At 41.5% G+C, this 72,089-nt stretch overlaps 1 protein-coding gene across 1 annotated transcript; it reads left to right on the forward strand.

Moving 5' to 3' along the window:
- Positions 1–1,086: 1,086 nt before the first annotated feature.
- On the forward strand, positions 1,087–56,441 carry ntng2a (netrin g2a). Its single transcript, XM_070850117.1, has 6 exons — positions 1,087–1,554; positions 12,153–12,796; positions 32,542–32,718; positions 39,822–39,844; positions 54,948–55,082; positions 56,194–56,441. The coding sequence occupies exons 1-6, from the start codon at positions 1,336–1,338 to the stop codon at positions 56,415–56,417; spliced, it is 1,422 nt and encodes a 473-aa protein (XP_070706218.1). The 5' UTR covers positions 1,087–1,335; the 3' UTR covers positions 56,418–56,441.
- The last annotated feature ends 15,648 nt before the right edge of the window (positions 56,442–72,089 follow it).

Raw genomic sequence — 72,089 nt, forward strand, 5'->3', positions numbered from 1 at the left:
ACAGAATAGTGAACAGGCCTATAATTGAAAAACTCCGAAGACAATGACACTTCATTCAAAGAAATTCTTGAAACAAGTTGATTTGTAGGCGTCATTCTCTCTCCTTTCTGCACATTTTCGCGGATTTTAAGGAAATGGGTGATGCAGGCTATTAAATGTCTCTTTCAGGTTGCTATTTCTTGCAGTGAAATCAATAATAAAAAGCACATCTGGAGTCTGCTCTCCCTCTCCGGCATCCCAGGGCTATAGGAGCAATTACAACTCTGGCACGCACAGGCGGCACCCGGCAGCAGCACGTGTTTTTACGCACAAGGTTATCCGCACAATTCGGTGCTTTTTAGAGCGTTTTTAATGCGCAACTCTTCGCATTAAACGTCGCCTAATGCACCGCAGGGTTAGAGGCGGGTTTCACCAAACTTGCCCGCCTTGTAACCAACTTGCTGTGGCACACATTCGCTTAAAAGTTCCCCTCATAGTCTGGAGACGAATGTGATGTTTTTCCACTTTCCAAGTTAAATTACCGCCAATTAGCACAGAATAATTAAGGCGTTAATTATACTGCAAAATAAAACCAACCCTCCCATCCACATGTATATTTCAAAGACTGACATTAAACTTTTATTGGTGCAAAAGAGAAAACACCACGCTGAGTAAATTTCATCTCAAACTGAGCTCTGAAAAATATCACCGGTGTATCCTTGCATTTGCAGTAAAATTAAAGATGAATCGATGAGGATACATACATACTCATCAAACTAACTCCCTGCTTCTCTCCCATTTGTCCTCATTCCGCCCCAGGACAATCAGAGGGGTTCGGCCAGCGCAAAACGTCCAATGGATATACCTGAAGACGCAGCGACGTCTCCTTTTTCCTCCCCGACCAGCTCCGCTGTTTCCCCACAGGACATTAGTCTCTGAGACATGGACCCGCGTTAACATCTCCCACCCAACTCCCAGCAACACTATGGTTAAAGTGTATGCCGAGATTAGTCTCTGTAACATTACCCGCCTTTCCACTCACCGCCCATCTTCCTCTGGAAGTCAGCCGTCAAAACAAGAAAGCGTCCCTCTCTCGGCTCTCTGGGGGCCGTCAATATTTGTGAAGAGACACTGAGCTGAAGTTGAAGATACAGTGTTCTCATTTCATTTACAAACCTGGAGGCGAGTTGTGTCAATTTACCTGCACCTCTCCACTCACAGTAAAGCAGTATGGTGGTAGAATTGTCCACTAGTTCCTTATGATCACCGCTCCATGCGCTTAACCTCTCATCTGAGCTCCGTGGCCCCCTCACCCTGCGCCGGACCCAGCTCCAAACACACCTCCCCCAGCCTGCCATGCCCCTCCAGGCCGTGTTTCTGCTGTTGCTGCACTGCTTGGCCTCCACTCTGGGCCAGTACGAACTGTGCAAGTCCCTGGTGAGCACGGATGAGGGCTCGGTGTGGGAGCATTACGCGTGCCAGCCGAAACCCGGGTCCATGAAAGACTACATGCGGATCAAGGTGGATCCGCCCGGGATCACCTGTGGAAACCCACCCGAGAGGTTCTGCACTCTGGTGAGTTCATGTCGAGACTTTTATACCTTTATTAATAACTTTAACAAGTTTAGAGATGTATAAGGTGTACACATGCGCTCCACACTTGCAGAAAAATATAGTTACATGTGTAAAATAAACAAGATCACAGGGTCATACCAATTAGCTGAATAATGACACCAGTGAAAAGTAATGACACACACAAAAAGGGTGTAATTAAAGTCAGAGCAGTATTCACACTATAAAAGCTATAGGGATCTAAAAGAGATGACATAAGTGCAATGACTCGGCATGACTCGGCCTCCCTCTAAGAGGTCCAAAGGTGTTGTTTACATTAAACATGGACTTGGCAACCTGGGATCCGGTATGATTTGAGCTTCTAGAGGATCTCACATTCCCTCTGGTAAAATGCATATAATGGGACCTTTTTAGTTCCAAGGACACTGAAGGGTGAGCTGCAGGAAGACTCGTTAAAGTGTCTGCTACAGCAATATTTAACACACTTTAGCCTGCAGGCCAGTTCCCATCCCGACTAATGCAAGTGTAATAATTTGAAATAAGGGTTATAAAATCATTGTAATCCTAAGAAGACTGCAATTAAGCTTCCCCCCTGCCTCTTCAGTGAAAAGTTTTATGTTTGACTCATAAGATCTGACTAACTGTACGTGTGAGACAGCAAGTTCGTCCTCTTGATGATCGGCCCACTGCCACCAGTGTCCACTCACTGACTTGGCCAGTCTTGAAGGTGCCAGACCTGTCTCAACAGCCATGAGTCAAAATCTCACAAAGTGTTTCTACTGAGAGTCTTTAGTCCTGTCTACTGTACATCACATTATACAACCATGTCATGCTGTTAATTAGGTGTTTGTGAAATCTGTCTTAAGGTAACAAATCTCCAGTCACATAGAATACAAACAACCCGTCTCCCTCCCTTCCTCCCACTGAGACTAATAGCAGTACTTGGGGTCATTTGACAGGAGCAGGAAAGGATATTGTGCTCCTTGGATACCTAATGGTTAATGATTTGTTTAATGTAGAAGTAGCGGAAACCACTGTCGTCTTGAGAAAGCCTCTCCGATGACTTCTCTTGAGATGGGAGACGGACAGAGGCGAGGGAAAAGGGGGCGGGGGGTTGGGGGTGGGGTGCTCGCTGCCATAACGTATTGACGTCTGCCCCCTAATGGCCCTGGCCTGGAAACTTCTATAACTATGTTTCTGAGTGAGCAATGATGAAATATTGATGGGCTCCTTAATGGGCTTCCTTACAAGAGTTGGCCGCGTCGCTCCATCCCAAGGATCCAGAGTGCGCTGCTAGGCTGATGAGAGAGAAAGAAAGAGAGGGATAAAGGGCGGGACAGGAAGGAGTCTGGTCTTAGTCAGCACTTTTGTATCGGACTGGGTCTTTATAGTGGAAAGTTCTGGTTCCTCTCCGGTCATCTGTGGCTGTGGGGATTGAACCGGGCTGCCTAGTGCACTGGCTGGGGATTTAGAGTGAAGAAGCTGTGAGATGAAAGTTTACTTAAGAAGTAAGGGATGTCACACTCAAATTCCTACATAATGAGAGAGCAGAGTAGGGATTAGTACTGTAACAAGATAATAATTTGTGTAATTTCTGGCTATTTAGGGTCCAATTGAGCAAAAAAAAAAAAAAAAGCTCTGTTTTCTGGCATGTAATGATTCATACGTTTTGCGCTTCCTGCATTTCAGGTTTAGAATCAGTGGGCATTACATATCATCTAGGTCCTAACAAGAGGTTTAATCCATCTATACAGACTTCAGCAGGGAATCAAGGCCATTACATCTCCTCTGTCTTTCTTTTGGGCCCACCAACTGAGTATTAGTTGAGGGTTATTGGTATACAGATCACTTATTTTCAGGCAAGCAGCTTTTTTTCCCCCTCTTCCTCTTGCCCCCGGATTTGGCAGCTTTACAGAAAAGCCAGTTTCTTATCTAATTGGTGTACATTTACATTCACTCATTCAGCAGTCCCACAAGTCAAGGGAAAGTCAGAGCACTGGAAAAAAAAAAAAAAAAGACTGCAACACCCAATGCGCAGAGCTGCTCATCCTTAATAAGACTTGAGACATACTGCGGAAGATGCAAAATAATTTTTTTCCCCCTTTCTCTCACCCTATGAGTGCTACAGTGTGTTCCTAAAAACTACCGGAGAATTCACTTTTTGGGGGGGTTTGATGTTGAGGCATACTGTAGCTTTCCCTGCTTGCATTGGTTTACAGTAGTTTTTGGTCCCTCCATCTCCACAGGGATGCATTTTTTCCACTCTATTTATCTCTCTTGTTTTCTGGGAATGCAGCATCCTTTCTCCTCAGCCAAACAGGCCAGCATGTTGGCTTCTTTCAACATGATGGGCTTCCAGCACTTTGACAAAAATGCTACTGTCACTAGTGCTGTGTTAGGAGCTTCAGTAGTTTCTTTGTAGTTTCTCTGTATGATAGCCACTGTAGAGCCTTAGCTTGCAGTTGAGGGTGATGGAGTAAGGAGGTTTGAGGGGGGCGAGGCAGTGTGTTGCAGAGGGGGATAGCTAATGATGAGGGAGAGGTGAGGTAGATCCGAGCTTAGCTAAGCAGAAAGATGAAATCAGACCACAGTTCCATAGTACTACACACAGTGTCGATATAAAAATGCTGCATTCAAAAAGGTCTCGCTGTGCTGTTGTTTGTTATTTTGTTTTTCGGTTTTGAACCGAAACCTTCAATCAACTGTCTCCCATGGGCCCGAGAACAGAGAGCAGCCGAATGCAAACGGGATGTGTGCATGTGTACAGGAATGTACAGTGTGCCGTGACGTTAACGGGGACCAGCAGGGGTGTGTGAAACATGTGCACGAGTTGGCCGACAGTGCACGGTAGTATGTCTTAGAAAGACAAAAAAAAAAAAAACACACCTTCCTGTTCCACAACACATTTGCCCGTTTTAGAAGGTAGAAATCAGCCAGCTCTAAAAATAGACATGAGAAGAGAGAGAAGGCGCGCGGCAGCGGAAGGGGAGCATGCAGGAAGGGGAGGAAGATGGCAGCTGGTAGCGTGGATCAGTGCTTCCCAGACTGGGCCAATGGCCATGCTTCATGCTCCCTGCCCAGTGTAGCCCTGCCAGGCCCGGCTGGCCTGCCCTGCCCAGCAGTGGGCCATCAAGGCCATGCAAAAGGGCCACCCACGCCCAGCAGTGGGCCATCCCTGATGCACCTCCCTGGGGTAAAAACTAGCCCAGGTGGCCAGTGTCCTAATAATACACCCTTGGAGGTGAATTTGGGCACAGCATGAGCAAGTTTGAGAGTGCAGGGCATAATTAACGAAGGGAACAGGGAGAGAGAAACGGACAAATGGCTAAAGAGAGCGACAGATAGTGACTGTATGAACAAGGGATGTGGGGGAGGGTGTAGTGATGTAATGGCATGGCGTGCTTTCCCATTAGGACAAAGCTGAAAGTGATCAGAGTGTGTTTAGATGTGTTGGCAGAACGGGGGGACAGTTATAAGTGAGATTTATCTCTCACTGAGGTGATACTAAGAGGGATTGGTCACAGGGGCTTAGACAGCCTGAGGTGAACTTTGCAAACCGCCTTGTCTCACCAATCAGGATCTCAGGACTGATGGTGGTTTGGAGACAGGAGACCATATGTATAGAAGCTATAGAGCCAGTGTTTCTGTGTGTTAATGGGTTTGTACATTGTGTCAGAAAAAGACTGGCCACAACATTTGATTGATAATTTAACAAGTAATTTGTAAAACTGATTTGTTTTCCTTATGACTATTATTCATGAAAAAATTCCTCCATTCTAGAGATTTGGGAACTACAGACAAGGACGAGGAGCGAGAGCTTCTTAGCTTTTTCAGCAAAACTACAGCAACAGAATCCATCTAAAAAATACAGATGGAAAGAAGTCCCTTGGAAAAGCCTGTGGACAAGTATTTGAGATGATTTCTGTTGTTTGGAAAGCAGTAGGAGACGTATACTCTTTGCCAGTGCCATGACCATGAACAATGATCAACGGGGCGAAGAGCATGAGTCTCCTACGGCTTTAAAAGAGACTGGAAATCAAGAGAAATCCTCTTAAATATAGATACAAATGCAAGGATTTCTAGGGACATTTTCTGGGTTTATTTTCAGTCAGACTCAAAGACAGGTGTTGGATTTGTATTGATTTAAAACTGAATTTGACAGTGTTCTTCCCTGACTCTGCATTTCCCAAAAAAATCTGTACAAAATAGAAGTGGGGAGTAAAATGTTGTCATCGCCTCGGGACATAAAAAGTCTGATAAATGCCTCTAGTGATGTCACTGGAGTCGGTGTTGGTTGGAGCTGAAGACTACAAGTTTTAAACTGAAAAAGATCAGGGGGTGTGGAGTTGAGGAGAAAGAAGGTGGGGAGAGGGAAGGAAAGGGAGCTTACCAGACCTTTGTAGCCGACTTATTTCTGCTTGAGGCTACTTGATGGAGGCTACATTAGCTGCTACAAGCATAGTGCATTGTGGTTAATGTAGACGCCAGGTTAAAACAAGGAAATATGGAATTAAAAAAAAGACTGCTGCACTGATCTTTCTCTTTTAACTGTCCTGTCGGTCACCGTCATTGGACTGCAATGCCAAATCGATGGAGTGCTCTTTAAGAAACACACAAAGTCCAATATAACACAAACATCTGTGTTGCAAAATCCAGATCTCAAAACTTAAAATGCTTTTCCAGCTCGTCTGCTGCTGTTTATCTACATCTCCTTCTTTGTGATTGGTTTAGATTTAATAAGACATCAATATAAGATAATAGCATTTTTAATGGCATGTTGTGTTCTTTTCAGTGCACGGTATCTGCTGTATTAGCCAAATTCTAAGATAAGTTCCTAATATAACTCGTCCTGGTCCGACTGTGGTGATCTGAGCGGGACAAGCCCCGCTGCTGCTTTGGAGCAGCATGGTGTCCCCGCTCTGTCCTTCTTCTCTCCTCCTCCAGCACAATCACACATGCCTACAGTAAACATTTACTTTTGCTTGCACGCACACACACAGACATAAACAACACCCACCCACGCAAACACACACACCTAAGACACATTTACACTTGCTGACTGCTGTTTTGCGCTCAGCGAGACATTTTACAGTGAGCGAATAATAACTGTTTCAGGTAATTAAAGTAAGAGGCAGATATATGATTCGTAATGTGCATGCATTTCACTTATACACATACACTCATGTATGTACACATTTTTCAGGCAACACACACACAGACACACCATCTTCACTCAGGGCAACAAGAATCTCCAGTATGATGGAAAAACCTGCAACAAAATAAAAGATTAACGTTATAAGTGAAAAAGCAATATCCCTGTCTCTTCCCCTCGGTGGCCTTTTTAATGGGAGGGTCATTTCATTTGATGTTTCTCCAAAACAAAATAAATTGTGTTCTCCGAGTTTGTGTCTCTGCCTTTATTCCCCTTGCTAGCAATATAACTTAGAAACTTCTATAAGTGGAGGAAGAAATAAAGAGGAGCGAGAGGGTAAGGTGGTGACAGAAAATATTTTGAAAAGACAGATATGGCAGAAGAGAGGGAGAAGGACATGCAGAGCACCTTTTTATCAATGCTTTATTTCTGTGTAAATGCATAAGAGCAGTTTTCTATTTCTACAGGCAACCAGTAATGTTTTGCTACTGCTGTTCATACAGTCGCTTTGAAACTGACGTTTGTGAAAGATAACTTTTTAGGAGGTCAGAGAGCTCACAAATCTGTTTAGTCACAGATTCACAATCAGTCCTCATAGCTGGAGCATGAAGCAAACTTTAACACTTTAGGTAGTTTTTAATGTGTTTGGAATCACATTGTTATGCCGAAAGTGAAAACAAGGAAGTCAGTCATCGCAGTGGCATCATGGCGGCTGTTGTCGTGGAGACAGGATCCCAGCGAGGATAATTGCTGGAGGGGCTTAGCAGTGCGGGCCACCTGCCGCAGCAGTTGGCCGGGATCTGTGTGTGTATGCATGTGTGCGTTTGTGTGCGAGAGTGTGTTTGCGGGTGTTTGTGGCTGTGTGTATCCTGGCATAGATAGAGTGGGTAGAGTAGAGGCAGGAGGCAGAGTGGGATAAGGAGGACAGGGCGCACAAAGGGCTTAAACATAACCTCACGCGTAATTCTCTCATGGGGGATAAAAAATCTTCCAGCCTATATTACAGTACATATCACCTCTACTGTAGCTAATCCTAATGGGCCCGGAGAGGTCAGAGCAGACTGATGAACAGCAATGTGCAGCTTTTTGACCCAACACTCGAATCCGACAAAGAGGAAAGAGGCGTAATATTTATATATATAACTTAAATTCTTCTCGTGATTCTCTTGCACACAAACATGCCCATGCTTCCTCTCAGACGGTTAAATGCTGTCACATACACACTTCAGGAGCTGTCCTATATGGAGTTGTATGCGTTGTATCTGGGACAGTGTGACAGAGCGATCATTTTCAATAGGATTTGTAGGTCGAGGGTCATCCCCAGAACAACAGCCTGCTAATCCAGTCCTGTGTGTCTGGACTTAGGTCAGGAGACGCACTAATGGAGGCCACAAAACAGCACGGCCACTATAGTAGAGACTTGTTTTCAACTAAAAGTAGCTACTGACTTTCACAATAACCTCCTTCATCTAATTATAATTACCTTTCCGGTTGCAGTTGTCTATGAGCATTGTAGATTATCATCCTAAGTGTGTTTGCGCAGACAGTGATCTCTATCTGAGTCAGTGCAAGGGAGATAATTGGGTTATCAGATAGAGAACAATGCTACTGTGACGTTCCAGTGAGGAGAGAGATGGATTATCTGCAGTTTTTTGAGAAAGATACTGTAGTTCCACTGCTGCGTCTTCACATGCATTATGATCCTGTATAGTGTCTTCTGTGCCATACAGCTTCCCTCAGCACCGGCTCAGCGTTTGCTTATGTTTGGAGTTTTCCCACTCTGCGTTGTCACCATAAATCAGATGATTTATAATCTTAGCCTCGCAGGATTGTAACTTTTGCTTTTGTTATTAGACCACTAGAGTGGATTTGACTGACTGCTCACTTTCCCTTGGTACAGTCCAATGACTTTATTCAAAAGGAAGAACTGTCGGGAGATGCTGCTTCTTGGCAGTAGACGTGAAAAAGTGAACGTCTGAACAGAAGCGATGACACACGATCTGTGCTTACGCAGTACATCAATATTATACAGTACTGCTCTCACGTTAGAGCTTACATCGTAAAAGAAGAAACTGCTGTTTGAAGTGATACTTCCCCCCAAATCTTTTGAGTATTGAACAATCAGCCTTTGCAGGCTTGAAAGGTTGCTGTGTAAAGCTTGGTGGTCTTAAATGTATGCTAGTTACAATGGACTACAATGGAAAAGTATAAAACATCCGCAGAAACATATCAAACCACTTAATCCACTCTCCATTTGTAAACAGTTTATGACTAAATACACAACTTGCATCTTAATCCTCACGCGTGACTCTGTCTGACTTGTTAGCGAGCATGTGCCTGGTTTGCATACGTTCAAGCACCAGCCTCCTGCTGGCTACAGCTGCCATTTTCCATCAAAGATGAAACTACAAAGATTTAAGATTCAAAATCTTTAGACATTAAAGAAAAAACTCATTAATCAAGAGTTTTATGATCAGTGCCCATATTTATCAAACTGCTCAATGCAAACTCTGGGACTTAGACTTCATGAACATTTAGATTGAACAGCTATTTGACACACTTCTTGTGACTTTAAAATGCTCTTAAATGAAAGCTCCCCACATCTCTTAAATTGTTTAAGATAGATTCTGGATGGCTGCGTTACTGAGACAGATGTTAGCTCTTGGTTGTGGGGAAAAGTATGTTAACCACAGCAATGTGTGCAATTCAGAACTGAGTATCCTAATATTAGCTTTTGCTAATCTGATATCATGTTACTCGACTTTTTCTTCAGTGCGTTTATCAGGGGTGCAAACAACAATAACAAAAGTGGCACTGATTTTGTTTGCAATGACTTTTCAGGCATCTTAAATGTCTGTACTCAGTGTGGTACACTGAATCTCTTTCCTGCTCCAGTTTGGTTTATTTGCTGCTAATATAATTAATTTGACACAAATACAATGGACTTAAATTAAAATCACATACAGATATCAATAGAGCATGTTAAATAACAATACTCCTTGCTGTTGGCAGTAGCCTGGTGCTTTATAACTCCTAAGTTTGCCGTTTCAAGCATTCTTGGGTGTAATTCTTAAAAGTTTGATAAATAAGGGCTCTATAAAGTCAGTGACACACCAAACCGACTACAAGGTTGAAGGGGAATTGTTTTCTGCAAAAACATATAGTGGAAATACTAAATTATTTGTCTAATAGAGATAAAGATGAAACCTGTATATAAACAGTATCAATTGAAAGTTTTCATGTCTTCCTCAATGAGTGTATTTAATGTCACTGGGGCTTAGATTGGAGTCTTTACTTCAACTCTTACTACTGTTATAAAATTTTGAAATTTAAAAATATTCCAAAAATAATTCATGAGGTAAAGCTGCTTTTTTCTGTAGTTTGTCAAACATAATTTCAAGATGAGCTGGTCACATTCCTTAAACACTACATTTAGAGGTAGTACTAACGCTAACAGCAAAAAATAATACAAGGAGCAAAACAAAAGAAGAAAGGGGAGGAAGAAAGAGAGGAAGAGGAAGGGGGGTGGAAGAAAAAAGGAGGATATTTTAAGACATTCTCTGTACTCCATCAAGAGCTTGTTAAGCAGAATGCAGTAAAATCCAGAAAGACTATTGGATTCCCAGTATATAAAAGAAGGATAACATCAGCTATAAAATTTAATCAGTTACTGCAAGTGTAGAAAACAGAAGAGGAGGTTGGCAACATGCGTCAGTGGGAGCATCACAGGCAGCTATAAATGTAACCTAAATAGATAATGTATGTATTGTATGTAGATCAGAAATAGTTTAGTGGATTTTTGGAAAATTAAATCAGTTAATAACACAACTGGAAAGGATGGAAATGACAGTTTTGAAGGTTTTGTGTAATGGTACAACTGTATACAAATACATAGAATGAAATAAGCCAGTGGCTGTGATAAAGTGAATACTTGGACAATAATAAAAATAATTACCCCTTTAATACAATGAATGACTGCGTGACTAAATACTGGAGAAAATAATAACCTCTTATCAGTCTAATTAGTACATCCTGGGGGCATGAGCGACTCTGATACAGTCTAAACAGCGTTACAGATGCATTTAGCAAATTAAGCACCAGGAGAGATGACTGTAAGGATCTGTGGGATTTCTTTGTGCAAATATTTAACTTCTGTGGTGATGTGGATGTCAGACAACTGGCTTACAACAGTAAGCTACATCAATTTAACTGAATGTCTGCAAATGTCTCAATATGATGACACAGCAACTGTGGAATTAGGGATTCAGGGAACAGGATATTTAGAGAGTTATCCCAAGTTTAGTGAAGGGCTGTCGAAACTCTCAATGTAGGTCATGCAAGGTATGGGGTCTGACATGTTTTTGGTAACATAGGAATCTAAAGATCTGAATGAGCAGAGAATTAATTTGTCTTCTCAGGAGAAAAGGACAAGAGGCCTGAGATCTCCTAACCGAGTTCAGGGCAACACCGGTAGACAGAGCAGGTGGAAAGATGCCTGTAGCTCTCTGAGTGGAGCGTGAATAATCCTGTTGACTCCAGTGTTCTGTAAAGGGGCCGCGGCTTGAAAGTCTTGGCATCGCTAGAAGAGGAGGATCAATTCTCTGGAGTTAAAAGTGCAGCAGCACTCTGCTGTCTATGCAAAGACAGTGATGATGCACGATCCTCTTGACCTTCACACTTCCTGTTGTGTTGTTTGGCAAGTTTACTTTTAAGCTCTCTGTCCCTCAGTGTCTTGGCGAGGAACTGAAGGCTCTCCTCGTTTAGATACACGCCGACCATTGTGGGAACAATATGGATGTTTTTTGTCAAGAGTCGAGAGCACACAAGCATTTTGTTTTCTCATCAGATGAGACATTTTAGTTAAAATTACATTTTGACAAAGTCTGTGTGAGGCTGGATTATCAAATGAGCAAAGCAGGTAACTGGCTCTGTGGACCCCAAAGACCCCGTGTTCACTGCGTGGGAAAAGCTGTACCATATTTTGATTGATTGCAATTTTTTAGGGGATGCTGCACCATCAAAGCACATCATAAACTCAAATAATACAGAAATTAAAGTTGCTCCTGCAGTTTTAACCAGTCTGGAAGCTCTATGTCACATATAGCTGCAACACCATTATTATCAGTACATATTGTGTTTACTGAAGTTACCACTATCTAACTATCAACAAGTATATCTGGGGCCAGTTAATATTCCAGCTATTGAGGTGTGATTTTGTACTCTGTACCTGATGGGTACTTCAAAGGAAACAGGACACATACATAATGCACCACGAGTGGGGGGAAACCTTGAAGTGGAGGCCCAGAGCTTGCTCCAAAGTTTGTGACTTGTTTTACACATTTTACAGTATAATAATAATTATTATATTGTATTATCTAAAGGCTACTATTGTTAGATTCATTCTCAAACCCCAATTGACATACTACTCTGTCTTGCATCTCTCTTTTAGGAAAACCCATACCTGTGCAGTGACGAGTGTGATGCCTCCAACCCAGACTTGGCCCATCCCCCTCAACTGATGCAGGACCGTGAACGTAATGGCCTAATCACCTACTGGCAGACAGTCACTTGGAAACGCCACCCAGAGCCCCTGCTGGCCAACATCACCATGGCCTGGAACAAGAGCCTGGAGCTCACAGAGGACATCCAGATCACCTTTGAGTATGGCCGTCCTACTATCATGGTAATGGATAAGTCCATGGACCACGGACGTTCCTGGCAGCCCTACCAGTTCTACGCTGAAGACTGCATGGACGCCTTCAACATGCCACCCAAACGTGTTCATGACCTTTCGCCCGCCAACATCACACGGGTCATCTGCACCGAGCAGTACTCCCGCTGGGTCGGCTCCAAGAACGAGAAGAATGTGAAGTTCGAGGTGCGGGCACGGTTTGCCGTGTTTGCAGGACAACGGCTACAGAACATGGACAGCCTGTACACTCGCATGGAAAGTATGAAGGGATTGAGGGACTTCTTCACCTTCACCAACCTTAGGTTGAGGCTTCTCAGGCCCGCCCTTGGAGGCACCTATGTCCAGAGAGACAACCTGCTCAAATACTTCTATGCCATCTCCAACATCGAGGTACCTGCCAGGTGAGAGTCAATGCTGACTTAATTAGGACACATGCTCATTTTTGAATATATGCCTTGACACACGTTCACTGCTTTTAACATATAAGTAGAACTCACTTGGAATAACATGGAACTTATCTTTTGAATTTTTACACAATTATTACCAGACATTTCCAAAATGTGGAAATGAGATCTATATTATTCAGTTGAATAATAACTCTGTTGTGTGAAAATCTCAGTGCATTCTGCTGAAATGTGGTAAAATCTCCATCAATCCAAAACAGTTGTCTTAGATCACACTATGAGACAAGTCCAATTTAGAGTTTTGGTGACTAAAGACAGTCTGTGGCCAATTCTCTCAATTTGACTGCTTCTACGACCCACGTCTACAAAACCAGCCAATAAGAACATGACATAAAATAATGCAGAATATACTGGCTCTGAGTAAAATGTAGGGGGAAAAATGCACACACAACACAAACAAAAATGATGAAGGTGAAACGAGAGGAAAAAATGCAGAGGTGTGGAAGCTTATTTACAATTCTGTTGCATTTAGCGAACATGAGAGATGGATGATGCGAGCTGATGACGCACGTCTGCGCTCATGCGCTTTTTTCAATTTACTTCGTACCGCTACGATTCACCATAAGTTCATCGCACAATCTGACATGCTGTAAATTGATATCGTACAGTATGGCACGGACTGTAGCCAATATTTTATTAGACCCATCCTGCACGGTGTGATGAACGTACGCGATCGTTGTTGCCACACAGTCTAAAGACACCTTAAAAATATGTGTCAGTAAAGTAAAATGTACTTATTCAGACACAGAAGTTAAAAGGTTTTCACAGGGACTTTTTCCATCCGCAGGAAAACTTTTTACAGCTTTCAGAGCTTTGAGTGCCTCAAACAAAATTCCGGATCATACTTTTCATCATAAAGCAACCTGCACATATTGCTACATGTCTTTTCTCACACTCAAACATGGCATATAAAGGAAAACCATCCAGTGATGAACATACCCTCTGGTCTGACATTCAGGCATACACACACACACACACACACACAGCCACTCTGATCTGAGGGCGTTTAAAATGACCCTATCTCTCTCTACATGAATCCCGTCTGCCCGTCACCGGCCCATGAGAACAATGATTAATGACAGAAACACACGGCCTCGGTGGTCTAACGTAAACCGCCATCCACATTCTGCCGGGGGAGCCGGGAACCCTTACATGGCAACTTTGTGACAGTGAAGGATGCTCAGGCCGTCACACGCCTGCTTAGCATCAACAAGCCATCTCTCCTACCTTTCAGAATTATCATTCCAATCAATACAGCAGGCTGACATTTGAATGGTATTTAACATCCTTGTTGGGATGGTGTGAAATGGGAGGAAGGAGGCGTGAATTTGTGAGTGTGTGTGTGTGTGTGCATGTCTGTGATGGGTGAAAAGGGGAAAGTAAAAATGAGCGACCGTTTGAGAGGGGCGTTGGCCGATGTGAGCGTTTTGTGTGCGTGTGTGTGTGGAGTCAAGGTATGGGGGGGCTGGTTGTTTGATGAAGTCCTGAGTGGATGCTGACACAGCACACAAGCACACACATGCAGACACACACACAAACAGCCCTCTGGCACTGTGGAAAGGGCCTGCAGGTATTGATCACAGCCACTTTTCAGGCTCAGCACAGAATCAGAGAGAGGGAGAGATCAGCCCAATACCCTGGGGGTGAAGCAGTCCATCACCATGCTAGAGCCTCCACCACAACCAGCAAATTTAATAATCTACCATCCCTGTTTTGAAATATTTGCGCTCATTTCTTTATTTAGTAATCTACAAGTGCATCTCATCTGAAACCCCCCCTACAATGTAAGCTCAAAAATTTCTCTTCACATTTATTCTTCCAGAACACCTTCTTAATTTCTCTCCTCATGCAGAGAGCTGATGGCTGGTGACAGCTGGTGACAGTGTCAGTATGTGCTGGATCTGGTAACAGAGGACCCATATATAGCGCTGTGGAGATGACTGAGGCCAGTCCGTCTTCCGCCCCAGCCACCCACACCTCCCGTAACATAATCACTAATCAATAAGTTATTCTGGGCAGCCAGCAGGAGTATTAGGTGATAGTGGTGGGGGGTCTTCAACAGTACAGTACAATCAAGAGTGTCTGATGCTTACGGCTGGGAAATTGATTTTGGGAAGCAAGACGATTAGTCAATGTTCCCTGGACAAAAGGCTAAGCTTTTTCATCTCATCTCATCTGGCCTTAGTAACATATTGGGATTTCCAATGCTTAAAATTTGAATAATGAATATTCCACTCCGCTAGTGCTCCGGCGGGGATGGCGCACTGAAATGGGTTTTATATGATCAAGACCGAGTGGCAGTGTACCGCAGGTCGCCACGGTAATGAGATATGCTGGTGTTATCGATGGAGAGAGGGTTGTAGTCACTTCCTGGCCGTATTGTATGTCCCCGGGCCTCTAGCTGCAGCTTTCTGGCTGAACCCAGTTAAAAGTAATTATTATTAGTTAAATGTACTTAATAACCTGAGCGTGGACAGAGACAGCAAAACAAGCCCTTTTCCCATCAACCAGTGTAAGATGTTACCTGGGACGCGTCTCTTTAATCTGACGCTGCATTGTCAGAGTGACTGACCGGCCTCTAAAGAGCTGGCGCAGGTATGCGGGAAGCCAGGTACTCGGGGCTAAATAGTGCTGCTTTATCAATAAATACGCAATCTGATAGGCCATTAAGTGCAAACACAGGGAAGCTAGGTTTGATGGGAGGGAGGTTGTAAATTTAGATTTGTGGACGTGATGAAAACACTCAGCAAACTGGATCTTAAGCAGGATTTGAGAGGGCGTTTAGGGTGGAGGGCAGCTAGAGGTGGAGCAAGAATTTGGAGGTGGGTAGAGAGGGGAGAAGGTCAAACAGAGCGAGTGGAGGCAAAGTCAAACTGGATAGAGTCAATACAATATTATTATATGATTCAGCATCACTCAATTTGTGTTGTAAAGTTCTCCCAAGGTTAACTGTAATGAGCTACAGTACTGACTACAATATAAACTCTAAGCCAAGGTGTTTTGGGTTTTGAAAGCCTCTGGCTTTAAGCTCATTTTACAGGCTATATTCAACCCTTAGATGTGGCCATTTCCATATCACTGATGGGCCATGCGAAAGCCATCTCCAACCATCAAAGATAGAGTAGCAAGGCCTTAGCTCTATCATCATTTACATCAGCGAAATCTTATTCACCGGGAAGCTTTACTCATAAGCGTAGCTCTCAAATTCCCCCTCATTCATTGGACCCCCATCTCTCCATCCCTGTTCCCTCCGTCCCATCTGTCAGCCGCCCTGCTGGACTGTGGTGTGGACTATAGTGGGCCGTGGCTAGACTGTAGTCTGCATTATGGCTTAGATGCGGGGTCATGGATTGGGCCATTTTAATGAAATAAGCAGCAGGTCGTACGCTGGGTCTTTATAATGGAATAAAGGAAAGGCTGTAAGCTCAGGAAGAGCCAACTAAGTGGATTAGGGCCAAGACGGAGAAAAGGAGATGGAGCAGGATGAGGAGGAAGAAGAGTCTGCATCGTTTTTCTCTCCTCGCTGGTAATCGCTACAGCGTCGGGCCCTCTTCTCCCCGACCTCTCAATTTGATTTGATTAGCTGATGGAGGAAGAATGACATTTAAGAGAAGCCAAGTATGCAGTCTGAGTCTTACTCGCCTACGTCAGTCAGCTGAGCAATGAGTGAAGAAAAAAGTTCAGCACATGTACAACATCACAGCAGTCTTGTGTTTGATGCCTACACCACTGATCATTTTTCCACTGTGGGAAAAAAAATTAACCATACCGACATTCACATTCACTTAGTGAGCTAAATTCACATTGGACTATTAATTGTAGACACAGAATTTTGAGCGTTAAACTTTATAACATTAAAAAATTAACCCATTATCAGCATTTGAGGCAATCAATGTTTTTAAGATATCACTAAGTATCTAGTTTTTCTAAATTTGTTATTCTAAATTGGCTTCGGAAAACTAGTGAACAAATGGAATTGCCAAGCCAGAATGAAAAAAATTCCAATGAATCAGGGTATGGATGGATTTCTAAGCAAAGTGAAGGAAATTATTTGATAATATTGCCAATATTTTATTGATTATGGTGATTATGTGATCCAATATAATGCATCATCTCTATTGTAAATTGTATCAAGACTAAGCAGCTAGAGCGATACTAGCAGTGCTTTGAGCTAAATGCTAATGCTAACATGCCGATGTTAAGCAGGTATAATTTCAACCATGTTCACCATCTTAGTTTGGTGTGTTAGCAAGTTAAGATTAGCTAATTAGCACTTAACTCATTAGTGCGAACGTCATTAGTTTTGCAGGTATTTGGTCATAAAGCAGCAAGTATGTTTAAATTCAACTCATCCGGTGAAATGTTTAAGGAAAAGTGAAGGGATTACTAAAGACTTTAGGATTTATCATCTGGGAAGCTTTCAAATCTGTACCAAATTCTGTGCAAATCTATCATTCAGATTTAGGATATTTTAGTTTAGATCGACTGTGTCACCCATACAGATGCTAACCTGGCAAATAATGTGGAAAGATTATTAATAATATAAAAAGCACCACCACAAGTACTACAGCTGCTACTATCAGTGCAAAAGAATGCAGTGATTTAATTTTATGGCTTTTAACCTCTAATCACGTATGATAGGCCCAGTCTTGTCTCAAGGCCCTATCTCTTTCCAACAATTAATTATTTTCCAGTAGTGAAAATTAGTTAAGAGCAGACCTGCCAGAAAACAAGCCATATGAATGCTAATGGTATTCAGAGTGTTTTTACATGGTCATGTTGTTTCATGCCTGCTTGACTCATTTATCCGGCGTGTGTCTGTGTTTCTCTGTGTGCCATCCTGCCCCCCTGCTGACAGAGCTAATGTGCTGAGAGGTTTAAGCTCTCCATCTCCTCACAGACTGGAACAGACTGGCACAGAAAACTTTAGTGATGTTTATGAACATGTTGCAGAGCGCAGTCATAGCAGTTTTTATGACTTCTTTCATGTTTCTGTAGGTGTTCTTATTCGTCTGTTTGTGGGTATATCACGACAGCTGGGGCGCCAGAAGCCCTTAGTGATTTTCCATCAAATGGCAATGTTTCTGCTTCACTAAACTTTCAACTGTAGTCATGAATACATTATCTGGATAATGATATTGTGGATTGAAACATGCTTTGTGGCTTGTATCTGTGCAGATTACTTAGATATCAGACCATAATGTAAGCCTGAAATATCAGAAATCTGATTTTGAGGACATGACATTTAAGTGATCAAAAGACTATGTGATAAATTCTGGATGACAAGATGCAGCTGAAATACACAGGTAACATTTACACCTGGTATTGGTAAATGTTCTCGTCATCTCTATTCTGCCTGTATTGTGATCGGATATCAATATGCAAATTCCAATGTGGTTTGGGCGATCCTATCGTATTGCAATGACATTGCGTTTTTCCTTATCCAGACAGGATATCCAGATACAGATGCACATGGGCTAGAAGGGTGACTTCTTCTTGACTCATGTGGAGCCACATCTGGAACAGGTTTATAGTGTTTACTTAAAACCTAACCTGTCAGTCAGCTATTATATTTTAGCAGATAGTTAGGAAAAACAAAAAAAAAATGATTACCTTAAAATTAAAATTTAAAACTCCTGTCACAGGAGTTTCCCCTCCCCCTGTAAAGCACTTTGAATTTGTCTTGTGTCTGAATGGTGCTATATAAATAAATTTGCCTTGCCGTGCCCTCAGGCGATTGAAACATAAATACGAGGGGTCAAAAGATGACTAAAGGGGAACTCTTGTAAAATCCTGTCTGTGAGTATTACAAACCGTAGTGCTGTGTTTTGGTGCCTGATAAGCCTTTAAACGCATTAATCTGAAACTCCAGCTGGACTTCCTGGATCTTATGTCATCGTCTCACTAGTACCTTAAACAATACGCCCCCGCCAAGGTAGCCGGGCTGTTTTCCGTCTGAATCCCTGCTTAGAGATGCATTGTGGGTGATGTAGGTGCTTAGTTTTGACAGAGATGAAAGGAATGTGTGGAATTAAAAAATGATGTCTCTCATTCTGCTGCATCCATTTTCCATCCTCTACTTAAAATAAACTGTTACTGCGACAATGAAGGGAGTGCAATGCTAAATTGGTAGAGTACTGTTAGGGAAGAAAAAACAGATTAGTTGAAATATGAATCTAAAGACTTTACTGATCATTTATGCAAAAAACCCAACAGAAAATAGAACTAAAATTTTAACTGCAACATACTCATTTAAACTTGGAAACCACAATCCTTCAGTAACCCTGATCTGTACTTTTGCAGTCACACTGCCTCCTGAGGGAGGGACTAATTAGACTCTGAGTTGCTTGCAGTGACTCAATCTGACTGTAATAAAGGTTTGTTGTTGTACTGGAAGCATGAATGAGGATGACAGGGCAGATAGCGAGGCCTCAAGGCTTGTCCATCTTCTCCACCGGAGAACAAGGGGGAACAGATGCTCTGCTCCGTTTTTGGAGCCTCCAGTCTTTCAGAGTCTTTTATTATCCATGTAGGGTGACTTTGACATCGGAAACTGTCACCACTATTTTTGAATTACACCAAAGTTTTCTTTCGTGTCCTTTACAGAGTGAAGGTGAGAGGATGGGAGGTATAAGCCTGGATCAGGGGGAGAGGGAGAGAAAGAAAAGTGGGAGGCAGATGATGGATTAACTCCTAGTTTCATGGGACTAGCTGGGGTGTGTGATTTTGTGATGAATGATGTGAGGTGTGATGCTCTGTAAATATTATTCTCCAGTTCACACGGCCACCACAGAGCAGAGTAACACAGTCTCCCCACATATTCTCCATGTTTTCTGTTCTCGCTTTAAAACTTCCCTGTCTATTCTGTTTCATGAGAAAACCGCTTTGCACTTTGCCTCATAAATGAAATATATGATCCATGTTTGATGTGTGATGAGGAGAACATAGAAGCGGTGGCTCGTGTGCTGTCACCAAAGACAGGAAACCTTCATGCGTGGTCCCTCCCACCCCGTTCTGACTCCTCCCCTCCGAGCTATCTCCCTGCAAGGCAGCCGAGGCTCAGAAACAGATCACTTTTTAAATCATTCATGAGCACTCCCCAGAAAAGAAAGGCATGCAGAAAGCTGAGGGACCGCAATGAGGAATGTGTCATTGTTCCTCTCATATGCGATGATTTATGACACAATGGTTGTAACTGATTTGATAATCACAGTTTATTTCCCCTCAGAAGGGAAAAAAAAAGTTAAAGTCAGCGATTTTGCCTGTTTTCCTTTCATTCCCCGTCTTTTGTTTCACAGACGAACGTCTTTTTTTCACCCCCCCCCTCTTCAATAGATTTTTTCTTTTCTTCCCTCACCTTCGCACCCCCTCTCTCGTAAATATCCTTTTAAATTCACAAATACAATAAAGAATTCTCCCCACCAGCGCCTGCACTGTGCCATACCCAGCATCTGGTGAGAGGGGAATCTCTTGATACCGCAAGCGTGCTTTAAAGCTGAAAAGCATGCTGGGAATTGTAAGTGGGAGAACATGAGGTAGAGGGAGGGTGTCCTTGGAAAGATGGTTTGTTCTCAGTCAGCCACATTAATTAGCATAGCATTATTACAGGCGTGGTGTTCAAAAAAACATACTGGCGTCTTTACTGCGGGACTGTCGCTATCATTACTAGCATGTAGATGGGCACGGATAAACAACTCATCATTTGGAGTCTGAATGCAAAAGAGAGAAAATAAGCCCATGTGTTGCCAAAGAGAAACACACAAGCTCATACTGTGATCAGTCAGTTTTTGATGTCAGAGACTTTCACTTTTACCACAGTGTTGTCCTATTGTGGTTGGTGGAGGGTCCAGAGCATGGAGGTTTATAATCCAGCAAAACAAGACAGCAGGTAATGTTTGACAGTGCTTAGTTTGATAAAACTTTCAAATAAGACACAAAATCTTGTAACCACAGAATAAATAATGAGCAAAGCAGGGACTGCTAATTAATGAATAACTTACAAGCAGAGAATAACTCTCAAAGGGCTGCATAGTTGATAATTAGAGCAGGGCTCCAGACAAACTTTTTCATCACTGTCCCAAATTGTCCCAAAAAAACAATTTTAAGCAACCCAAAGTATGAATGTAAACCATCCTAAAATCAAGACGTTGTTTCCTTACTTTGTTATTATCATCTATAGTTGTTAGCTGATAGTGGCATTATAAAACCATCAATAAAATATAGATAAAGTACAAGTATCTCAGCAGTGTATTTCAGAACAGGAGTAAATGTATCTGGTTACTCTCATCTTGGAAGTTTGTTAAAATATAAACTCCATACTTAAAGTATTTTTACACCTGTTGTGTGGATAATGAAAGAAATCATGGTTGCAGCACTAGTTTAATTTTCAATCACGGAGTCAATTTGACGGTGTGGTCAGGTTTATGCCATACAAGTCACCAAAGTTCCCCAAACTTGAAATATAGCACAGAGCAAAGACACAAAGATAGAGGAGTCCTTCTCTTGGCTCCAAATGGTAGATGTTTCGAGACCCATGCTTTATTATCCATCCATTCATTTGCTGGCCACCGAGCACATTCATAGTATATAAAAGACCTCTAAAAGTTAGATAACTATGGCCTCATATTAAATCTGGACAAACCAGAGGTCATCTATATAAACTGGAACGAGTTTCTCTATGTCTGTCCTTCAGTTTTCTTGACAAGTGTTTATCAAATTGACTTCACACTTGGTGAGTGTATTGCTGAGGACCCAAAGGAGTGCGAGTGTGAAGTCACTGTTTACTTGAGAATGCTCAGAGCGGGCACGCCCCCCCGACAACGCTGCCAGTAGCATTACCAGGAGCCGAGCAATCCACCACACCCCAAACAGGCAACGGACATCACACTAGTCTAACTAAAATAGAAGAAGTCTCTGACTGTCTTTCGATTTTCTCAACAACCTTTCATCTGATCAACTTCACACTTAGCAGGTGTATTGCTGAGGACCTTAGGATGTTCAGTGTCATGTGCAAGTTCTTAAGATCCATGGGACATATTCATTGGCAGCGCATTACCACTGCCAGAAGTACACATTGTGTAGTGTATTGAGACTGGACCCCTATTAGCTGTTACACCCGCGAACGGCATGCTGGGTACAGCTCGCTCTCTGTGCATTCAAAAAAGAGAGACTGGAGGGGCCAGAGATGTTACATTGCAGTCAACATTTCAAGCATAAGGGATACCAAGGAAGCACAGTGTCGACTGGGAAGTTGTTTGGATTAGCGATTCGCGAGGAAGCTGCAAGCAGCAGTACTGGAAGCCCGGCAATCTGAACAGGCATGTAATGAACATGCAGTGCACTAGTTCCATTAATTGCAAAATATTGCTAGCCCTTTGCTACACACGAGTATCATTATGTGTTCAGTTCAGATACAAATCTAATTTCACCACAAGTAATTCATTTATATAGAGATTATTAAGCAAATATCATAATTACTGAATAAGCGATGCAGTTCCTACTACAGCTCAAAGCACGGGTAAACACTGTCCTGTTTTTTTTTTAACAAAGACCCCTAAGATTTAGTTCTTAAACTAATTGTCTAACTGCTCTGGTGTGTTTTGAAGCTCCCCTTCCCTCCTTTCCCCCTTCTCCTCCTCTGTTCCTCTCTCTTCACCTCCTCTCCTCTTCTGGCCCGCGGCTCGGGTGGCTCTCTTCTCGCTATGACTAATGATGTTCTTTCTGTCTCAAGGTTTTAGCAGGATAATTATATTAACCCCTGTCCTCTGGCTGATCCCAGCTCAGCTTCTCTTCCCTAGGCATCCTCCCCTCCACAGTCTCACCGGAATTAGACTCTAATACACACATGGCTATACAGGAACGCACGTTAGAGTTGTATGTGTGTTTTGGATCGGAGTGTGTGTGTGTGTGTGTGTGAGTAAGTTTTAGTGACTTTTAGGAGACTTTCTGTGAATTAGTTTATCATTTAAATGAGAGGACAAGCAGCTATGAAGATGAGAGACTGTACGTTAAGTAATTGTGTTTGTGCTAAAAAATTAGGCGCACGGGTGAAAATGGGTGGAGGCCCGCGGGTGCAGGTTTGCAAATGTGTTGAAGTGCTAATTTATAATAACATGCTTTCACACATTATGGGGTTCAAAAGTGTGCCTCTAAGGTTCACATGGCGGCCACATTGTCTCAGACCCAGATATCCTTTGTATTCTCCTCCCCACTCCAAAGTTTTTCATTCAGATATGCACACATGAAGATCCTACAAAGATCCATATCACCCCAGGGGGCCCGAGGACTCTGTGGGGGTCTGCACAACAGGAGGGACCCCCCACCAAACCCTATGTCGCCCGAAAGTTTCTGTCCCTTCATCACTTTTTCATCACTTCCATTACCTCCCAACTCCGTTCACATCTTCTTCCTCGGTCATATCTTAAATACGAGGAGGATGTATAATAACGCACCCTGCCCTCCAACTCACGCCCAATTTCCTCTCTCCCCAGGTGTTACTCTTTGCTGTAGTGTTCATTAAAAACCTTTCTGCAGCAGTAAAGGCCTCTGTAGGGAGGTTACACTCCGATATCCAGCACAGTGACACAGTAATCTCAGGACGAACAGGACTGGATGAGTGAGGCCGGACCCTCTTAAGAGGAAGAACCCTTAAGATGCAGTGACATGGCTGCTCCAGTAAGAACGGTGTCAGCTATTCTGCATCATTCATGCTGCATCATGCTGCATGAATATTACAATGTTGGCGTGCAGAGTTTTAAATTACCACCCGCCAAGTGCCAAATGCCAGTAAAATATGTCTTGTGTGGACGAATTAATAAGGGTCACCCATCACAGTGGTCAGTGACTTTTGAGAGTGCATCTATTCATGGGTGATAACATTCAGCATATGTTATTTATAGGACGATAACATTTCATTTGTGTCAGGTAGAGACAAGCACAGAACAGTACGTAAAATTGCCAATGTGGGACTTTGATCCAGTATCTCATTTATATCTGCTACTAACACACAGAAATATATTGCATGACTGGAATTTTACATAAAATTGTGTTCATGCACAAAGGCTTATTTTATGCAAGAAAGAATGGCAGTCATGTTATACTGGCATGTGTTTTTATATCAAATGCAATATTTTTTCAACACAGAAAAATTAAATGTTGACCAATAAGAAGAAATCACTAAGCAGAAAAATTCCCGAAAAGAGACTAAAAAAATGTTTACAATGTAAGTGTATTTGCCTGCTTTGTTTTTATCATCAAAATCTTCTTTTACTAGTTAAACTGACTCTATATTAATATCTTAATGCTCCGATGAAAACGTACCATTCATGTGGAAAAGGTCATTAGACTCTAAACAAAGGCAAAAAATAATCCCAATGAAAAATTAATCGTGAAAAATGACAATATGACAATAACATTTGAGTGAGTTAGTGGGTGTTCAGATCAAAAACAGACCTGCTTCAAAAGAATGCAAGGGGTTAAGTTGGTGGGAGTATTTATTTGGGTATCTGTGAGATTATAAAATAAAAAGTTCAGTTTAAGTAACAGATCCATGGGTTTTAAGGCACCAAAATACTGCCAAGGGGCTTTTTAATAGTCTGAGACAGACTTTTACAACTCTTGAGAGTTATCACAGCTGCAATCATTTTAACTTCTGTTGTGACAGTCGCAAAGTAAACAATGGAAATATAAAGTAGACATGACAAATGACCACACAACTATCCATACATTGTAATAGGCCGTGGATGAGCATATTTTAAAAAGGGGTTTAAATAAGCTTTACATGAAGCCACACTCAAGAGAGAGACATGTGCTTATGGATATAATCTATAAAGGAAAACTAAATCTTAACAAATTTACAGTATAAGTGACATGCAGATTACCTAATCTCCTCCAAACATAGACAGTAAACCATATTATTGAGCCACTTATTACAACAAGGGGTACACCCACTGTTTAAGTTCTTAATTAACTTAATTACGAATTGTGTTTTAACCTCCTACACAAAGTATCACAGGAAAAAGCCAGGGTGGTATAATCCTATGAAAGCTGCATATTAATTACCCCTGCAGTTTGAAAGGCCAGCAAAAACTACGTTTCTACACAGCTGGCATGTAACTCACACCTGAACTGTTCCCATATAAAGCTCACTATGTCTCTCTTTCACACACACACACACACACACACACACACACACACACACACGCACGCACGTAACTCTGCTGTGCTCATCAGAACGGTCCTCTGAGGTCTGGATTGGAGAACAGGATGTGCCACGGCTCCATTATTTAGGTATTTGGTCCTTTGCATACAGTACATACTTTAGAGAGCAGGTAGCTCAAAGACTCTGCCTGCTGCTCTTGACATGATTTCAAATCAACCAATCAGAGAGATGCTTTCAGGTCTGAGTGCTGGCTAGGCATTCATGCAATAGCCATTTACTGTATGCCATGTAAATAATTTACTCATACGCTTAGTCACATACAATCTCTCTCTCTATCTCTGCTCCATTCATCCTTCTATCTAATTCAAAATCACAGTCTGAAAGACACTTTTAAACTCAGAGCAAACTGTGCTAATATAATGAATCATCCCAGATACACACCAGGGAGGTCACACATTCCCGTACACTGCATAGTAGAGAGAGACACACGCACACATGCACTAGGAACACACACAGGGTGTGGATTGCAAAGACAATCAAGGTCATTCCTGTGTTTTGAATAATTTAAGATGCCTTTTTTCTGGACATTTCACTCACCTTTTTTTTCCCAAGGCCAAAAACATCAAGTGACCTCTCAACACTGAATGTATTTAATGCATCTCCAGCACAGTAGGAATGTTAGTGTCCGTGTGCTGTGTTAGAAAGCATGGGAAACCCCAAACACAGTCCCTTCGGCTCCCCTAGGTCCTCCAGCAGCAGGCTAAGTGTTTTCTCCCCTAGATGGCTTTTGGGATATACCCAAAAAAAGGCTGAAACTGAGAAACTAGAAATTGATGGAGGAAGAGGGATAGACAGGAGGAGAGGAAATGTATCTGGAACATTGTGGTCCTTTGCTGTCAACAACTTTCATTAGATAATGACAGATAATGAGCTTGGCTGGAATGATTAGTTTAAAAAAATATCATCAGTTGTGTTATTAATGAGAGTAGGGTGAGAGGATTGATAAGAAATGTGTGAAAGAGCTATTGTGGTTATGGAAAGAGGTGCGGTGTAATTCCTTCTCACCATATGATCACAGGGGAGGTCAGTTATAGATTACCTGTCTAGTCTAGAGGGAGAGAGAAGGAGCACACGTGAGAGAAAGGATGGATGGTGGAGAGGGGGGAAAAAAAATGGGTGAGGTGGGGTGGAGAGGAGAGGGGACGTTTGAAGAGACTCATGCTGCTCCCCTGCTACGGGAGGCTGCACTCGAGGAAAATCGATCCTCTCCCTTCAGAGAAAGAAATTTATGAAGCTGGAACATAAACGCAGTCATGTCCAATTAGCTGCTCCGAATTTACGAGGGGAGGCGAGGGAGGAAGTGGGAGGGGACGTGGTGATAAAGACTTCACCAGAAGCCAATAAGGCGTGCTGCTGATCAATGATTTCAGCTTCACGCAACTCCCACTCCTCACTTGGTTGCTTCCCGCTTCACTCGGGATGCACTGTGTTAGCGGGCTCTGCTTTTCTGCAGACTGCCCCTCTTCCACTCAGATTTTAATTTACGGACGTACTTAAATATCACCTCCAGGCCTGTTGAAAGATATTCTGCTTTGAATGCTTATTTACATCTGTTATGGCTATTCCATAAAAAAGTTCACTGTTAAACAGACGTCTATTCCCTCTGCTCAGTCATTAAAAAAATCCAGAATCAATGAAAATTCAAATATTACTCATTTCAAAATACTGGAAACAAGATGTCTTCTGCTTCAGTGAATAGTCAATTCTTGTGCAAGTTGCATACTGATCTGTGATCATTTTTTAAACTGTCACGTCATAAAATTATGCTAACGTAAAAATCTTAAACAGGTTTAAGGTGAGAACAGCTGATTCAGCAGATACATGTAAAAACAGTATTATGTCAAACTCCCCATCATTCTGAACAGTGAAAATCAAACATACAAGTAACAAAGTGAGGGGCACTTTAATCTTTGGATACAAAGGACCTAAGACTGAATTTGAAAATAATGTCCACCGCAAAGTGCAACTTCAAAACTTAAAATATGAGTTGAATCAAGTCCTGTAACAGAAATTAGGTACAATAGACCTCACAAAAGGTGAGGCTAACTGTTGGGCTATTGTATTTGATTGTGTTATATTTGAATTCTCAGGCCATTTTCCTGCTATTTTATTCATCCCCTGCATAAGCTCATGGACCTCGATGTCATCAGTCAGCCCTGGTTTGGATGTTAAGAGTTTCTGATGAAAAGCACTGATGCCCATTACGCTCTCACTCTACTATTACTCCAGCAGGTTGTGTAGCCAGTTGTGTGTTTTACGGTATCAGGGGAGGAAGTTGTTGCGAGTAGCGAGTGGGCCCTCTCGCTGACGGCTGATCGAATACAGAGTAGAGGAGGAGAGAGATCTCCTGCTGGGTCAGAGCCGCATCGATGCAGTCTGTCATCACAGGTTAGAGCACGTCAATGCGGACCCTCCTCCTGCTCCTCCTCCGAGTCTCACCACTGTAGTCGGAGAGGCAGACACTGTCAGGGCTTTGACACAACTGCCCTACTCCCTGCTGTACTGACTGCTCAGCCCCCCGCATCGCCTATACCCCCCTATTTTCTCCTCCACCCGCTCCTCTCACGCACATGTCCACAACCCAATTTACCCAGTGCACAACTCAGTGAGCAGTGGTGCAACGGGCAGTAGCAAAAGAGCTAAAGGCTGCATAAACAGAAAGAAGGGGAAAGAAAGAGATGGAGGATACAATGGGAAATCAGAGAGGAAGAGTGAATGGAAAGACTGGAATAGTTATAGTAAAAAAAAAATGCGGTGGGAGGGGAGTGCAAAACAGAATAAAAGAGAGGCAGTGATAGCTGTGTCCCTGGGGAGTAATGGAGGAATAGGCGTCGACTTCAGTAAAGAGACAGATAAAGCCCCATTAACTGCTGCTTCCAGCTGCTTTCTCAGGCTCTGCCACCACATGACTCCCCCTTGATGTTTGTTTATCTTTCTTATTATTTATTCCCCTAATTGCTGCGTCTCTGCTGTCTAAAACAGGCAGCCATCGTATCGTTAAATACACGGGGTCGACATGACTTCACAGAGACAGACTACTAGGAGAATGGATGGAGAAACACAAAGATACAGATGGGCTGACAATTACTGTCTCTCTCGGATGATTAGTACAGATCATTGCTTAGACACAAAACATAGTGCGACCATGCACATATGTAGCTACATACATACATACATGCATGATGATGTCTCCAAAAATCGATATTTACATCTGGCCTTGTATGTATTAGAGGAAACATAATTGCTGCCTGGAATGTGTGCATTGGCAACATTTGTTTCTGTCCACAAAGTGTGACTTCTTGTACTACACAGATGTCGCAGGGAAGTGGCCGGAATGGATGTAGTTACCATGAGTGAATATTGTACTGCTGGAGCAGGTATTGTAGGAAAAGCAAATGATCTAAGTGAGCATTTTGCAGTTAGATTGATTGAAACATTTGCTCATTCTGTTAAAAAAAACTTAAGAAACATAATCTAGTATTACATTTCTTTAATATATAAAATTAGTCATATATAACTAACTTTTGAAAGGCAGGGTGCTAAGCTAAAGCATTAATAGAGTAATGCTTTCCTCCCTATACTGGACCACTTTACTTGGGGTGACACAAAAATAGTGACTGAAAAGTACATAACAAAAATAATGATTACTTATTGGTGTTGATCAGGAATGATTCATTAAGAATCAGTCAGCAGAACGTTTCTTTTCTCAAGTAACTTATTTACTATTTAGTCCTAACTTTGTGAGTATGTTCATTTCTTGCTGGAATTTTTTTTTTTTACATTATGGAAGTGCCTCTTTATACAGTAGTTTCCATTGTCAGTGGTTGAGTCTGCCTTTCCCACAAGGGATTCAAACTGTCTACCCACACACAAGGAATTTACAGGAAACAATGTATTCATGCATTGGAAGTGATATAGAAGACAAAAGGGAGTATGTGTCTGTCTTTCATGTGATAAGACAACAGCCAGTGTGGGACGGCGTAAGACAACAGTCTTCTTTATTAAAATAGCATGACGCAATGGATCCTCTCAGCCCGTGTGTTATTTCTTGGCTGCACTGTAAATGGAGCAAATCAAGGTATATTTGCTGCTCATTGGGGTCGGTACAAGTGTAGTTTTGAACTAAGATCTGGACCCTGCATTGGTTCTAGCCATTACAGCCAGTAATCACAGGTGTCCACAAATCAACCAGGGCCGAAATCCTCAGGATTATAACTTAAAGGCGACATAGCAAGTACTCCAAATACATTGTTGGCCCAAAATCATTATGATTGCAGCTTGGTTAGGTTTAGATATATAGACAACTTGGGTGGGATTAGAGAAACATCATGGTTTGGGTTAAAATATGTTCTTGGTTAAGGCTAGGCAAGGACTGCAGTCAATTAAAAAAAATAATAAAACAATACTAACTATCGGAAGGAAACAGGAACTGCAGCCTCCAAAGTTAAAGTCTGATGTTTTGTTGACCCATTCAACCGTGGTGATTCCGATGGCTGTTAGAGGGCTTCGCCGCTTGAAACGTAACCACAAGTTTATTTTGCCCATTTGCTGAAACGACTGATACTCTAGTTTTTCTTGGGAGGACACTCCAACAGACTGGTAAACAGAAGTATTGACCCATAATTACACCAGCTAATTAAAACAACACCTTGTGTCTGTGGTTTCTAATGTAGACTGGAATACATTTGAATCACTTATTTCCTTCTGCTCATTGGCTCTTTCTCGCCCAGCTTTCCCTTGCCCTTCTTTGTCTTTTCCTCCCCTCACCTTCTCTCATTTCATCTCTCCTCTCTCTCTAAGCAAACAGACAGGGTTGTGATGGATCCAGCTGTCCCGTCTTAACTTCCTTCAGCTCAGAGCAGCTACTCCCACTTTGATGACTTTGCAGTGAAGGCAGACATCTTGCACATTAACATATGATTGTGCCCATGTATTATTTGTGTGTGGAGGGACTGAAGAAAGGGATCGGGAGAAATCCCAGTGCAAGCTGTCATCCGAAAGAGAGAGAGCTAAGGAGACACGGTGCTTGAAAAGTCGGAGTGTCACATCATTCATGCGGAAGGAGTGCAAGGCTAGAAGTACTCTTGGTCTTCCTGGGCTGTAATATGTGGCAGGAGTCCGAAAAGCAGGTCAAGGGGATGAAGTGTTCGCAAAGTTTCCACCTGCAAGACTGTGTGACTCAAAAATTTGCCTTCATTATTAAATTAGCAGATGATTTAGTTAACGTTAGGAGGCCAGTGACATTTTGTTCATGGATCCAGACTCATCTGCTCACGTTCGACCATCGTGGTATGCCAACTGTCCAGATAATTGACATGAGGGAAGCCATTTCCTCTAGTCCGCTGCAGCCATTAGGCCTGCAAGACACAAACTGCACAGCAGCAGCATACCTAGAAAATCACTCTGTTCTTCAGTATTGATTTTAAACTACAACTTCTAGAACCTGCGCTCAGTGGCGCTTCCACTTTCAAGATGAGACAGATGAGATTTATCGCCAAAGTTGCAGGAGATGAGAAGCAGTAATATGTTCGCCGCTGTCAGTCACTCAATGCAGGCATTAGTCACCGTGCCTCTGCTTCTCTGATCTGTTGTCTGTCATCGCCGCTATCAGAGAAATGCATCACAATCACACGAAGCAGAAACACACACACACACTCACACACACACACCAGTCTCATTTCGCACACGCTCACTCTCTCTCTATTTTCTCCATGAAAAAGAGATGTTCAATTTCCCTCTTCACTAAGTGGACAGCTTGTGTCCTTCAGAGAGAAATGCAGGAAACAAGGCCTTGTCGGTGGATGGATTCTCCCTGGCAAGTCCTGTCAGCTCGTCCATGTGATCAGAGCGAAACGTGGGTAATTTATAGGACTATAGGCAACAATGTGATATGAGACACAACTCTCCATGATCGACTGGCTCCATTTTTTCCCTGTGAAGCTTACTGCATGTTTCTGAGTTTTAGTCATCGTTAGTCAGTATGTAAAGTAATGTGAAACTAGGGTTGAGGTCGATAGGACGATAGCATAAACAATAAACAAATAAACAAAAAACTGCAGAGAAAGTGCACATTAGTGTGAGGAAGGAAAATTGAAGTAGTCATCTCGCCAGAATACAGGGGCCATTCTTTGAATATTTGATGCACACGGATAGCTGTTCACTCCAGTGGAACAAACTGGATTGGAGTCCAGTCACTCATCTGGAAAAGGCTGTAATTTGAAGTCGTAGCTGCCGAGTGTTCTTAAGATCCTCATTTCCCTCCCAGCACAACTTCAACCTCTGGATCAGCCCACCTGGGCCCTGCCCTCTGCTGAGGTCATTCTGCGCTCATCCGTAAACACTCATTATGTCTATGCAACCACACACACTTGTGCACACATCGCACAAACACTCACACTCAGACACTTGGATTTCACAGGCAGTAATTGTAAACATCAAATATCAAATGGTGGTCTCGGATAGAGAGTGGGGAAATTTCATTACCAACAATCTTGGATCTGCAACATTTTGCTTTCAACTTTTGGAGTGTGAATTCTTTTTATTTTCAGTTTACATCCTGCTGTATGTTTGCATATGCTGCAGAAGTGCATGTACATGTAATTTATTTTCTGTATTAAAATTAATCTCCTCTTCTCTTAATCAAAACTGTTGGTTTTAATGACTGAAGAAATTCTTGAAAATGTAGTTAAGTATAAGTAACATGTTTTTCCATTATCTATTAATTGGCTGATTATTGTGTTAATAACTTGATGAATTGTTTCTTCTGGAAATTGTCCAAAAATAGTGAAAACTGCCAACTGTTCAAAATCCAAAAATGTTCAATTTATTATTGTGTATGATGTAGCGAGGCAACAAATCCTTCCGTTTGAGAAGCTCAACCCTTAGAATATTTGGCAGTATTGCTTGGAAACTGAAATATTGCCAAGTGATTTTGTGTTAATCGACTACTTAGAACTGATTAATAGTTTCAGCTCTACCTTCAGTCAATCAGGATGTTTGGCTGTCAGCAGGAAACATTTTACAAAAACACTTTGATTTATTTTTGATATGTTACTCATGGTGTAGATTGTAAAGCTACTAGTGAAATCAAATGACACAAAATCCAATGTACTGGCAACTGTACAAACTGCACTAGCAAACATCAAAGTAGAAATGGGCACTGTAGCTTTGCCAGTACTTCTGAAAGAAAACTGAAATTGAAACCAAAAAAAATACTCTTAACATAGCAACTATGATATATTTTTTTATATATATATATATATATGTATTTTTAGCCAAATGATCTCGAGGGCATTGCTGGCCATAATCCTAAATGTGTTTGGATTACTGTTTAGACTGTGCCCCTATTTTATCTAGCATTATTAGCACAGCACTTACAAATGGTGTGTGTGATTACAACTTCTGCTTGCTGCCTTATTTCATTTCATCTCAATGCCATCTGTCAACTGTCTTTTCTTTTTAGGTGTAAGTGTAACCTCCATGCCTCCCAGTGCCTGCTGCAGGATGGGAACCTCCAGTGCCAGTGTGAACACAACACCACTGGCCAGGACTGCCAGCGCTGCAAGAAGGGCTTCAAAGCCAAGTCCTGGAAGGCTGGTTCCTACCTGCCAACACCCAATGGAACCCCCAACACATGTATGTAGCCAAAACATGTTTATCTGTACCTACTGTGTTGATCAAACTCATGAATCTGACACGCAGTTAGATACAATACAGCTGAATCTGTTCACGTGCCTCTGCCTTTGGATGTCTGTCAGCTTGCGTACATGTATCATATGTACAACCTACATAAAATAATCTACAGTAAATTATACATGTTGCAATACAATACTACAGACAGAGACTTGTGTATCCAGGAGGAGCCTAAGTCCCTCGACACTGTTGCAGATTTAGGATGATTTATTAAACATTTAAAAGAAAATTTCTTTCTCAGCTTTCTTGCCAAGGCTTAGATGAGAAGATTGATATCGCTCCCGTCTTTGTGCGGTCAATAAGGAGCTATGACGAGCAGCCTATTAACTTAGTTTAGACTGTACACTTCATCTCAAGTCCAGCTCTCTAAGGAACATATTATATAACGTTTAAGTCTCTGCTCATTACCTGGCAACTGCTTAGAGCCACAAAATAGTTGTAAGCTGCAAGCTGTAAACAAACTTTGACATACTACCACTTTAAAAAGTTTTTGTGGTGAACTCATTACTTAAAAAATTGTTGTTTATATACACGTCCAGCAGACATGGAACAACATCAGCATTCAGTCCGATATAGACTTTTAGCTCTGTTTTTGTCTCCACCAACTCCTGAGGGAAATATGTCTCTTTAGCTGCTAACTACTGTACAATGTTCACCACGTAGTTGCTAATGTTGTCTGTTATTGTTGTTTGGTGCTGAGCAGGTAGTATATAGTGGGTTTATCACAGATTTTCCACAGAAATTAGTCAAAGTTGCGGCCTGTTGATTAGTGCACCTTTATGACACTGAAATAAATGCTGGGTGGCCCATTCACTGCCTGCCCTGTTCGCTGATGTTAATGTCTAAACCCAACCAATTTCATGTTACCTTAGTGCCCTGTTAGCTGTTATTGGTGGTAGTTTTTCTCCACTATTGTTATGCTAGCTTTGTGTCCTGTTAGCTGATAGTGGATATATAGCACCAGTTCAGTGAACAGTAAACTAGCATCCAGAGGCCTGTTAGCTAATGTCTACAAAGTAGAGAGCTAAGAATTGGAATTAATGCTAGTTTAATCTAATATGGACAGTAAACTGGTCCAATAAACTGGTCGGAAGGAAATATAGGCCTCTGACTATAGAACAGCTGTGATGGTTACAACACAGTAGTGAAGATTCCTCTACGCCAATGGGAACTCTTTATTCAAACAATGACGATGTTGTGTGTCTAACAGTTCATATTCTGTTAAATATGCTTTGCAATTTGTTTCAATCTTACTAATCACAAGTGATGAATTATGACAATTATGACTGTCAAGACAAAAATGCATGTTGTTATTTTAAATTACATTCTCCAGCATTCTTGATTGATATATAGGTTTTCTCATCACTGTGAGGTCCTGGGAGCAAGTTGAAAAGAAAGGAGAAGTTGAGAGAATACCATGGAGAGACTGAGCTCTCGGAGTTGTCGTCACCTCAGTGTAGAGAGCAGATCAGAGCTGTGTAACAACGTGGGAGTGCGTGGGGGGAAATCCTCTTGGAGAGTGTAGCTATCTACAGTAGCTAACTATGATAAAATAATAATCTAGGGCAGCCCCTCCCTAGTTTTCTCCGTTCAAACAAACAGAGATGCACTCACATGCACAGAGAAAGAGAGAGAAACAAGGCAGACACACACTCACAAACACCTGTACCTGCACCCACATTGAGGAGAATGGCTCTATTGTCAGCCCATTTTTATCATGCTGTTGTTTCCAGCCTAGTTCTAAAGGTACTGACACATACCTTCAGAGCCCATTACCACACTTTTAAACTCCTGAATCCCTTTAGTGGAATTTAAAAATTAAAGTGTTTGCAACTTGCTTGGTTGAAATGCTACACAAAATGGCCATGGCTTACTGAACCGTTTGGTCTCTACAGATTGCATAATGCATGCCAAACTAAGCTAACTATAAATACAATCTTGGAAAATATGCAAGAAAGGCAAAAAGTTTTGATTCAAGCGTAGCGAAGTGGTAGCGCTCTCCTAAAACGTGCATATGTGATGAGGACCTCTGCTTGTGAGGATTTGGGGAAGACTAACAGATTGAATTAGGGAGGATGGGGGAGGCAGTGCAGATCCAGTAATTACTGCAGGACATTGAGAGGTGGTCTGCAACAAGCCCTTATTTTGCAAAACAGCTCTTAAGATCTCTCTGCCACCTGAGTCTGATGAATGAGGCAGAGTCAAGTCTTTAGGCAAATTGAATGCATAAATAAACAAGTTCTCATCTCCTCTTCCTTTTCTTATTCTCTTTCAGGTACAATTGCTGGTTCCCCCTCCGGTTCTAGTAAGTAATAATGCAGAGCAAAGCAGAGGAGGTGGTATTCCACTCTCTCTTCCTGTATTGTCTGTCTCCCTTTTGTTGCATCGTTTTTGAAATTTAAGTTTCAACCCCATACCTCACCCTCTGTAGTCTCCTAAACTCTCCCTCTCTCCTGTGATGTTCAGCTGGCTCTCTACTCAGTCATTTCTCTGTTCCTGCGTCTCCTGTCTCAGTGCTGCAGCATGGGCCCCATATGCTTCATTATTAATATGCCTCTCTGTCGCCATGTCCTTTCATCACAGCACATCACACTAACCTGCACAGGAGGAATTCTTCCACAGTTATGCGTTTTCTTATTTAGACTAAAGACAGCGCTGTTTAAGGATTGAAGAAACTAGGGATGAGAGAGGGTTGGGTGAGAATGGGTGGTGGATGGAGCAGCAAAGTGAGCCGAGAGAGACAGAAAAGAGACAGAAAGAGAGAGAAATGGGAGAGAAGGATGTTGGCATATGTTAGTGTGTTGTAATGCAGCGCGATTCTGGGTGAGGAGCTCAGGGAGGCAGGAATAAAAGGGAATTTGATTAGGGATTCTCTCTGTGGAGAGGCTCTCAGCCTCCGAGCTGTTAGACAGAAACGATCGGCAAAGTGGCAACATCAACCCTGACAGCACTGGGCTTTTCTCCACATGGCCGGACAGTAAAAGGCTGATGCATGGATAGACTGAGCAATTGGACAGCACTGTAGAAGTCTGTCTTTAAAAGGTCTCCTCCCAAAATCAGATACTGTTGTATGGCTATTTGGAAAAAATAATGGGTATGATTTATCAAAGACAAGAGGGATGCTTGCTGATGGGCTGATAATGAGTTTAGCGGTTCAGTTTCAGGTTCCCACAGATTCAATTTCTGTTTGTTAATCAAGATTTTTACCTGTGTTGCTGAATAGCCACAACATCAACTCCATCTAAGACATTTTCGGCTCCTGAAGCCGAAGATGACACAGTGGGTGAAGCTAAAAGTGAAGCTAAAGTCGAAGCTGAGGGTGACACTGAAGATGAAACAGAGGGTAAAACTGAAGGTGAAGCTGTGGGTGAACCCGCGGGCGGAGCAGAGCGCACCACGACCATCTCAGAAGCTGAACAGTCCCCGGCCCATGAGCCTGTTGGAGCTTCTCGGGAAGGTGAAAAGCATATAGCTAAAGGTAGAGAGTAGCTAATTGCATTTACTCAATACTGTATAATCTTGAAATCTTTTTCCTCTAATACACAATACATTAATTGACAGCTGTCATAACCAGTTACTTAGTAGATAAACATTTTGCATAATGCACTCATTGCAGAAAATAAGACAGAAGCCTTATTTTCTTAAAACAAGTGAAATCAACTGCCATTGCAGTGGAATGGAAGTCAGTCAGCGCCAGACACTTCTTGGTTTAGCCTAACATGAAGACTGGAAACAGGGGGAGATCACTAGCGTGGCTCTAAAAGATGACAAAATCCGCCTGCAAGGACCTCTTAAACTATTAAAATTCTTAGAAAACTTATAAAATTCTCAGTGTATAAATAATAACTCTGTGCTTTACAGTTGGATATATGTGTCAGTCTGTTCTCTGCTGGTTGATGGGCAACTGCTCAGTGTCAAGATAAAGTATTCACATAACAGTAACCCCCTGCAAAATGGTTAAGAGACAATTTTTAAGTGAGGGGCATTTTGCTACTTTCACCATTAAGAAGAGCCAGGCGAGATGGTTCCCTTCTTTGTGCTGACTTAACCTGACAAATATGGTATGAGAGTGGCACCAATCCCTTCTCAAGTGAATAAGCGTATTCCTAAAATGTCAAACTACTCATTTGAACCAAATGATTTCGATAGTAAACTAATTGAAATAATCTAACTAGACATGGACAGATATTTTCACTCATTATTTTCACAGTGCAAAAAAGTAATCATTAAATGGTGGAATTAAATTCCAGCTTGACCAGGTAACATTAAAATACAGCTTGTAGGCGAATGCAATGTTTTGATGCTTGAGTAGATTTTGGTGACAATACTCGTTCACTTTTCTAAGGTCAAATATTAAAAGCAGGGATTTTCCTGGTGTATTTATAGAGTGTGGTATTGTTACTTTTACATGAGTAAAGGATTTGAATACTTCTTCCATCACTTGCCACAGCTGGTCAAATGATTCAGTAGCAGTGTATTGGAGTTGTGACAAAGTAAATGTGTGTGACTGTGCTTATAGTCTCTGATGAGAGTGTGCATTACATACATTGGATATTTCCCTGAACAAAGGTATTTCTGACATTAATGTCCAATGTGGGTTGTCCCATCTTGAGTGTGACTGCGTCAAACTATATGGACATTCAAACTTTATTTGTTCTGACTGGCTGATTTTAAACAACCCAGGACGGATGTGAACAGACTCTGTCAGCCGCTTGAATGTACAGTAAAGTGGACCTCAAAGCCCAGCTCGCCCTCGTGCTAAATTTAAACCTGCCATCTTGGTAGGCAGCGGACCTCTCATGTTCCACCAGAAAAGCACTTAGGACGAGGGAGGAGCTGGGATTTCCGCACTGCTGTGCTGTCGTCAGACTTTTATTTTTTGTCTGGAGGAAATCCATTAAAAGGGTTTGTTGAACAGCACAGCACTTTTGTTGTTTGGCTGACATCAGTGAGGAATTTACTGATTAGCTGTGATTTAGGAGGGGCTGCCAGAAGTTTTAACATTGTATAAACACAGTTACAGTCCTTGGTGAGCTCTTTAAAGCTTGCTGTGAAGGGCACACAGAATATCACATGTAGATGATTATTTACACTCACTCAATGTGATCATTTACGTTCACAACCATAGGCTGCAACTAATGGTTATTTATCAATAATCGGATTAATCGAACAGTCATTGCAGCTTTAATCCATAATGTCAAATTCAAAGTGTTAGTTAAATATAAAATGATAATAGCTCATGTGATTTCTAATATGGAAAACTGAAAAAACAGTACACACATGACAAACATCACTTCTGGTTCATCAGAAAGGAAGATCATACCATTGTAGAGTGCCTTTTTTATCTCAGGTTTAGAGAAGTGTATTTGGCTTGAACCTGACCCTGATGTGAGCAAACCCTTGTTATCTGTGTTTTGTGTGTGTGTGTGTGAGTGTAGATTTATGGCGGGCATATGGTGCAGTTCAGTGAAACCCATAAATCATCTTCATCCCCTCTTTTTCCTCTCGGGGATCTGAGGTCTTAGGTTCCATTCTCATAGAGCGGCCGCCACTACTATTTGTACATGCACACACTGATACACACGCATTTTATCGTATTGTGTGGCTGTAGAGCCTGTGACATTAATAACTAGATCACATTACAACATCAGTTATCTTGAATAATGTAATCTGTAATCTCGCTTATCTTCTCTGACTTTCAGCCGCATTTAAAAAGGCAGTCAAAGCTTGTGTGCTATTTTAAGATAATAGTAACAGGAGTATGTGTACAGAAAATGTTGACTTGATCTGCGAACTGTGTAAAAAAAGCATTAAAGCAGCCAAGGCTTTTGTCTTTCAATTTTTCATCCACATAAAAGTTGAATATATAAATCATATTTAAATATAAAATAAAATAAAATACAAACACCAGTTTATACACATATTGTGAGATTTCACATTACGATCGATGATACATTTCTGTAGTCTGTGCTGCCGAGGTGAAGGTATCCTTAGAAAACATTACAGCAGACTTATAGGTTGGACACCATGTCATAGTAGTTGCACCCTTTGTCATGTCCCTGCCCCAGTTAAGTCACTGAGCATGCTCAGATGAGGATTAGCGATCTATTGGCAGGAGAGTCTGATCCACAGAGCCCGCAGCCCATTGGTCAGTTAGACAGACGGGCGTTTGGCGAAGGGGGAGGGGAGGTCAGAGAAACCAAATCCTAAAACCCAGTCATACATCTACCAGCCACCATGACCCCACATGACCCCACTTCATCTTGTCATTCAAAATTCAATCCCAGGGCTGCAGAACAGCCTGAATACAGTACTAGCAGACAATCACATACTTAGTGCACTTGCAGGCAGACAAGTCTACGCAAACCCACACACTGGGTGTACAGTACACTCGATCATCCAGTCGCCCAACTACAATCCTATTTGTGCGCCATCCTCATCTCACCCACGTCTATTGAAATCCTTGCATTTTTATAAGATTGAACTTGCCCTTAGACTGAGAGAGATTGGATCATGTCTGGAAAATCATGTGACATATTAATAACATCCATGCTGTCACTCCGTTTGCCGCCATTAGGTGTTCTAGCAAAACGTTAACTGGTCCTGAATCACAATGGCTTCATTAGTGTGCAGCTAAATCGATGTCTAGCACTCTGGTAATAAATGATGAGAATGCTAAGACTGACAGGTGGCATTAAACATTATTGTTATCATTTCTCCAGCTATATTAATGCAAACGGAAAATGATCTCATTATATGCAAATGCATTTGTGTGGAGGACACCTAAAAATGTGTCCGAGCAGGGAATGTACATGAGCCAAGTGTGTGTGTGTGCGTGCCAGAGAGTGTGTCAAGGGACAGTTAGTGAGTCCATCTGTACAGACAGACAGGCACATGTCATAGGATTATGTAATGACTCAGCTTAGATTGTGGATGAATTGCGTGAGAGAGTGATGGCGCTGTTGCATGGCTGAAGATGACACTAAGACTTTGCCCTTGCCTTTTTTTTCTTTACCTTTTATTTTCACATACAGCGTCAGTTGCCTCCAGCAGCTCTGTTTCGGAGTTTGGAAGCTCACATTCCAACTCCCTGAACCCTCATCATTTTCATCCAAGTGAAGGTAGGCACTTGCAAACTAGGTAGTATGAGACTCTTTGTGCCTAGCACAATCTAGTCATGACTGCAGTGTGGTTACACTAGACTAGAAGAGTATTATAGTTTAAGTTACAAAGTTACGTAAACTCCTGCTTTTATTGATGATGTAGAGCTCACAGAAACCCTGGACCCCAAATCCCTTGTTAGCCTGAGATTAAAGCCCGCCAGATCCATCTTTGCTGTGCCCGTCAACGCTTTCTATCTCTGGTTTCTGGTTTCTAGTTTGATAAAAAGATATACTTCACTATGGAGGTGGACAACGCACTGTCCTCCAGTGAACAGAATCATTTTAACTAAATTTTTACATAGCCTTTTGGATGTGGAATGCTTTTTTCAGACGTCATAACACCAGTGTGTTTCGAGGCAGCTTTGATGTAGATGCTCTTATTCGCATCAAAGGTTTTAAGTAACAATTGTGGATCACTAACCTGAAGAATTCTGATTACATTGCCAGATATCTCTATAATCGATTACTGTCAATTGCTAAAGCTTGGACCAGTAAATGGAGTAATTCCAGAACGTTTCTTGAATTAAAATGTCCAAATTCTCTGTAAAACACACATATATTACTGGAGCAACACACTGTTGTGTGCAGCACATGAAAAACCTCACAAAGAACAGCGCTGCAACCGAAAAGCTGAATGTTTAGCCTCACAATTATGTTATTTTCTCTCATTAAGTGTTGAATAAAAATGTGGCCACCAAACCATTTTAGATTCACATTAATGGAGTTTTATGTATTCAAATTATGTCTCAGTACATTGTGCCACTGCACAGTACTATATTTATACATCAATAATTAATTCATCTCTGTTGTGATGGTGAGAGATGAACATTTCCATTATTTTTCAGTGTTCATTTCATCTCTCAGATGACAAAATTGAGTGTGCGCAAACACATATGCACACATCCATACACAACATTGCAAGTGTAAAACAGAGTAATACACTTTGTCAAACACTGTGTGATTTCATTTAACAACCATATTAACAATAGTCACACCTTTAACAGTCACTGTGTCTTGCAGAAAAAACACAATTCTCCAGCACTGAAAGGGTTGTGGAACAGCTTTTGGGTTTAGCCTATCTCAGCAGTGTGAAATCACACTTTCATTGTGTCTTCCAACTTCTGTGTGTATGAATGTGCATGCTTGAGAGTGTATATGAGCACATTTGAAGAAAAAAAGGAAAGCTAGGCTGGATAAACAATCTGAGGCAGCATCTCTTATGCTAATGTCTTAGCCTGCTCATTGCTCATTGAATTTACATTCTCTGTCCTCATGCAACTGATGCAACAGACACCAGAGCTCGACCTGCAGAAACCAGAGTTACAGACAGCTCAAGCCCAATAACAGACAATGTGTTACCCAGCAGCCCTTTGTCTGAGTTGCTGGTACCCATGGGAAAATCTGACACACTTCCTGTTACAGCAGAGGTTCACCCTCCTTCAGCATCCTCACCATCAGAAGCACATCGAGTTTCCCTGACACCAGAGGAGTTCACACCTTCAAAAACAATCCCCGAACATTTACGTCTGTCTCACCCAGCCCCAAAGGAATCCACACATCATTCAGCAGTTGATCATCATCCCCAGCCAATCAGTGAACAGTCTGTCCTCCATCCCCTGACAAGCGTTCACCATCATACAAACCTGCTTGCAACTGAGGAAAAACATTCAGAGCCAAGGCATAGTGAGAGAGGAGGTAAGGCACACCCATAGCGCTGTGACAGTAGACATAGAGTAGAGCAGAGGCTGCCAGAAAATAGAATAATCTAATTTAGAATCAGGAGATCATTTTCATTTCCAGCCAGCGTGATGGTTTTTATGGTGCGGAACTCTTCTGAAATTGACAATTTTCAGGAGGTGAAAGTAACTAACATGCTTATATACACAAAGTATCATAATTTCATGTTGTTCAGCATTGTATCGTATGTCAGAAACACTTAGTCAATATAGATAGTGGCAGTGAAATTCAGTAAATGTGGATGAGTGAGTGTTGACGAGGGTGTATGAGCAGTGGTAATGGAAGGTTTGTGGAATAGAAGTTCACTTGACATCGTCTTTGTATCATTCAGTGACATTCAGAGGATCATGGAGCATTATCCCCACAATCAGAGTGATGTAAAGACATTAAGAGGGACCAGAAGAGACCGAATCAGGACAAAGCCCAAATCATCCCCTAACATTAACCTCAAATTACTGTGGTAGATTACAAAATAATATGTTGTAAGTTAGTGTAAAACCGTAAATAAAAGGATCATGTGATCTTCGAGGCAGCTTCTTTCAGTTAGTGTACAGTAAGCGGGAACCCCAAATGTTCTGGCTGACAGTGTCTGATGTCAGACCGTTCAGGCTGAGCTGATGGAGATTAATGTCAAGAACGGTTTGAATTACTACCCTACCCCCAAGGCAGACTGCATGGGTTACTGAGATTAAATGCATTTATGCTCACTGCTGTGCTACATCAGCTTTTGAAACAACTGTGATTCAGAATCCTGCTTTCCCGCGAGTGAGCTTTTTTAAGCCACAGTGTGTATGCACGTGCGTGCGCAGGCATGGCAGATGTGTGTTAGAGAATAGGTCTAGTGGGGCCAGAGTCGGACATGAGTAGAGGTAGGTAGGGGTTACTTTGATGAGATGTAATGATGGCATAATGCCAGTTGTGTGAAATGGTCCACGATGCAGTGAGAACAGCTGCTGGCGTCCTGTCTCATTGGAGCCCCAGGGAGGAGGAGGGATGAAGGGGAGCGAGTGGGTGGGAGGTAGCCTGAAGGGGGACGCTCCGCAGGGGAGCAGGATGCTTGCAGGATGCCCCTCTCTGAAGAAGAACTGGAGATGTATATTTCCTGCACAAAAACACCTCTAGGGGAAACACAGATGGAAGCATGCAGCACGATATTCTCTAGTGGTCTGGTGATCATTAGTCCCTCAATGATGTGCATGATGTGGTCACTTCATGCGATTGGTTATCTGTATTTTTAGTCTTAATCATGTGAGTGGGACCGTGGTGTTTTGATTTATTGAAATGTGCCTGTGTTGCAGTAAATGGAAAGGTAAAAGGAAGAGGAGGCTTGATCCATAATCTGAACTAGTTTCACATCTCTTTTCTTTCATGTGTGCTCACTGTAGCCCTAAAACATGAAGCAAAGGATCCTGGGAATGGAATAAAGCCCTCTGGGAAAGTGGAACATACAGACAAAAAGGGAAGGAAAGGGAATTAAAAATGCAGTAAAAGCAGGATGTGTGTGCTAAGTTGTCTCTAGTACCTATATTGGTTTGAGATGTTTTGTGTAGCACCGGAGTGAACATAAAATCTCAACATCAGGTGCACTTATGAGAAGATTTTACAGTAATACAATACAGTAGGTAGCATCCTATGAATATTCATATTGTGGGTAAATACAAAAAGAAAAATAAGAGCAGAGAGAGATCTTTTTCTTTTATGGGAGCAAACAAAGAAGCAAGTAAAGCATCAGAAAATTTCATGACATCCCAGATAAAAGGAAGTGTGTGTCATTTCTATCACACCCAAATTGAAAGTGTAGTGATGGAGTTTCTCAAGCCTCTCTGACTCTCACAGCTTTTTCCCAAGCCCAGGGCTGAGGCCCCTGATGGGGCAATCCACTATCTGACAGAGAGAGAAAGAAAGAGAAAAGGAAAACAAGGTCTCAGAGGAAGATGGGGAGGGAGAGAAAACAGACAGTATCAGTAATCTTTACCCACTGCAGTATGAGCCTAATTATAAAGTTCTAATTGTTCATGTCACTGAGGAGAGAGCGTGTAAAATATCCATAAGTTGTCTGTTCTTGTGTTAACGATTATGGTGTGACAGTCTCTCACAAGCCTGAAGGACACATACATGACGCTCATGGCCACAAAACAACAACCTCATCTGAGCACGGGGAGAAAAGGGAGGAGGAAACAGAAAGAATGACTGAGAAGACAGGTATTTTTTTCCAATATATATGGTAGTGGCAATGTTCTTGTAGATTTATATACTGTAGTTTACTTTTGGTGCAGTAAACACACAGTAGATAAAGGTTTATTATGAGTTAACTTGACAGCTCACAGTGAAAACTGGGATCCTAAAAACTGAAAACAGTATATGTATCTAAATTTATCTCTTCACTGACATGATAGTCTGTCACTCAATGTAAGCTAGTAAGCTATGGAGCTAAATCATAACTTTGGCACCAACAGCAGTGTCGTATTTTTATCTGAGACAATGACTGAAGCTGAAGGGCAAGAAATAAAAAACAGACAGTAGGATGAAATAGAAATGGATAGACAATGTTTTTATTATTCAGGATGTGCTACTGAGAAAAGAGCATACTAAATCGATAGTATCAGATGTTTTTGCTTATGTCAATCTTGATTATGGCGTTTCAGCCTCCCATCATTTTGAGGGACATGTGCATGAGACTCATGGCCACAAAACCGCAGCTTCAACTGAGCATGGGCAGAAAAAAGAGGAGGAACATAAAGGTATATCCTTATACGTAATGTAGTGGTGGCTGTGGCTAACTAGTGATGGAAATGTGCAGTAGATTCACTTTCACTACAAGTTTAAATTGGCAACTTAAAGTAAAAAAAAAGTGGCTCCTGAAAAACAATAAGCAGTAGATCTCCGTCTTTTTGCTTGTTATGTTAATTGTGGTGTTTCAGCCCCCCTCATGTTGGAGGTACACTTACATGACACTCATGGCCACAAAACCACCTCATCTGGGCATGGGGCAGAGCAGCATAAAGAAAGAAAAACTGTGGAGACAGGTACTCTATGTGTGCATCTTCTGTGTGTAGTGGTGGAGAAGTTAGTAAAAATATCTGTAGCTTTATATACTGTAGTTTACTTGTTTTGTGTATGTGAAGTAGACCAAAACATGGTCCCCTGGTTTTTTTGATGATGTTTTAGTATCCCACAAGCCTGAGGGACACGTACATGAAGCTCATGGCCACAAAACAACAACCTCAAGCGAGCACGGGGAGAAAAGGCAGGAGGAGCATAAAGATAGACCTGATGAAAGTAAAGGTATTTCTTTTATATGTAGTGTAGGCAATGTTCTCCTAGATTTACATGCTGTAGTTCACTTTTGGCACAGTAAATATGAAGTAGATAAACTTTCCTCACAAGCTAAACCTGGCAACTCACAGTGTAAAACTGAAACGGCAAACATGTATCAAAACTTTTACTCTTTAATGTTAATAAAGATTGTGGTGTTTCAGTCTCCCACATGACCGAGGGACACATACATGAGACTCATGGCCATAAAACAACAACCACTTCATCTGAGCACGGGGAGAAAAGGCAGGAGGAGGAGCATAAAGGTATCTCTGTGCTGTAGCTGTAGTGGTAAATGATGGCCAACTGGTGAACCTATACCTGACTTTGGTTTAAAGTGACTAGTGAGTATGAATTCACCTAATGAGATATTTTTGCTTATTATATCAATGGCAACTGTGGTATTTTAGTTTCCCACACATCTGAGGGACACTCTCCCTCTCTGAAACTCTCTCGGAGCACGTGGAGTAAAGGGAGGGGCACTGTGCATGTAGTTTACTTATGATGAGGGGAAGATGAAACCATAGATCAAGTGAAAAATAACCCAAGTACAAAAATACATTTATTTATTTATTGTTTAGACTGCTGAAAAAAGTGCATGTAAAATGAAACATCAAGAGCCTTTACTTGATATGTCAATGATGATTGTGGCGTTTCAGTCTCCCACAATTTTGAGGAGACAGGTATATTTTCTACGTGCAGTGTTTGAGAGTATATGAAACTACAACAATATATGTAGATTATTAAACTTACTAATGATTGTGGTGTTTCAGTTTCCCACACATCTGGGGCACACATACATGAGACTCATGGCCATACAAATCAGACACATGGCCATGCACAGGAATCTCATGGCCACGTACAGGAGACTCATGGCCACGTACAGGACAGTCATAGCCAAGCACAGGACGCTCATGGCCAAGCACAGGACGCTCATGGCCAAGCACAGGACGCTCATGGCCAAGCACAGGACGCTCATGGCCACGTACAGGACGCTCATGGCCAAGCACAGGACGCTCATAGCCAAGCACAGGACGCTCATGGCCAAGCACAGGACGCTCATGGCCACGCACAGGACGCTCATGGCCACGCACAGGACGCTCATGGCCAAGCACAGGACGCTCATGGCCACGCACAGGACACTCATGGCCAAGCACAGGACGCTCATGGCCACGTACAGGACTCTCATGGCCACGCACAGCAGACTCATGGCCACATACAGGACAGTCATGGCCAAGCACAGGACGCTCATGGCCAAGCACAGGACGCTCATGGCCAAGCACAGGACGCTCATGGCCAAGCACAGGACGCTCATGGCCACGCACAGGACGCTCATGGCCACGCACAGGACGCTCATGGCCACGCACAGGACGCTCATGGCCACACACAGCAGACTCATGGCCAAGCACAGGACAGTCATGGCCACAAACAGGAGACTCATGGCCAAGCACAGGACAGTCATGGCCACGCACAGGAGGCTCGTGGCCACGTACAGGAGGCTCGTGGCCACGTACAGGAGGCTCATGGCCACGTACAGGAGGCTCATGGCCACGTACAGGACAGTCATGGCCACGTACAGGACAGTCATGGCCACGCACAGGACAGTCATGGCCACGCACAGGAGGCTCATGGCCACAAACAGGAGGCTCATGGCCACGCACAGGAGGCTCATGGCCACGTACAGGAGGCTCATGGCCACGTACAGGAGGCTCATGGCCACAAACAGGAGGCTCATGGCCACGCACAGGAGGCTCATGGCCACGTACAGGAGACTCATGTCCACAAACAGGAGACTCATGGCCACATACAGGACAGTCATGGCCACGTACAGGAGGCTCATGGCCAAAAACAGGAGACACGTGGCCACGCACAGGAGGCTCATGGCCAAAATCAGGAGACTCATGGCCACGTACAGGACAGTCATGGCCACGTACAGGACAGTCATGGCCATGTACAGGACAGTCATGGCCACGTACAGGAGACACATGGCCACATACAGGAGACACATGGCCACGCACAGGACTCTCATGGCCAAGCACAGCAGACACATGGCCATGCACAGGACTCTCATGGCCACGCACAGCAGACACATGGCCACGCACAGGAGACACATGGCCACAAACAGGAGACACATGGCCACAAACAGGAGACACATGGCCACGCACAGGAGACACATGGCCAAAAACAGGAGACTCATGTCCACAAACAGGAGACTCATGGCCACGCACAGGACACTCATGGCCAAAAACAGGAGACTCATGGTCACGCACAGGACACTCATGGCCAAAAACAGGAGACTCATGGCCACTCACAGGAGACACATGGCCACGCACAGCAGACACACGGCCACGCACAGCAGACACACGGCCACGCACAGCAGACACACGGCCACGCACAGCAGACACACGGCCACGCACAGCAGACACACGGCCAAAAACAGGAGACACATGGCTACAAACAGGAGACTCATGGCCATGCACAGCAGACTCATGGCCATGCACAGGAGACTCATGGCCACGTACAGGAGACTCATGGCCAAAAACAGGAGACTCATGGCCACGTACAGAAGACTCATGGCCACATGCAGGAGACTCATGGCCACGCTCAGGAGACTCATGGCCACGCTCAGGAGACTCATGGCCACGCTCAGGAGACTCATGGCCACGCACAGGAGACTCATGGCCACGGCTATGCACAGGAGACTCATGGCCACGGCTATGCACAGGAGAGTTATGGCCACATGCATGAGACTCATGGCCACTCACAAGGTATCTCTTTTACATGTAGTAGTGACAATGTTCTTGTAGACTTACAGTACAGTAGAATTATTTGTGGTGCAATACATTTGGAGTAGATAAACTCATTTTGCAGCTCACAGTGTGAAATGTAAAGTGGAAGCAACAAATATATCTAAATTCGTCTCTAACTACATGATAGCCTGTCAGTCAGCAGATGCAATAAGGCTACATCTTAATTTGGAACTGTAGAACAATATTTTTATGAGACAATGACTGAGACTGTATGGCAAGAAAAACACACTGATAGATGAAGTGGAATAATGGGTAGACTAGAAAAGGAAGGTGAATTTGACACTGAACACAATGTTGTTTCTAAGTTATAGGTATATTATGTTAAAATCAACGTGAACATATATGTCTTGCCTGATAAATTGATTATACTGAAGACACTTTTTTGAGATTTGGATGATCCTTTGTAAAAAATAATGATAGTAAGTAATAATAACAGACTTAATGTTGTCAATGACATTAGAATATATGTGAATAGGATCTAAATTAGCAAAGGTTTCTCAAAAATCATTAGATATTGTAGTCTTGTCTGTAGTTGTTGTTTGGTTAAAACAGCCTGAGATAATCTGTGTATACATCAATATAGATTGATTTGCAAGTTGTTGCTCCTTTGTAGTGCACCAATTCATTCACATTCCTGATTGGGAAAGAGGTATCCACGAGATTCCAAAGCACAGTCATGGGAAAGAGGATGAAGACAGAGAAGAGAGACAAAAGCAGAAAAGGAAAGGTAAAATATGAACATGCAGTAAAATAGCGCAGTGATTCATAACTGGTCGCACATTTGGACCCAAAATGTATCATGATGAGGTTAATAGGTGACACAGTATTTCATTTATAGCACCATTAAATGTGGTGATTTGAATCATTTGAGCCCACAGTTGAGTCATTATTTTGTCGGTTGAATCAAAATTACATTTTTATTCCCTTATTCACTTAATAGGTCTGTATGCTTTTTCTAAAAAATAATGAGAATGTTAGAAAAGTCTGGATCTTCAAGACAAACCATGCTGAACATTTCCCATAATAGTTAATGGTTCAGTTTTAAAAGCTCTTTTTGGATGTGGAAAAAAAACATGGTGAACATGGTTCAACACATGGTCGACTGGTAGCTGGTTGAAAGCTTTCGACTGGTGTTAAAATTTCTATTTGTTTTGAACACTAATCACATCTCATCCATATCGGTTTATAAATTGAGATTGAGAGTTCATTCTTTACCCTGAAAACAGTGGTTGGCAAAGAAAATACTGCAAATGATCCCATCACATATGCTTCTTCTTGGAAGATCAAAAGCTCTAGAACAACTACTAATCTCAACACGATGGACTGTTTGGTCAACTGCTGATTGATGTCATATTAATCTTAGACCAATGATATGCTTTACAACAAGCAACACCAGTTTGCCAGTCCACCCCAGATATTACAAATCAATTTTTAAGCTGTTGAAACAGCTGACAGAAGCAATAGGTCTTTGCAAACAGACTCTCACAAAATCTTGAGGATGACTTTTGGGTTCTGTCCAACCAGTTAAGAAACACTGCCCTAGGTGAGGATTATGCCAGCTTAATAGAACAAAGCAGCAGCCTTCATTCAGGTAGAGCCTAGAAGGAATCCCATCCATCTAATCCATACAACCTCTCTGTAGTGCTGATAGTAACATATAGGCTACACCTGCTCCAGCTGTGTTAAGGTATAGTGTGGTTCTCAACCTCTCTCTCGAGGGACCCCTCTTTTATCATTGTACACTGACGATCCCCGCAAAGAGCGCAGGTTATTTCCTCTGGATATTGCAATGTATGATGTCTTTTCCTTAGAATTTTAGGAGCATAATTCTATGTTTGAATAATGATTTTGTTTTCATTTCACTATCATACATACGTTTCAATTGTCAAAGCAGACTGGCTGTTAATGAGAACGCCATATCTGTATTTTTTTGTGAGTGATGCGATGTCAGATGTGGTTTTAGCCAAATAGAAGTAAAAACCACCATGTAAAAACCACTTGAATCCATATTTAGTGAAGAATCTCTTTAAAAGGAGAATTTGATTTGATATCCCTGAGTTCATCTCCAGGTTGGAGGTGCTCCACGTCTTCTTTTGTGAGAATCAGGTCCATGACCCATATGAAGGCCAGCATACCTAAGTATGAAGGAGGAGTGTCTGGTGTGCCTTGCACAGCTATGCAACGATCCATTTGTTAACTGGACAAGCTTTAATAAAATTGAGTATTGCTGACCACAGTTTTCGTTCAGTTCCCCACAGATGTTTGCTTGCCAGTGCTCATCTCTGTACTGCTTAGTGAAGTACGTTTCAACTACACTGAAAATATCGTCTTCTCTTGTGGTGGTTGTGAGCTTGTGAGTTGTGTGGTTGTGGTTGTTTTAGCCATTTTAATGATAGCTGTTTAACACTTCACTGATGTCTGGCTTTTTGGCTTGTGCAGTTAGCAGAGACTCAACAGTTGCTTGTCACAACAAGTTCCTTTAATGTGAGGAAAAACTCCCTGGGTTGACCCACCGTTTCAGGGTGTTCAGTGTCGGTTTGCAGGGTTTTATCATTTCATTTGCCAATTTCTCACTGCAAATGACACATTCAGTTCTAATTTTGTCCACTCCCTCTATGAAGCCAATCTTGATATAAAGATCTTGGGTAGTCCTCTTTTTCTTTTTCAGATATTCAGCGTTCTCCTCTTCCCGACGGTTGGCCATTTTTCTATCAACTTTTTACTATGTACTTCTGTACTAAAATTACCTTTTAGTTGTCTTCTCATAAGTGAATAAAAAACATTTAATATATATATGAAAACTTCTTACCCCCCCAATGAAGCTTTGGCAACCCTTACTAGAGTTTGGGACCCCCAGGTTGGGAACCACTGCTGTAGATGAACGCAGCCCAGTGAGTGATGTGGTACACAAATCTTAAACAAAGATATCTTCATCCTTCAAGGGCTTCTGAAACTCTTGTCAGGAAAGCCACAGACCAGAAATTCTGGGATCATATATGGCAAGCTCAGAGGTAAGAGAACAACAAAAGCAGCATGTGGTGTAAAGATACGGACAGAAGACTTTAGCTTGGTTAAATCAGATCAGTGGATTTTAAACTCTCTGACATTTGTATTTCTGCATTTAAAGTGATCCCTGTGGAGAAATTCCTTTCATTGCATGTTTTATGTGTTTCATTTTGCTCGTTCTTTCCCTATGCATCTGTGACTCCCTCGTGGTTGTGTTTACTTTATGTGTATGATCAAGGTAAGTATTAGACTTAAATTCATATTAAACCATCAAGCAATTGCCCACATTGACATATCTATTGCTTTAAGAAAAGGTGGTTGCAAAATATACCACTATTCTTTCAACCTCACAGACTCTTATTCAGGCAGCTCTCTTTTTCCTCTCTTTCACCATTGACAATTCACAATTGATAAAACACCAATAAAGCAGCATCTTGACTCGTAATGTTAATTTGTAGAACAGTGTCCCATTGCCTCTCTAGTCTGTGGAGTAATTGGCCATTTATATTTAATTAGGCAGTTCTTCCCCCACTGCTAGCATGGTTGCCTCAGTGCTGAGAGAGGCACTTTATGGTGCTCCTCTCGCTGGCTTCCTTTAAACCAGCTCATTAATATTTCAGCTGGCATCATCAACCAAACAATAATAAAATAATAATGTGACGGCTGATTAAACAGCTAAACTCCGACTTTTTAATGTGCATTTAAATGTGTATTTGCATAAACATGCCTGGTAAACGCCTCTTTAGAGGACAGTGATGCCTTGCAGCACACTATTGCAGTCAACTTCTAAAGCTTAATAAAACCTTAATTAGGTACCAGCCTCAGCCAAGATAATCGTAGCGAGAATGTAGAGCAACACCCCTCCACCTCCTGCACCTCTTCACACAATGCCGATACTATGGTAGATGATATAAGGCTTTTATTTCTATCTCTGTGGAAAAATTAAATAAAGGTCTTACACCATTCTCCGCAGCTGTTTTTTTTAAGTTTTGGTTTTAGGGTGTGAATTTGGAGGAAGTCTTAATTTAAAAAGCGTACAAGCATGTCGACTAAAAACCTGCAATCAAATCCTCGCAGATAATTCATGAATTACAAAGAGAAAATTTAATTAAGAGCTCTGATTATGCAGTTCTTTATGAAAGAGAATTTAGGACAGTGGAAATGAAGAACAAACATGGAAAAGAGAGAAGAGGCAATGGAGGTTTTCTATCAGGTTCAGCAGGGTGAGACTGATTTGACCGTGTCAGGTGCAGCCTGAAAACACCGACTGTACTGTATCACTCACCTCAAATTCCCTTGGTTATGATACTGTAGCTTGTAATCTACTCATCTGATAATGCAATTAAATTCCCAGACACAATTAACACGTCTGCACACACACACGCCTACACACATATACACAAACAAGCATGTACACACACACACAGGATAGTGGAATTCCCATCAGTAATCAGTGGGGCCCAGTGAAGCACACTCAGCAAACCTGTGAGTACAGGAATGGAGGGAGTGGTTTCTCTTTATTGAACCAATATAGATTCAGAAAGGCAAGTCATAAAACACACTCAGAGTCATTCATTTGTTCACTGACGAGTAAAACTAAAGCTTTCAGACATATTTGATGGCACAAGGCATTTATCATTTCCTCCTGTCACTGACTAATCCTACAAGGATGCTTAAAAATACTATCCCATCTCAAGTTTTATGCCCAACATCATGAACATGTATAACCGCCCTCCTCTGGTAAATGAAACTCTGTCGCTTTTCTTTTAGACTGTGAGTGCAACGGCCACTCGAACCGCTGCAGCTACATTGACTACCTGAACATCGTCACGTGCGTCAGCTGCAAGCACAACACCAGGGGCCAGAACTGCCAGCACTGCAGACTGGGATACTTCCGCAACGCCTCTGCCGAGCTGGATGATGACAGCGTCTGTACCGGTCAGTCTGCAAGGGGGGGGCATGCACGTGGAGGGGGACGGTGTGTGTGTCAGTATAGAAGCACTGTAGTTAAACTAGGCATTTTATAATTGTTAAAATTCATTGGCTTCCCTTTCAGTTTTATAAAATGCATTTTGTTGCATTGGCTCTTGTTTGGGCGTCTTTCGCACATCTTTTACGGCCCACAACTTTTTTCCTGTGTTTTGGTTTATTCACTTTCGTCAGAACACTACTGTACACTGCCTGTCCAGCACTAACCAGCAGTCAGATACAGTAGCAACTACCTGGTGAACATAGTGGACTACTGAACTTAACTTGTCAGGTGGTCAGAAACATGACTGAATGAGCGCTGAAGTTGCTCCATATCCCCAGTTGTAACTAGGCAACTGTTACTTCAAACATTCACCTCAGAAAATTCATAAGGCGCTAATATTTCAATGGTGTGTTTACAGCTTTCTACACTGCCCCAATTTGGCCAAACAAATCCTTGAATGTATAAAAAGGTATAGATACTGTTCACCTAATACTGATACACACACCTCAATGTACCCTTAAAAGTCAACACTTAAACCTAACTTCAGCAGACACATTGCAGACAGAAAATAATGAGAAAACTATTCATCTGTTCTAGTATTTTATGACTGTACTGTAGATAAATACGCTTACAGTCCGTATGAGGATTTGCTTTTTTTCTTATTAAGGGCATGTCCTTATAAGAGGTCACTCTGTTTGCATAGCTGTGGAGCTAAAATCTGGTGTTGATTTGGATCCATCTGTAGGTGGACAGCAGGGGGTTGGAGGGTAAACTCGCCTTGGTTGGGGTGCACACAGGGCCAGGCCTTGGAGTCAGCACAAATAAGGCCCCATTAGCTCATCTGCCAGCACACTGGCACACGGAGCATGGCAACAGAAATCAGTTCACACCAGCGTCTCTAGAGCAAGAGAATATGCACACCCAAACACTAATGCATCTGCACACACTTCGCACATCACTGTGTGTTCTCCGCTCACATCCACTCTCAGCGGCTCACATGCAATCCCAATATTAATGCAAATGACCCACAAACACATGGATACCAACCGCATTGCTGTGGTTGTGTAATCTGATCCTCTTGGCTTGTTCCACTTTAATGAATGTTTTATAATAAATTTAACAGTAAATGGGTTAATTTGATCTTGGTTTTAAGTGAAAGACAAGCTATTGGCTTACATCAAATATTGAGAGAAACTTGAGTTCATCATCAACCTATTGACAAATGCAGTGCAGTTCTGCAGTTTTTTACCGTCTTGGATCAGCTGCCAACAATCACTGATCTGGATATCAGTCAGCTTCTATAAATACATGCATTTGTAGTGATAATTACTTCAAGAAATGAAAGTAATTTCTGTTAAAAAAAAAAGTCATCTTAAGATAAATTCTTGTGTTTAAGAGGTGAAAACTAGAGAAATGAATCTGTCTCAGACTGATTTGATGAATCTCAGAAAGTAGTTAGCATTTCAATAGAATAAAAATATGTTTGAAGACATCAACAAGTTAGGTAGGAGAGTTAAGGTCGTTTGAGAGAGTAAATATGAGTTTGTGGTGTTTGATAGGCCATTTGAATCACAGTTTTAACAGACTGAACTTGAGTTTGTTTAATTAGGCTGCACAACAAACATCCCCCTCAACTGTTCAAGATACCACAATGTTCCTTACACTTTTCCCACCTGTCTTTGAAAGCAGATATTCTGCAATCAAAAGAACTTGCCATCCCTATTTAGATGGGATTAGCTTCGCAAACAACATCTGATATATACAGTACTTTCTAACAAAGGACATCTGCCATTTCATTTTTTTATTTAGATGGGAGAGGAGTCACTGTAGTCTCTTCCCAGGATGATAAGACTGTATGATAGGTGCTGTTTTTAGGAAACCAACTCCAGTGATTTTGTTGAAGGATTGTTCTAAAACGTTAACCTCTTTGACCTTGGGATACTTTTCGGACTGAAAGGGGTCCAAGTTTCAGGTCTAAATTTCTGCACTGTCAAGTGACATTCCTGTACTTTTGGAGCTGTGAAGGGCTTCAGTACCAAAGACAAATCTTTGGTGTGAATACAACACACATTTTTGGCTGAACTTAATTCAACTCTAGATCAAATCCTTAAAAAAATTACGAGGCAGGACTCTCTAAATGGCTCTCTTTGCCTCCACCACCCTCATCTTTCAGAGTGTAACTGCAACCAGATGGGTTCTGTTCATGACCGGTGTAATGGCACGGGCTACTGCCAGTGCAAAGATGGTGCCACGGGGGCCAAGTGTGACGACTGCCTGCCGGGATACTACTGGAAACAAGGCTGTCACCGTGAGTATAAGGAGACTGCTTTCTGGTGGGCTTGTGTCTAAAAATCTGGGGATGAACAAATGTTATAGCCTTCCGGGACCTTTGCAAGTGCACTGTGCCACTTAGCTTGTGCATCTCCCGATGTTTTCTTTACTCCCATGGGAATAGATCATGTAGCTCATTAGCAGCATCAGCTGCTCCTTTAATTGATGACCCTGTCACTCCTTAACCTCATTACAGGGAATCGCCTTTCTCTCCCATCCACCATCTAGAAAGGGCCCTTAGTCTCACATAGACCCTCCACACCTACACATACATATTAAAGCTCTACAGGCACACATGTATTTTGACTGTGAGTTTATTTATCACAACATGGGACATATTGTAGTAAACAGTAGAGCAGTATGTTTTAGATTTGACACCTTACTCCAAATACTCAAATGCAACAGAGCCAATTATCTGTGGTGTGATAAAAAAAAAAAAATGTACCACGTGTTATTATTTCTTGTCATGGAAGCCTGAGCCTCTCTATTTTCTCAGTACATTTTTAGGTCAAGTATCTCATACAGTACAACTACCTCCGTGCATTTCTTAATGCTGTTTATAGCATTTTAATTATACCATTTGTTCCCACAATCACATTTTTGTAGTTTTGAGACAATGATTTTAACTTGACCCTGAGAAAGTGCAGTCTAAAGAAAAACAGAAAAAGGGCTGCAAAAACAAAAAAGGCAGGTGTTACCTGTTGTTGTCCCTGAGGCAAAGACTGGAGAATTTATCTTGCCTCTTTCCTTCCTCCTGCTTTCCTTTCTACTTTGTTCTTTCTGCCCTGAATTCCTCTCCTCCCAATGTATCTCTGTTTCCCATCATGCTTTTTGTAACATTGCCCCTCCTTATCTTCCCTCACCCGTCTTTTTCTTTGCCATACATCTTTCTTTCGTCTTTGTGCACTTTACTCCCCCACTATCCTTTTACTGCCTGTCAATCTGTCACTTTGCTGTACCCGCTTTATTCCCAACTCCTGTCTCATTCTCCTTACCTCTGCAATTCCTTCACTCCGTCGTTTTCCTCTACTTCTCTCTCTCTCTCTCCCTCTCTGCTGCTGTCTGTCTGTCTTCGTCTCCACTCACAGCTAATGTTTGCGACAAGGAGATGCTCGTGTGCCAGAACGGAGGAACGTGCTACCAGAATCAAAAGTGCATCTGTCCTCCAGAGTTTAAGGGGGTACTGTGCCAACACTCCCGCTGTGAGGCGGGCAAAGACTGCAACGCCGCCTCTTCCCTGAGCCTCTCCACGGCCGCCCTGCTGCTCTGCACTATGCTAGCCCACCTGCTGACCACGTTGACTCCCCACTGAGCCACAAAACCCCCCTCAGACCAAGGAGTGTGTGTGTGTGTGTGTGTGTGTGTCTACGTGAGACGAGGGTTGACCCAAAGTGGGTAGGGCCGCCCCAGCCGTGGACCCGGCAAACACAGAACGCAGCACTCGCAAAAGCGCACACACTCACATGACACTTACTAGGCCCAGTCTCCTCTTAAACACACATACACACACACACACACACACACGCACACACATCACAGGACTGTTATACTACAGAGTGTGTGCTCGGGTGTGAGAAGGACAAAAAAGGGGAGTGACCTCAAAGAAGAGAGATGCAGACAAAAGGGGAAAAAAATCATACCAACCACTGTTCCCTTTATTCCTGAGCAGGAGCAATGTGCATCAAACCAAAAAGCATTAACAAAAACACTTAAATCACCACTGTTTCACTTCAAAGGGAATGGCTGTTGTAACCACAAGGACCTTTTCTTTTCTTCGTTTTTTCTTGGTTGAGTTATGGATCTCGCCTCCATTTGACTGGCGGCCAACGTGTGTGTGGTCAGACTCAGTGAGAGCACGAGACACGTCGAAGCAATGGACGTGTCGGGGAGGCGAGGTGTGCGTTTGATCCTGCTGCTGAGGCCTACATAGTATATTAACCAGGTTTCATTTCCTCTCAAAAGATGAGACTTGATTTGACATTTATTCTATTTCTGCTGCATTTTTTAAAATTATATCTTCAGTCATTGTATCTAATGTGCCCACTAACAGTCGCTGAGATTATACATATTATATAATATCCAGGGGGTTACAAATTATAAAAAAATTAGTCACTATTATGGTTGTTATAGGAATGAGTGATTGTTGCCACACTTAGCGAGATTTATTCTTCACACAGTATTCAGGAAGCAGAATTTAACAGAATTTATCAGAAGTCTAAAAGAGAGAGAAAAGATATCAACCACGTACCGATATTATGACATTATTTGAATATTTTTTGTAGAAATTATTTTTCTTTGGAGTTACAATAAATTATAAAAAATGACATTTACAACTATTCCAAATGAGCATTTTATTACACTGAGTGTAAACCTTGCAGTAAATATGACTGTTATTTGCCTTCTTGCTTGTATTTTTTTCATTCAATCAAGTGTCCACAATTACATGCTGTTAACATCTGTTCTTTTTTCCAGTGAGGTGAAAAAAAAAAAAAAGAATAGAGTAAGTTGAAACAAGAGAGCATCACTCATTTGATCTGTGTCATTCACTTTGGATGTGGCGTTTAATGCTTATTGTGAAAAACAGATTATTCCACTCTGAAATCCTACAGTCTGTCTGACAATCACACAGAATTGCTTTCCTGTCAAGAGAATATAAATTATTTTATTATGATAAAAGTTGCAAAGAGCGTTTATATCTGAAAATGTTGACTGCAGATGCAGCACAAGTGCTGTGCTGGTAAAAAAACATGTTCCATTGTACAAACAGTGGAGATGTACTGATTCAGTACAGTGTTGAGGAACACAGCGACTGACCCTGAGGCCAACTGTTCTCATCTTTAACTCTCCTTGAGAGCGCCGCTCACAATCACCAAGGCTCTACCTGTGACGTGTTGGGTATATCAAAAATATCCTGCAAGTTTCTTTTTCTCCTTCTTTAGCCAAACTACAACATTATTTCTCAGAGAAATGTTCTATTGCTGAGTCAGACCAGGTATACAGTGGATAAAGAGACATGAATGCTGCAATACACCAGGATACAGTGTACATCAAAGATAAAAGGAGACAAAGCCTGTGAGAAATGACAAGGCAGGGATTCTGGTATTACTCCTCTATTTCTGAGCCGGTTGTAGCTATATTAGCTATTCTGTGTGTAGGGCTCATCCCCTCTGAGTCCCAATGGTGTCAAGCACCGAGGCTTTGGAGGGAATAGTTTATGAATGTAGAACATTGAGAAATGATGTAAAGGAACACATTTCATTGTGGATCAAAGAGCAGGTAGTGCTTGTAGCCAGAAGAAACATGTATTGCAGTATAGTTTATACACTAATGACATTAGTTTGATACATGCAATAGAAACTCCACACTATCTGTGGTGTTTGGATAATTATAAGATTTATTTCATGAAATATTAGAGAAAAAGGAAATTATTACCAAGTTTGCATTGGTCGAGAGTTTAATTCACTGAACCTTAAAGGAATAGTTTAACATTTAAGGAAATGCGCTCCTTCACTTTGTTGCAAAAAGCTGAATGAGAGGATATATTCCACTTTTGTGCCTGTACGTATATAATATATAGAAATATATATATTTGCTGGCTGTAGCTTAACATTTACTGAACTAAACACCTGCTGTACTATAATGTTTTAATCTGGCAGGATATGATGGTTGTGGTATATGATGCTTGCACTGCCCACTTATAACAAGTCTATTGTAATGCAACTTACAACAGGGCCCACTGGCATTGTTCCATTTAGTTGTTTCATGTACAAAATTTACACTGATGTTGAACAAATTAGGCATATTACATTAAGACATTGTTAATGAAGATAGAACCCCACTGATATTTTTTAAAAGATTGGGAAAAAAAAGAAACTGCCAAATGATGTCTCTGCTCAAGACAAAACTGTTCAAATCATTTTATCATTAGTGTGTGTTGCAGTTATAAATAAATATTCAGATCAATCTACCTTATCAAATCAAAATGGAGCAACACTGTGCTTTGTTGCTTTGATATGAGCCCAGGATATATAAAAAATGGATGAGAGTAAACTCTGAACAACTGAAAGCTCTTTATTATTTTACTTCTGAAACGCTGAATAATGAGTGTAAAATTGGGTAAATCTTCTTTCAATTTGTTTTAAATGTTATCAGAGAGTGAGTTTGTGTCATCAGTAAATTTCAAAAGTGACCTGTTTATTAACACATGGCAAACAAGACAAAGTTCTGCGGATACAGAAATAAGTGTGACATACTCTCACATGACAGTATGTTACTTCTTCCATTGCAGCCTCAGCATCATGAACATAACACCATCTAATCTGATAAATTGACTTGTAGGGGTAGACGGTAGCACCTGCCAGCGCTGTGAAAGAGCTCAGAGACGTGGAGAACAGCGGCTGACTACGTTTTTTTTCTCTGGTCTCCTGAATGTGACTCAGAATTTGGTGGGAAATGTCTCCATTTGTCCCTGTCATCTCTGTACTGTTTTCCCAGCTGTACCACGGCCTCCTGTTTGGATTATTTTCGGCTGTGGATTTCACATGGGTCCTTGAGGCTTCCACGTCTTGACTGCCCTAAAATTTCCTTTTTCAGACATCCTTTGTTTTGAGGATGCACACGACTGTAGTTTCCACATGTTGTGCCCACGGGTTCCTGGTAGTCATACTTTGTACAGCCCTACCAGTTCTTGTACATGACCTGATTTCTCTTCCAGGGTCCTGTGTTTCTTCTGGGGTTTCACTCACGCTGTTCTCATGTTTCATCATCTTCTGTAAAAACATGTCAGGTTAGAGATACAGAGAACCTTTGCTAGCCAAATCTCCCTGGAAGAGGCCTGACTGAGCACCTCGACTCAAAAACCTTGTGTTTTACCTCTGAAGTCCCGCTCTGTTTGTACACTGACATCCCCACATCAATCGCATCCTCCCCTGTATCAAGAACTCAGATCAAGCAGTATCAGTTCCAAACTATTTAAGAAGACAAATTGGGGAAGCACAGATCCAACTTTTTAGCTCCAATACCGATACAGATGACCAGTGCAGAAAATACACTTGTAACATAATGCTACTCTTGTTACTGTTAATTTAAATTCAAATTTCCAGTGTTCTTAATCACTTACGAGGATACAGGTTTTTGTTTACAGCTGGCCTTCATCACTCCTTCCTCTCAACAGACACAGGACATGCTGATACTGTCCCTCCTGCTGCAGACCTCAACTACAGTTCACACCTCCATTCGGGAGGCAACATCACAACTGCCAGCATGAATAAACATCATTACTGACAGATGAAAATGTTTTGAGACACCTCTCTTCAGTGGGATAACTGCTTCTTTTGAGAATGTCCATACATGCATCAATGCACAGCCAACTTGTTGCACTCGAGGGTAGTACGACCATGTGTAATGAGGATGTCTCAAGTCTAATCTCCTGTCCCTGAGGAGCTTTAGGAAACACTCAACAGTGGCTGGTTAGTTACAATAGCGCTGTGATGGCTGTGCTGTTACAAGGCAGTGTGCCATGCCTGTACTGATGATCCACGGACAATTAAGTGCAGTTAAATTTTACTGACCATTGAAAAAACTGGAAAAGACAAAAACAAGGAGACAAAAGGAACAAAATACTCAAGTCGTGTGGAGAGCCAAATATTCAACACTAAAAAGTAAACACACCTTGATAACTACAATTACCACATTGTGGTTGTAGGCCTCCAGCAACCAGTCAGGTTGCAGTTTACATGCATGTCTGTCCAGACCCAAGATTACTGTCACCGATTCAGTATCCAACCAAATGTGAAACATGCTCCCAATCTCCCCTTCTGTTCCTGACTTATGGCGTTGAATAATGGCCAGTTATTATGATGTCACAGTGAAGTTGACCTTTGACCTTTTGGATAAAAAGTGTCATCACTTGATCGTTTTATCCTATCAGACATTTCTACTGAAATTTTGTCATAATTTGCAAATGAGTCCTCGAGTTATGGCCAAAAATGTTTTTGAGGTCAAAGTGACCGTTGACCACCAAAATGTAATCAGTTAATCCCCGAGTTCAAATGAACATTTGTGCCAAATTAAAAAAAAATTCCCATAAGGCCCTCCTGAGATATCCCATTTGTGAGAATGGGATGGACGGATGGAAGCCCAACCACAGCCGTTGCTAGTGCAGTCATAAAAAACACTGAAGAGTTACACATTTCTTCTAACAACACTCGTTCTACAACCTAAAAACTTGACTCCACACCAAGATGTGGATACAATATCAGCTTGTACTGTCAGCGGTCTCTCTGGAAAAAATCCTTTACACACAGTCAGCATTACTCCTCAAGAACAATTACCCGTGTACAAGAACACATGTCGGAACAGAGATACAGAAGGTGAAGTGAAGAGTAACTGATGAAACTGTATACTTTAAAACTCTACCTGTTAACTACCAGAGTGGTGCGGCAGCAGTGTTGTACCTGTGAAAATCACTGAATAAAACTGCATTAATATGCAGGAATAATTTATGCATCACCAGGCCACCACCTAGTATGGGAACACAACAGTTGGCATTTAAGGTCCGACATCAGCGTGTGCTTAGTGGACACTTTGCATTTTCCTCAGCCGGGGCTCTTTACACATGATCACACTCCCAAGGACTGACACCAACAATAATGTTATTTGCAAATTGAAATTAAACCCACTTTATGATTAAACTAAACATACATTATGCCTTGAGTCAGCAGAGTGGAGTTAGTTGGTCAAGTTCCCATCATTCATCCAGATGAGGTGTCTACCTGAGGCGTCTAGCCTGAGGCTAAGCTAAAGAAATCTGTAAAGACACCCAGAGGCATTGCCAGACATGAGAAAGTGCTGGGGCACAAGCCCCCAGCACATACTTCCCTAAAGAGCAAGAACCCATGGAAAGTGTGGGTAACACAGCACCTTAGTCATGAATACAAATAACCGCAGGTGGAGAAATTTGATCTAACAAGTGTGTATGTACTCTGCAGCTTTGCGGGATGAATTTATTTGATAAAAACAGAATATTGCTAGAAATGAGCATTGCTATAGTAGACCAACCAGTAGAAAAACACTTTAAAAAATCTGGGAAAATTAATAAGAACCCTCACTGTTACAGAGATGAAGCAGACTACAGAGTTCAGCAGTACTGCAGAGAGGACACTGAACGAATATGTAAGCGAGTTACTCTCTGAATATAGAGTTGAAGAAATTTGCATTTAAACAAGGAAGAACAGAAAATGTCCAAACATAAAAACTCTAGACGTTACATTCAGTGAGTCAGTGAGTAGAGGAAGGAAGAAATAGGCTGGGCTGCTGTGTAATCCTAATATGCTCCTTATGTGGGCTCTGCTTCACTCAAGTTGGCCTAATGGCTGCTGACTCAGAGAATCAGTTAAATTCATTAATTAATTTATATTTATAATAGAAACACCAGTTCACCAAAGCCGAGAGACATCCAATCAGTGTCCACCCCTGATAGAGACGTGGGTCTGAACTGTGTTCCCTCTCTCTTGTGATAATTATACAATTAATAATGATCCTCACATCATTTCAGGGCAAGTCTGGGTGCGTTTGGGTCCCTTTCAGAATGGGTTTGGGCAATAAATGGGGGTTTGTTTCAGATTGGGTCCTACGTTTTGTGCCTGTGAAGACCTGAAGATTGTGTTCCAAACAAAGTCGAGTAATAATCCTTTTTAATAATCCTTGTGCCTCAGCTTGTACAGCTGCTGTACAGTACTGTACAAACAAACTCATCCACTTGATTAAAACGTGTTAACAGCTTCTCAGAGGGAGCTTTTGGCTGCCGTCACTCTTTGGTCTGTTTCAGCCTCCTGTGGCAATGTTACAGCCACTCCAGCGTTCCCTCTACATATGTTACATCTGCAAAAAAGATGCATCTCAAGAGCTTCCTGTCTTCATTATCTCCTTAAGGCAGAAGGGAATAAAGAGAGTGTAGATTACAATTTGCTACATGTATTTGCTCTAAAAGGCTCTCTGCATATAATGTGCACTGTTCTACTTTGTTGTTACATCCTGCTGGAGACATCAAGGTGGCAGTAATATGTTTGCAGAGTTTGTAGGGTGTTTTTTTTTTTTTTTAATAAGCAAGTGTGGAGTGCTTATAAGAGGCCTCATTTTTCTCACTGTTCTTTACCAGCACATGCACTTCTGAAGTGTCAGTGTGCCATATTTCAAACATTTTGGCACATGTCTGAGAAATGGGTGCTGCTGTGCAGTGCGTAACCCTCAAAACAACTGTGCTTCGGGCAAAAAATTGAAATCTTTGTCACTTCGCTAAGCTGTCAGGCTCAGCGTACCAGTGGAGATGACATCAGAGCTCTAAGAGTTGGAAAACTGGGATGGGTTGGGATGTCTGCCCTCTCTGCTGCTCCTGCAGACGTACAGCAGTGTGGAGATGAGACACCAGATGCCGACGACTTGGAGCTCATGAATCCAACTTCTAACAATGTTTAAACATTTGTGGGTAAAAACATCTGCGACGACTTTCATGGACTTCTTCGTAATACCCTTTGATAGTGTCTCAGTCGAAAATCATTTGCATTTTTAAAGACTGATATCATAGACAGAGATTTTGTGTGTTGGGAGAAGGATTTTTTTTCTGCCTACTTAATGTTTTGCTAAGTTCTGCAATGTCTTTGGAGATGTCAGCATACTTTCAGGTGGTAAATTTAATTTGTTTTGTAATAGTTGGTCTGCCACCTGACATGTAAGAATTTTTTCCAAGAATACACATGAAGATAATATCCCTACCCTGTATCAGAAATTATTGGGTTCTGCATTTTATTATGACAGCAGAGTCTACGCAGCCACCATTGAGTGATTTTTTTTTTCTTTTAGAGTGTATTCACAGGAGCACTGTCTTCTACAGTCATTTCACAGGACTCAAAACAGAGTGTGGAACGGCTGGCCTGATCAAACTTTTATTGAATGAGAAGAGCTTCAGACACAGACAGACTGGAGTTGTGGATAAGTGTCACACTCTATAGGTATTGGTGAGCTTCAAATCAAGTGCTTGTCAAATTGTCTAAAAGCATCTGAAACCCCCCACACTGAGCATTTTGTCACTTCCCTGAAAACTGACAATCCAGTCTTCCACCCGATTCACATAGCTGCCGGCGAAAGTTACATGAAAGAGCTCAAATCAGTATCCAGTTATTTGTGGATTTCTGTCCACCAATGTGGCATCTTGAAGTTTAGCTATGGCTGGTTGCAGCTTTTGGATCATCCTTAGAGTAAACAGGCATATTTTAAAACAATACAAGAAATTAAATAATAAAATAGAAACAGATTCATGAGTTTAAAAGCGCATCACAAGCCAAAACGCTGCACGGCTGTTTATAATACTCCCACACAGAAAAACAAGATGGTGGCTTCGGCTGGCATTGGTTAGACCAAGAGACCACCAACTGACACAAACTAAGAGAGCCAAGAGCACATTACCACAAACAAAGGGAGCGGCGAACAACCCTTCAGTAATTATGCTTGGTATTGTTGAACACACCGCCAGACTAGAGACGAAAACATTTTAATCTCATTTTAGGAGAGGTGTTTTTTAGAGGAACATGTCAGCTACAGCAGGTATAAATTAGGACAATGGATCATTCTACTAAAGTTAATTTGTTGAACCATCCCATGGTCATGAGATACAACAAACTCTTTAATATTCAATAAATAACATTTAGGATTGTATTCAGTATTTATGTATCCTCTTTGCATATAAATATATTACAAAACATACACTCTGATACAAGTAGAGATCGCTAGTGAATTGAAAGAACGCCAAAAGCATTAAATAGCACCAACGCATGTATCAAATACATGACTTACACACTATTATGTATCTTAGCTACTCTTTAAGTTAAGCCACTATGCTGCACAACTTAAAAACAAAACAAGAATGGAGAAATTCTCAGAACAAACCACCAGATCTCCTGCACAGTCCACAAATAATCACTAATGATGATCAACAGATGGCTCCACAACAAATAGCAGCAAACAAGGAAAAATTCCAACTATTCAAATCCTCAGCAGGCTCTGGCCCTTTACATAATGTGTGGAAAGCAGGAATAACCAGTGGTGGAATGCAACTAAGTAGTTTTACTCAAGTACTGTAATTAAGTGCAATTCAAGGATGTTACTTGAATATTTTATGCTACTTTATATTTCTACTCTTCTGCATCTCAAAAGGCAAATCATACTTATATTCCACTACATTTGCCTGACAGCTTTAGTTGCCATTTACTTTCCTACTTACATTTTTGCACACCCTTTCCGATAAACTGACAAATTAAGTGTTTCTTTACGGGCTGAGAAAACTGTCCTACTTCTCAAGCTATATAAACTATTTAAAAAGGTCCCGTGGCTGAGCTGGAAAATGCATTGTCACAAAACTGAAAACAAGGCTATTGAGTTTAGCTCATGAAAAATTGACTTTTTAAAGATGCTCTCACAGCACAGTGACGCACAAACACGTGATGCTCTTGGAGACCATGTTGCATTGCTGTAGATGAGGTTAGATGAGGTGGATAAAATGAGCTCAGCCATACACAACTACAGCAGTAAAACACATCTTACACACACATGCAGCAGGGATATTAATCAAAAAACACTATATACAATAACAAAACAGACTTATGTGCTTTTACTTAGATAAAGGTTTGAATGCAGGAGTTTTACTTACAGCAGAGTATTTTAACCTCCAGAAAAGCAAAGAAAGAGATTAGAGGCAGGCAGACAGGAGTAGTTGGCTCACCTTATTTGCTGTGAATCTCCACTCTCCCTTCTTTCACTGTATGATCTTCCATCGCTCCTATTCCAGTGATGGTTCCTCATCTCTTCTGCTGCCAGTTTACTTGTCTCACAAAAGTGAAACTAATAAACAAACCAATTGTCTGTTGCTTATGTAAATGATAACTTTCTATTGTTTGTTTTGAGGCTAGAGTACAACAGGCTTCACAGTTCGCTCCAGAGTTTCTCTTCAGTGAGCATGGCGGTGTCCTCACCTGTTTGTTTAGTACGTGAACTAATCAAAAGTTGGCAGCTGCACCTGGCGGCCTTTCCACACGGCTGCCTCGACTGTAAGAGTGCAATGCCAGCTTTCACCACTGAGGTTGGGAGACATTGACCAGCCGTTACAACCAAGGGGGGCGCTGTTTCACCCATTTGAAGGAACTCATTGAGAACCGGTACCATTGAGGGCACAAGGAAGTAATCTCTCTCTCTCTCTCTTTCTTTCTTTCTTTCTTTCTTTCTTTCTTTCTTTCTCTCTCTCTCTCTCTCTCTCTCTTTCTCTCTCTCTCTCTATATATATATATATGTTACATTCTTTAAAATGTTATACTTAAATAAATAAATAAGAAATTTAAATATGGAACTATATTGATAAAACCCACAATAATTCAATCTGCATGTCACTCAACTTCCCCCTACCATTTACTCAAGTACTGTACTTAAGTATAATTTGTGGTAGGCTACTTGTATTTTATCTGAGTATTTGATTTTGATGCCACTGTCTACTTAAACTCCACCACATTTCATGCGAACATTATACATTTTGATCCACTATTACTACTTTGTTTTCATGTCAGGAACTTCAATACAAAACACATCATCATTTTATATAAGATGATGCATTGTTCTAGCCTACATTATATTACCCAACATTATGTGAAAACAGTTTAAATGGGCTCTGTTTGACAAACTACAACAATGGAATACTGCTTAACTATGAATACATCAATAATAATAACAAAACAGTGGGGTCCAGGCTTGTCACTAAACATCATCCAAGGGGCAGAGGCCTCCCCTGCATCCCCCAGGACCACCACAGCACCAACCGAATGAATGTCAAAGACGAGTGACGTTCATACATCTAGCTCACACATTGCCATTTGTTATAGTTTAAGTTTCTAGTAATACCTACCAGTTGGTATACAATTTACCAGCTATATATATGTGTGTGTGTGTGATCTGATTCTTGTTCTGTCACTTTCAACTGCATCATGCCAGCGGGACTTCAGTGACTGGAGGCTCAGACTCCCAGTTAAGATTTCGTCAAAGCTCGTTTTCTTTTGCCTCAAGGGCTCAAACATCAAACAGTCCACCTCTCAGTAACACGTGGTTGGCAAACCTCGAGGGAGCAAGCAGGTATAATGCAGATAATCCTCTCCTATAGATTCAATTCCTTATCTTATATTTTCCACTGAGTAGCCTCTAATAAACGCTTGGTCTTTTTTGTGGTATAAATTTTATTGTTATTTTGCTTTGGCATAATGAACTGTTTATATAATTCAAAAGTTCATTAAAGAAGTGTTTTTTTATTGTTTTACTGCTAGGCAAATGAAAATGTATGATGCATGCAAAATCCTGGTAAGAAAAATGTGGAACAAACTAAACAGAATAACAAAAATATAGCAGACTTTTTCTGCATTGGCACTAGTAGTTCTGTAATTGCACTAAAGCAGCCTTAATGTTTGGTAAGCTTTTCATACACCTGAATAGGTCCATTTTATTAATCAATGTAAATCATAGTGCATTAAAATAAAAATAATGGGTAGAAAGAAGGATGTTGGTTGGAAATCCACAATGTGGTGACAAGATAAATCTTCCAAATTAGCTGTATAAAAAGTTGGGCATGCATATTTTTGCATATTCATCTTTCATACATCTGGTGTGTTTTTTGGCAATGATATGCCAAAACCACAGGTGACACATGCAGGTGCATTCATCTGCAGGTTGGACACTTGTGTTCATATGAAAAAACTTTAGCCATTAAGTACACCAGGGACCTGACCGTCATTCCTCACAGTCATAGGAAACAGCAGAGTCCGCATAGCTCCAGATGGCTTTGTCTAATAACAAATTTGGGTGTATAGTAATACCTGTCACAAAAAGAGACTAAAAGAAACCAGTTCAGGTTGAATAAGAAAAGGAGAAACAGCTGAAGTTCCCCAGAAGCGAATATTCTGTCCTATGTGTGAAATTTGCCCAAATACATGGGACCCAACAGGAATTTGGATGAACATAGTGACAGTTTTTCAATTCAAGCAGCAGGAGGGAATTCACAAACCCACTTCTCTGATTTCAGCCTGTCCAACTGAGATGATTAAAAATGAGATCTGAGAGGAACACACCACTCAGCAATATGGAGGTCAAGAGAAATTGGAGCGAGAAATAGTGTATGAAAAAAAAAAATCTGACACAAAAGAACACTTGGCAACTGAGTGACACAAGGGAAGGAAGCTGGGTTCATCAACAAAGAAGCACTGACATTTAAGAAAAGTATGACTGCAGAGTAAACACCATCTCCAGCAGTGACATATCTGTAGTTTTACTTACCTGAAGACTGAGAGTTTTGCTTAGAAGACGGCACAGCTCAGTTTTAACATCCTTTTCAAAAGAAACTGCTGGAGCAAACTGAGAAACAGCCTTCTTTTTGGGGAAGGGAGAAAATAAGGCAGTAAAACTATTCCACACACTATCGTATATAGTAATATACAGCATGAGCTTACATTACTTTAGTGCTGGTGAAAATGTATAATGTTTTTTTTCACATTATCAGCAATAATTAGATTCACAAATGCATCATTGCTGCTCTCCATGTTATAAGTAAGAGGATGTATAGCTCATGAATAATATAATTATATATAGCCTGCAGTGACCTTTATATGTACTCTCCGGTTTAGTTTCTGTCACTCAAATTTTTCTTCTCTTTTGGATGTTAAGTTCAATATACAGCAACTATATTTTTCAGATTTCGGTGAGCCTGCTATTGCACTCTCTTTTAGGAAGTTTATTTTCACCTCTTGCCATCTCTGTTTTTGTAGAATACGTCTTTTTTACACGCTCCCCTCACAGCTATCCCAGTCCTGCAGTTTCTTCATGGATGGCAGAGCACCATGCGAGCAACTGTCACACATCTGCACGTTCAAGTGAAGGCCTCAGTTATGTATTTACTGTATGCTGATGAAAAAAAAGAGAAAATATTTTCTGATATAAGGAAACAATATTCAGGTACTTTCCCCAAAAGGTTATCAGTTTTCAAAACCCTTATGGCTGTGCAGTGATACCTGCAAATTTGGTCTGGACAATCTGACCTATTTTGGACTCTGAACCATGTTAGCAGCACTGTGAAGCTGTGCCTAGGCGGTGGTGTTGAGTGCTAATGCCAGTATACTAATGTGCTCACAATGACAATGCTAACATGCAGATGTTTAACAGGTGTAATATTTACAATGCTTACCATCTTAGTAGGGCCACACTAAAAAAATTTAAATGTATGTCAAATAAAGTTTTTACAAAGATGGTTTCTGTCATTTTAGGTAGTTCTTATCATGCAGATATGTGTTCAAAAGTTTACTTTACTCATAATTTATATAATTAAGTTATAATTAGTTAGCTGATGCTATAAAAAGGGAGTGTGATGTTATGTTTGCGTCAGTGTGGTGTATGGGCGGGACACCAATACCACAGGTATTTTCTAGGATATTTTGGTTTCATTTTGTACAGTGGAAGGAAGTGCAGACGCCATCTTTATATACTGTCTGTAGTATAGTATAGTTACATTTGATAATTAGCAAACACAAAGTAAGGGTGAAGCTGATTATAGGCATTTCTTCCTAACTTTCAAATTAATATTTTGGCTTAATGATGGTGCTAGATGAAAATAGTTATTACGATTAATACAACTTAACAGGCTAGGCTCACTTTTAACTTATTAAACTTGTGAAAATGATAACTTATGCTGTTTTATATTCGGCTTTTAGGAGTACTTGCCATCATTATACTCTCCAAGGCTTAAGATGTCTAAAGACTGTCAGGACAGGGAACAGCGGGGCCTTTCAAATTTCTGATTGATTCAAGAACTTTCCAATGTTGCTAAAGAGATGCAAACCCTTGGGGAGATCCACTATGCGCCTCTTTTAGATGTAATGTCTAGCTTTAATGAGATCTGCCAAAAGCACTTTATGGCAAGAAAGAGACTGAGATGGAGTCAATAAGGTCAATTTAGAACGAGCAAGAAAGTTAGGCTGTTCAGAATGCCCCTACAGACCTGGGAACAGAAACTAACAACTAACACCACAGAGTGCAAGTATCTGTTGCACAAAAGATCATGGCCATGTTTCTATTTTTCACAAATCTGTACACTGGGTTATAATTTCGGATGAATGTTAATATATTTTTCTGCCAGATACCCAAAGAGTGTATCAGTGATACATATGAGTGAGGAGGACCTGACGGAGGTGTTTGGTCTGGAGTGTTTGAAGCGGAAGCAGAGGATAACAGTGTTTCTTGTGTAACGTGTGTGTCCTGTCAGCAGGCAGCCGCTGGGGTGCCTAAGTGTACCATCTGTGACCAGGTCTGCAATGCCATCATACCCTGTACCACTGCCACTGATGATGTGGACGTGTTGGAAGGCATGACTTCTGCTTTCACTGCCAGAAAGCAGCAGACAGGAGCCAAAAGGAAGCAAGGTCTTCGTTTGTTTTTCTTAACATTGTTCTGTTTGATTTGAACAGAAATAATGATTAGAATGGATTTGTGTTATTTATCACAAATTACTTGCTAAAAGCTTTTGCACTAAGCAAAGCCAGACAAAACACACTCTGGATGTGCAAGGATGAAATTGTTAATGATCTTCTGATGTAAATCTGTTTAAGACAGCAGACAAGTGTATTAGACAAGAGTTTGCCTTTAATGTTGTCAGGTGTAATTTTCTACAGATTTTTTACATATCGGTTGAGACTTTTCCTAAAAACCAGCTCAGCACGTTCGGGTCACATACAGCAGACCTGCCAAGTAGTTATCTTCTTTTTAATGCCCCAATCTGACAAATGTAACATAATTAAAGCAATTAAGTCATCTGTGGCACTGCAAAAATATTTTGACCGAAAAGCTAAACTTATCTATATGCACTCTTGTATTGCACTATATAATGACAAAAATGGTGACACTTGAACCTTGAAATTGATGGTTTACAAGGGTATAGTGAATTGCCAAAGCTGACTTGTGGCGTACCAAATCTCGTGCATATCTCATTCATTGATGCATTTTGGAGTCTGCCACCAGGCTATGGTATTGATGAAGCAGTGCCAGGAGGATCCCTAAGGACAGGAGAGCTAAAGCTCTGCCAAATGTTATTAGATCTGCAATGCAGTGTGAAAAAATGACCACTTCCACGAATGTTATTAATGAATAGGATAAATAGATATTTTCACAAAAACACACACAAAAAAAGAAGACTTAAAGAAAGATGCTTACCTTAAAACCATGTATAGGTTTGTGCCATAGAGTGATGTGTAGCAACTCTGGGGTGTCTGTTATTGTGTTCCACTTTTTCTTTCTTCTTTTTCAGTTCAGGAACCATAAGTTACCCTGCAGGTGGGGAAAATGAATCCAATGCACGCAGGGGAAATGATAATACATTCTGTGATGTCTACGCTGCCGCCAGGTGTTGTGATTGGCAGGTCCTTGGGTGGAATGTTACACTTGTTGGCTTCCAGCATTTCAACATAGTCTTTGTTTCACTGTTTTTGGATAATTGACATGTGACATAACTTGGTGGACAGCAGCTCTGTTTGGAAAGTGCTTTCAAAAACATACCTAAAAGCTGATCATGCTTTGTATTTTGTGTAAATACCTTCCATTCCTCTAAGACACATACACCTTTGTATACATGTGTTTATCTGCCACCAAAAGGATTTCAAATGCTGTGGATCCTAAATTGGTAGGAGATGCGAATAGACAATCTTTTGCATTCAGAGTAGACAGGAGAGACAGTGGTGGTGCGACTGTATGTGCAGCTTTGCGCAGTTGTGTTTATCTGTGTCAACCTTCCTGACTCCAAGTTTTTTTTTTACCAACACACCTAAATGGAACAGAGCCATTGTTCATGTTATTTGTTACACCTGCACTTTCTGGCATTATGAAGAAAGCCTGTTCCTATTCCAAACATTTTTTCCAG

This window comes from Pempheris klunzingeri, chromosome 19, assembly GCF_042242105.1.
Source record: "Pempheris klunzingeri isolate RE-2024b chromosome 19, fPemKlu1.hap1, whole genome shotgun sequence".
NCBI classification, from domain to species: domain Eukaryota; kingdom Metazoa; phylum Chordata; class Actinopteri; order Acropomatiformes; family Pempheridae; genus Pempheris; species Pempheris klunzingeri.

Excerpts from the sequence above, each read along its gene's own strand:
- ntng2a (XM_070850117.1), top strand. The coding sequence starts at position 1,336 with ATGCCCCTCCAGGCCGTGTTTCTGCTGTTGCTGCACTGCTTGGCCTCC. Across the intron at positions 1,555-12,152 it reads CCGAGAGGTTCTGCACTCTG|GAAAACCCATACCTGTGCAG; the intron begins GTGAGTTCATGT and ends TCTCTCTTTTAG. Across the intron at positions 12,797-32,541 it reads AACATCGAGGTACCTGCCAG|GTGTAAGTGTAACCTCCATG; the intron begins GTGAGAGTCAAT and ends TTTTCTTTTTAG.